Genomic DNA, 72,089 nt, shown 5'->3' on the forward strand with positions numbered 1-72,089 from the left:
CCCCTCCAGCAGGATTTAGAGCAGGAGGATGGAGGAGCCAGCCCTCCTGAGAGAGCGGCAAACGGAGAGGAGGAGGATGACAATTACATGCCCCCCTCCGAAGACGAGGCAAGCCTCGGCAATGATGAATTCGCCGTACCAGAGGATCTCGTCGAACAAGAGCGCTTCAAGCGCCCGCTTATGGCCACGGCAAATAGCCTGAAGAAAAAGCAGCAGCAGCTTCAAGCTGATCAAGATCTGCTAGCTGACAGATGGACTGAAGTCCTCGCGGCCGAGGAATATAAACTCGAGCGCCCCTCCAAGAATTACCCAAAGTGCAGGTTACTACCCCGACTGGAGGAAGAAGCGTATGATACGGCTGATCGGCCACCTCATGGCCGCGATAGAGAGGCATTCTAGCCAAAAACTCAGCCTCTACCCCGACGCCATTCAAATAAAAAGGCATGGGGAGATACGCTAGACCTGCGAGACATATTGGAGGACAAAGCAAAGCATGCAAGATCGATCTACGGATCACGAGGGTCCACAACTCTGCGAGACGATAAACGTCACGCCGGATACAGTAAAAGCAAATCCGGCCGGGCCGAAAATAGCGGGCAAGACTCATTCGAGCTGCGTCGCGATATAGCCCAATACAGAGGCGCCGGACACCCATTATGCTTCACAGACAAAGTAATGGAACATCAATTCCCAGAAGGTTTCAAACCTATAAATATTGAATCATACGACGGCACAACAGATCCCGCAGTATGGATCGAGGATTTCCTCCTCCACATCCACATGGCCCGCGGTGATGACTTACACGCCATCAAATACCTCCCACTAAAGCTCAAAGGACCAGCGCAACATTGGATTAACAGCTTGCCAGCGGACTCCATTAGCTGTTGGGAAGATCTGGAAGCCGCATTCCTTGACAACTTTCAGGGCACTTATGTGCGACCACCAGACGCCGATGACTTGAGCCACATAATTCAGCAACCAGAAGAGTCGGCCAGGCAATTCTGGACTCGGTTCCTTACAAAGAAAAATCAGATCGTCGATTGTCCGGATGCAGAGGCCTTAGTGGCTTTCAAACACAACGTACGAGACGAGTGGCTAGCCCGGCACCTTGGTCAGGAAAAGCTGAAATCTATGGCAGCTCTCACGACGCTCATGACCCGCTTTTGTGCGGGAGAAGATAGCTGGCTGGCTCACAGTAATAACATATAAAAGAACCATGGTACCCCAGATACCAAGGACGACAATAGCAGGTCACGTCACAACAAACATAAGCGCCGCATTAACAATGAAAATACCGAGGATACGACAGTCAATGCTGGATTCAAAGGCTCTAAACCCGGTCAGCGGAAAAAGCCATTCAAACAAAGTACGCCGGGTACGTCTAGCTTGGACCGTATACTCGATCGCTCGTGTAAAATACACGGAACCCCAGACAAACCAGGCAATCACACCAACAGGGATTGTTGGGTGTTCAAGCAGCCCGGCAAGTTAATTGCCGAAAACAAGGACAAGGGGCCGCATAGCGATGACGAGGAGGAGCCCCGACAGCCGCACACCGAAGGACAGAAGAGGTTCCCCCCACAAGTGCGGACGGTGAACATGATATACGCAACCCACATCCCCAAGAGGGAGCGGAAGCGTGCGCTCAGGGACGTATATGCGTTGGAGCCAGTCGCCCCAAAGTTCAACCCTTGGTCCTCCTGTCCGATCACCTTCGATCGCAGGGACCATCACACTAGTATCCGTCATGGCGGATTCGCCGCACTGGTCTAGACCCAATCATTGATGGATTCCACCTCACTCGAGTCCTTATGGATGGCGACAGCAGCCTGAACCTGCTTTATCAGGACAAAGTGCGCAAAATGGGTATAGACCCCTCAAGGATCAAACCCACAAAAACGACCTTTAAAGGCATCATTCGAGGTGTGGAGGCCCATTGCACAGGCTCAATTACACTGGAAGTGGTCTTCGGATCCCCGGATAATTTCCGAAGCGAAGAATTAATCTTTGATATAGTCCCGTTCCGCAGTGGTTATCACGCGCTGCTCGGGCGAACCGCATTTTCTAGATTCAATGCGGTACCGCATTATGCATACCTCAAGCTCAAAATGCCAGGACCTCACGGAGTTATTACAGTCAATGGAAACACAGAGCGCTCTCTCCGAACAGAGGAGCACACCGCGGCCCTCGCAGCAGAAGCGTAAAGCAGCCTCTCAAGGCAATCAATCAGTCCGGCGCTTCAAAGCCTGGACACCTTCAAGCGCGCTCGAAGCAATCGGCAAATAGACCACCTGGCGCGATCTGAGCTCGCGTAGCAATACGGCGGCCACCCCAATCCCAGCCCAACGGCGAAACTCGTGCCATGCGTACATAATTACGCATTAAAAATACCATGGGCACAGGTGGGGAGGGGGGCACAACTGCGGCACGCCCCAAGACATGGCTTAAACCGCACTAGGGGCTTCCCGTTTGGTTATTTTTCTCTTTTTTCAGGACCTTAATTTCTGGAAACACTGTCCGACAGCACTATTGCCGAACACATGATGCAACAACCAAGGAGACAGACAGCTACGTCATACCACGGAATTCCTAGGTAGATTATAGTAACGAGCGAAATATTCGATTTAATATCATTCCTCAGCTTGCCCTTGGAAGGGACATAGTCCTACTCTTTACTTATCGCACTATCTGTATCACTCTGCTTTAAATGCAACTTTTAATAAACAATGCATGACATTACGACTATTATTGCATTCTTGTTATATATATATGTGTGTTCATTAGTGACGCCTTGCAATTGTACACCTTGGTACGGCTAATACACCAGGGGCTTACGTACCTCACAATACGATGTGAAAAGTCCGAACACTTTCACAAGTGCGGCACCCCGAACTTATAGCATTATATGCATCAGCTCCGAATCATGTCTTTGGTAAAATGTTGGGTTTGCCAGGCTCCTATGTTTTGGTACCTTACGTTCCGCTCTATCAGCTAAGGTAGCGCTAGGAGAACTACTACGATTGTGCCCCGGTTCTGCTGGGTTCAACACCTCAGTAGAGAAAGATAAAACCGACTGTCATGATAAGGCGAGAGACTGGTCGCTGTTCGGCGAGGTTTTCGAGTCCCTAAAGACTTATGCTGCTTAGAGCGAGGGGCCGGCCCTGTCCGGCTTAAAGGCGTGTATCGCTCCCCAAATTCGGCCTTCCGAATACCACGGGCTTCACCGAAATTTAAAATTATAGAATTCTATGGCTAAGTGAGAGTGATAAAGCATTATTAGTCCGGTTGCCTTGTTCGCTGTGTTGAGCACCTCCCTCGAATGACCCAAACATGGGAACAAGAGTGCTCAGGTTTATCCCGAACACCCCAGCACTCGTGGCATGGGGGCAGAAGCCGAGGACTAGCCATCTCTCAGATTGGATAAACAGACAAACATAAGGTAATATTTTAAATTCAAACAAGCGTTGCATAGCGCATATGAAACAAGTTTTCATAAATACAGGATAAAACGAGCAAGTCTCATTCAAATATTACATCTTTTGAACACTCGTCCGCTATGAGACGGGCACCCTGCAGAACACCTTCGTAGTACATCTCGGGGTGGCGGTGCTCCTTGCCCTCCAGAGGCCCCTCCTTGATCAGCTTCACGGCATCTAGCTTGACCCACTACAATTTCACACGGGCGAAAGCCCGGCGTGCACCTTCAATGCAGACAGATCGCTTAACGACCTCCAGCCGCGGGCATGCATCCACAAGCCGCCTCACCAGGCCGAAGAAGCTATTCGGAAGGGCGTTGCCAGGCCACAGCCGGACTATAAAGCTCTTCATGGCCCGATCGGCTGCCTTATGTAGCTCGACCATCTGCTTCAGCTGGTCGCTCATTGGCACCGGGTGTTCGGCCTCAGCATACTGAGACCAGAACAGCTTCTTCGTTGATCTTCCATCCTCGGTCTGGTAAAATTGTGCGGCATCGGACACGCTGCGGGGCAAATCTGCGAATGCTCCTGGAGAGCTCCGGATTCGGGTAAGTAATCGGTAATTTACTTTTACATGCTTGCTTTGCATATAGAAAGCCTTACCCGCCGCTATGTTCTTCATTGCGTCGATCTCCTGGAGGGCCTTTTGGGCTTCAGCCTTGGCACTTCTTGCGCTCTCAAGGGCCGTGGCAAGCTCAGACTCCCGCGTCTTTGAGTCAAGCTCCAACGCCTCGTGCTTCGCCATGAGAGCCTGGAGCTCTTCCTGCACCACGGCCACCCGAGCCTCGTGCTTCTCTCGCTCAGTGCGCTCCTTGGCCGCGTTATCTTCGGCCTTGGTTAGCGCTTGCTTCAGGGTCGCCACCTCGCTCGTGGCCCCTGGCAAATATACGTTGATCCTATCATTTTGAAATCGCGTCTTCTTTTATATATACATATCTATAGACAGGGTATTACTTACCCTTGTTCTCCTCAAGCTGCCTCTTGGCAAGGTCGAGCTCTTTCCTGGACCCCTCGAGGTCCTGCTTCAGTACGGCGAACGCCAGCAGCGAAGCCTGCATATGCATATCGACATACTTATATTAGACTCCTGCGATATTATTTGATCCTCTGTTCGGCTTTTCTTTGTGAACACCGAACAAAGCATCAGGGGCTACTTTCTATGCGGTAATATTTCTACTACATTTTAAAACACTTACCTTGAAGCCTGTTAGAAGGCTGGCACATGCTTTACTCAACCCGCTCTTGGCGGACTGAACCTTCTGGACCACCGCACTCATAACAGTACGGTGCTCCTCGTCGATGGAAGCGCTGCGAAGCGCTTCTAGCAGATTGTCCGGCGCCTCTGGATGGACAGAGGTCACCGGCACAGGCGTCTTGACCCTCTTAGAAGGAGGCCGCCTGCCCGAGCCTGGAACCGCTGGAGGTTCCGGCGCGGTGTTCGGCTGAGGGCCGAACTCGGAGCTCTCAGGGGCCCCGTCCCCTTGGCTCCTGGAGTCCGGAAGGTCGCCTTGAGGCACCTCCGGGACTGTCTCCCCTCGATCCGGTGCCTCTTGAGACAACACCTCGGCATTGTCCGCAGGAGGAGGGGAGGTGGCGGTTGGGACTGGATCGCTATCCATGTCTGACGAGCCCAGGGAGCCGTCCGATGATACATCGATGCTGGTTCGCGGCGGCCTGCATAATCATTTTCGGCGTTAGGGAAAGCGGTGTGACAAAGGAATGCTATGAGTTACTCTGGTATCTAAATACTTACGATCTCCCCAGGGGCTTGGCCCTGGGCAACCACTCGTCTTCGTCTTCGTCGGCGGCGGTGGAGCTGTCCGGAAGGAGAGTCCTTCCCTTCTTGGACCCTTCGCCCCCCCCCCCAGTTAGGGCGGCCTTCCTTTTCTTATCTCCCCCTGTAGGAGGGGGAGCATCTTCTTCTTCTTCCTCATCTTCGGGGGAGGAGTGTGCCGCAGAGTCATCGTACGGTGAGTCTGACGACGCCTGGCGTCGGGAACTCTTTCGGGTTCCCTTGGCCTTCTTGGTCTTCTCCGGCACCGTATAAGGAGCCGAAGTCAGCATCTTCGCTAGAAGAGCGTCTGCTGGGCCTTCGGGCAAAGGAGCCGGACAGTCGATCTGTCCGGCCGTCTCCTGCCAGTCCTGTCAAAGGTACGGGAGTTTAGATCCCACATGGAGTCAACCTATAAAAAATAAGTATCCTGCGAGAGGTAAAGCAGCTTACCGCTTTGGCTTGGCGCTTCGCGCTGAATCCATGATCCTCAGTAATGGGAGGGGGGACCTCGATGCTTTTGAACAGCACCCTCCAGGCATCTTCGTGAGTTGTGTCGAAGAGCCTGTTCAGAGTTCAGTGCCGCGCTGGGTCGAACTCCCACAAGTTGAACTCCCGTTGTTGGCATGGGAGAATCCGGCGGAGGAGCATGACCTGGACCACATTGACAAGTTTGAGCTTCTTGTTCACCATGTTTTGAATACATGTTTGGAGTCCGGTCAGCTCTTCCGAACTACCCCAGGACAGGCCCTTCTCTTTCCAGGAGGTGAGCCACGTGGGGATGCCAGATCGGAACTCGGGGGCCGCTGCCCATATAGGTTCGCGCGGCTCGGTGATGTAGAACCACCCCGATTGCCACCCCTTTATGGTTTCCACAAAGGAGCCCTCGAGCCAAGTTACGTTGGGCATCTTGCCCACCATGGCGCCTCCGCACTCCGCCTAGCAGCCGCCCACCACCTTCGGCTTGACATTGAAGGTCTTCAACCATAAGCCGAAGTGGGGCTTGATGCGGAGGAAGGCCTCGCACATGACGATAAACGCCGAGATGTTGAGGATGAAGTTCGGGGCCAGATCATGGAAATCCAGGCCGTAATAGAACATGAGCCCCCGGACGAATGGATGGAGAGGGAATTCCAGTCTGCGGAGGAAATGGGTGAGGAATACTACCCTCTCATGGGGCCTGGGGGTGGGGATGAGCTGCCCCTCATCTGGGAGCCGGTGCGCGATGTCGTCGGGCCGGTATCCAGCTCTCCTCAGTTTCTTGATGTCTCCATCCGTGACGGAGGAGACCATCCACCTGCCTCCCGCTCCAGACATGGTTGGAGAAGGTTGAGGTGGGAAGTGCGGACTTGGGCACTAGATCTCGAGTGTGCGAAAATGGATGAGCAAAGGAGGAAGAAGGCGTGGATAGGAAGGTGAGTCCTTATCCCTTTATATGGGCGGACGAAACTAGGCGTCCCCACTTTCCTGGTAAAACTCGCTCATCCCCAAGCGCCACAATCGATGGCGCGGTTGGGTTACCCACTCCCGTATTGATGAGAATCCCGTAATAAGGGGACACGATCTCTGCTTTGACAAGACATGTCGAAAAACTGCCTCGCGTTATGTGCGTGGCTGGTTAAAGGAAACGGTTCCAATAATCACCGGGCCATGACATAACGTCATACAGTCAAGATAAGTCAGCAAATTAGAATTGCAAAAATATTATTCTCTCTACGGTGGTATGTGGAACTTATTTTGCAGGGTCGGACACTATCCTCGTTTTCAAGTTCTTTTGTGATGTATACGAAGAAGGAACCCGCCTTGCAATGCCGAAGACAATACTGCGCGCCGGACTCATCGTCATTGAAGCCTGATTCAGGGGCTACTGAGGGAGTCCTGGATTATGGGGTCTCCGGACAGCCGGACTATCTCCATTGGCCGGACTGTTAGACTATGAAGGTACAAGATTGAAGACTTCGTCTCGTGTCCGGATGGGACTCTACTTGGCATGGAAGGCAAGCTAGGCGATACGGATATGGATAACTCCTCCTTTGTAACCGACCTTGTGTAACCCTAACCCTCTCCGGTGTCTATATAAACCGAAGGGTTTTAGTCCGTAGGATAACAACCATAACATACAATCATACCATAGGCTAGCTTCTAGGGTTTAGCCTCTCTGATCTCGTGGTAGATCTACTCTTGTACTACCCATATCATCAATATTAATCAAGCAGGACGTAGGGTTTTACCTCCATCAAGAGGGCCCGAACCTAGGTAAAACATTGTGTCCCCTGCCTCCTATTACCATCCGGCCTAGACGCACATTTCGGGACCCCCTACCTGAGATCCGCCGGTTTTGACACCGACAGCCGTGAAGGTAGAAATCAAGGAGGAGCATCAAGTGTTGATGGTTAACAAGACCACTAGTTTCAAGAAGGGCGAGGGCAAGAAGGGAAATTTCAAGAATGGCAAGCCAGTTGCCGCTCTAGTGAAGAAACCCAAGAACCCAAACCCAAGACGAACTGCTTCTATTAGGGGAACGGTCACTGGTAGCGGAACTGCCTCAAATACTTGGTAGATAAGAAGGCTGGCAACTTCAACAAAAGTATATATGTTATTGATGTGTACCTTATTAGTATTCCTAGTAGCACATGGGTATTAGATACCGGTTCAGTTGCTAATATTGGTAACTCGAAACAAAAGCTACGGAATAAACGGAGACTAGCTAAGGGCGAGGTGACGATGTGTGTTGGAAGTGTTTCCAAGGATGATATGATCACCATCACATGATCCGTCTACCTTCAGGATTAGTGTTGAACCCAGATAAATGTTGTTTGCATTGGTGTCTGCATTGAGCATGAACATGATTATATCATGTTTATTGCAATACGGTTATTCATTTAAAGAAAAGAATAATGGTAGTTCTGTTTACATGAATAATACCTTCTATAGTCATGCACCCAATGTGAATGGTTTATTGAATCTCGATTGTAGTGATACACAAGTTCATAACATTGATGCCAAAAGATGTAGAGTTGATAATGATAGTACCACTTTCTTGTGGCACTGCCGCTTAGGTCATATTGGTGTAAAGCGCATGAAGAACCTCCATGCTAATGGACTTTTGGAGTCACTTGATTTTGAATCACCTGACACATGCGAACCATGCCTCATAGGTAATATGACTAAAACCCCGTTTTCCAGAACAATGGAACGGGCAAGTGACTTGTTGGAAATCACACATGCGGTGGAAATCACACACTTGTTGGAAATCACACAATGTGTGCGGTCCGATGAGTGTTGACGCACGCGGTGGATATCATTATTTTTTTCACCTTCACCGATGAATTGAGTAGATATGCGTATATTTACTTAATAAATCATAAGTCTGAAAAGTTTGAAAAGTTCAAAGCAATTTCCGAGTGAAGTTGAGAATCATCCTAACAAGAAGATCAACTTCCTGCGATCTGATCAAGGGAGAGTATCTGAGTTATGAGTTTGGCAATCACTAAAGACAAAGTGGAATCGTTTCACAGTTGATGCCACTTGGAACACCATAGCGTAATGGTGTGTCCAAACATTGTAATCGCACCCTATTCGATATGGTGTGATCTATGATGTCTCTTACCGATCTACCGCTATCATTTTGGGGTTATGCATTAGAGACAATTACATTCACTTTAAATAGGGCACCATCTAAGTACGACACCGTATGAAATATGGTTTGGCAAGAAACCTAAGTTGTTGTTTCTTAAGGTTTGGGGCTACGATGCTTATGTCGATAGGCTTCGGCCAGAAAAGCTCAAACCCAAAGCGGAAAATTGTGTCTTCATAGAATACCCAAATAAGACGATTGGGTATACCTTCTATCTCAGATCTGTAGGTAAAGTGTTTGTCTCTAGGAATAGGTCCTTTCTCGAGAAAGAGTTTCTCTCGAAAGAATTGAGTGGGAGGTGTACCCAAATAAGACGATTGGGTATACCTTCATGAGGTTGTTGAACCTTTACTTAAACCAGAGAGTAGCGCGGCACAGAAAGATGTTTCTGTGGCACCAACCTCAATTTAAGAGAAAGCTAATGATGATGATCATGGAGCTTCAGATCAAGTTACTATCAAACCTCATAGGTCGATAAGGGTGTGTACAACTTTTGAGTTGTAACCCTGTCTTAAAGGTCATGTTGTTGGACAATGATGAACCTATGAGCTATGAAGAAGCGATGGTGGGCCCGGATTACAAAAAATGGCTGGAAGCCATGAAATCCGAGATAGGATCCATGTATGAGAACAAAGTATGGAATTTGGTGGACTTGCCCGATGATCGGCAAGCCATTGAGAATAAATGGATCCCATTTGGAGGCCTTTTTCGGTACTTTGTCGGAGGGGGAACCGATCACGGAGGGCTTCTACATCATCCTTGTTGCCTTCCAATGATGTGTGAGTAGTTCACCATAGACCTATGGGCCCATAGGTAGTATCTAGATGGCTTGTTCTCTCTTTGATCTTCAATACAATATTCTCCTCAATGTTCTTGGAGTTCTATCCGATGTAATCTTCTTTTGCATGTGTTTATTGGGATCCGACGAATTATGGGTTTATGATCAGAATATTTATGAATATTAATGGAGTCTTTTCTGAACTTTATTATGTATGATTGTTATAGCTTTGTATTTCTCTTTGATTTAACCGTTTGGTTTGGCCAACTAGATTGATTTATTTTTAGTGGGAGAGGTGCTTGGTGATGGGTTAAATCTTGCGGTGCTCTATATCCCAGTGACAGAAAGGGATAAAACATGTATTTGTCTTATTTCCACTAAGGGTAAAATGATGAGGTTTATTCATATTGATTGGTTTTACTTTGTCTACATCATGTCATCTTGCTTAAGGCGTTACTCTGTTTTATACTTAATACCCTAGATGCATGCAGGAAAGCGGTCGATGAGTGGAGTAATAGTAGTAGATGCAGGCAGGAGTCGGTCTACTTGTCTTGGATGTGATGCTTATCTACATGATCATTGCCTTGAATATCATCATAACTATGCACTTTTCTATCAATTTCCCAACAGTAATTTGTTCACTCTCCGTGTGTTATGTGTTCGAGAGAGAAGCCTCTAGTGAAAACTATGGCCCCCGGGTCTACTTTTATCATATATAAAAACAAAAAAATACCTTGCTACAATTTTCTATTTTATTTTATTTTATGTTTATAATTTATCTATCTACCACTACGAGATTTAATCCTTACAAGTAACCGCCACGGGGAATGACAACCCTCTTGTTTGCATTTCATGCAAGTATTTGCTCATGTGCTCGAGAGAGAAGCCTTTAGTGAAAACTATGGCCGCTAGGTATAATTTTATCATATATAAAAACACAAAAAATACCTTGCTACAATTTTCTATTTTACTTTATTTTATCTTTACAATTTATCTATCTACTACTACGAGATTTAATCCTTGCAAGTAACTGCCAAGGGGACTGAAAACCCTCTTGTTTGCATTTCGTGCAAGTATTTGCTTTTGTGTGTGCAGGTCCTATTCACGAGGCTTTGTGTGATTCTCCTACTAGATAGATAACCTTGATTCTTAAATAAGGAAAATACTTATATCTACTTTACTGCATCTCCTCTCCTCTTCGAGGAAATCCCAACGCAACACACAAGTAGCACGCCGCCACAAGCTTCTGTTCTTCCGTGATCCCATCTGGAGGCCTTTTTTGGTACTCTGCCAGAAGGGGTATCAATCACGGAGGGATTCTACATCATCCTTGATGTCTTCCAATGATGCGTTAGTAGTTCACCATAGACCTATAGGTCCATAGCTAGTAGCTAGATGGTTTCTTCTCTCTCTTTGATCTTCAATACCATGTTCTCTTGGGTGTTCTTGGAGTTTTACCCAATGTAATCTTCTTTTGCGGTGTGTTTGTTGGGATCCGATGAATTGTGGGTTTATGATCTGAATATTCATGAGAAGTAATTGAGTCTTTTTTTGAACTTTTATTATGCATGATTGTTATAGCTTTGTATTTCTCTCCAATCTATCCATTTGATTTGGCCAACTAGATTGGTTTATCTTCAGTGGGAGAGGTGCTTTGTGATGGGTTCAATCTTGCGTGCTCTATATCCCAGTGATAGAAGGGGACAATACACGGATTTTTATTATTGCCATTAAGGGTAAAACGACGGGGTTTATTCATATTGATTGGGTTTATTTTGTCTACACCATGTCATCTTGCTTAAGGCGTTACTCCATTTTTCATGAACTTAATACCATAGATGCATCCTGGATAGCGGTCGATTGGTGGAGTAATTCTTGGGGAATGTAGTAATTCAAAAAAAATTCCTACGATCATGCAAGATCTATCTAGGAGATGCATAGCAACGAGACAAGAGAGTGTACCCACGTACCCTTGTAGACCAAAAGGGGAAGCGTTTATTAACGCGGTTGATGTAGTCGAACGTCTTCATGATCCAACTGATCCAAGTACCGAACGTACAACACCTCCGTGTTTAGCACACGTTCAGCACGATGACGTCCCTTGAGCTCTTGATCTAGTAGAGAATCGAGGGAGAGTTTTGTTAGCATGACGGTGTGGTGACAGTGTTGATGATGTGATCCACACAGGGCTTCGCCTAAGCACTACGACAATATGACCGAGGTGGTAAACTGTGGAGGGGGGCACCGCACACAGCTAAGACAATTGATGTTCTGCCTTTGGGGTGCCCTCTGCCCATGTACATAAAGGAGGGGGAGGAGGAGGCCGGCCAAGGGGGAGGCGCGCCAAAGGGGGGAGTCCTACTAGGACTCCAAACCTAGTAGGATTCCCCCCTTCCTTCCAACGGAGAGGGGGAAATGGGAAAGGAGGGAGAAGGAGAAGGAAAGAGGGGGGCCACGCCCCTCCCCTTGTCCAATTTGGATTGGGGCAAGGGGGGCACGCCCCACCTCCTATGGCCTACCTCCTCTCTTCCACTATGGCCCATTAGGCCCGATAACTTTCTCGGGGAGTTCCTGTAACCTCCCGGTACTCCGAAAAATCCCCGATCTTCTTCGGAACCATTCCGATGTCTGTATATAACCTTCCAATATATCAATCTTTACCTCTTGACCATTTCTAGACTCCCTGTCATGTCTGTGATCTCATCCGGAAATCCGAACAAAATTCGGTCATCAAAAACACATAACTCATAATACAAATCGTCATCGAATGTTAAGCATGCGGACCCTACGGGTTCGAGAACTATGTAGACATGACCGAGACACATCTCTGGTCAATAACCAATAGCGGAACCTGGATGCTCATATTGGCTCCTACATATTCTACAAAGATCTTTATCGGTCAAACCGCATAACAACATACGTTATTCCCTTTGTCATCGGTATGTTACTTGCCCGAGATTCGATCGTCGGTATCATCATACCTAGTTCAATCTCATTACCGGTGTCGGATGTGGGGTTCTGGCAAACCCTTAAGGTTCGAACACTGGGGTGCGCGTGAAGTCTTTTCCTCCCACTATTCTACGCCCTAACTCGCTAAGATCTCACAGACGAACTCGACGAACTCGCAAGACAGAAAGACACAAGATTTATACTGGTTCGGGCCACCGTTGGGGTGTAATACCCTACTCCAGTGTGGTGGTGGTAGATTGCCTCTTGGGCTGATGATGAATAATACAATGGGAAGAACAGGCTCCTGAGGTTGAGGTGTTCTTGTGCTTGGCTAACTGGTGTGGGTGAGAGTGATCTCAGATCTCCCTCCCTCTGCCTATGGTGGTGGCTAGTCCTACTTATAGAGGCCCTGGTCCTCTTCCCAAATCTTGAGCGGGAAGGGAGCCAACAATCGTGGGCAAATTTGAAGGAGGAAAGCTAGTACAAGCTATCCCGACAAAAGTGGTCTTCGCCTGCCAAAGGCTCTGGTGGTAACGCCGTCTTGGGCTCCACGATGACCTCCGTCTTGCCGTCCTTTTGGTCTTGGTCTCATTGCACCAAAATGGCAACCTTTGCCTGATGCCTCGGTACTCCTCGCCTGCGCTGGTTTCCTTAGCACCAAAGAGGAATTAAGGACGTTGTGCGCGTTGGCGCCCGCCTAGTGTCGATCGTCATGGCTCACGTCACGAGAGCCTCGTGAGGTTCACCTCGCCTTGATATCTCCGCTCCTCGTGAGCCTGCCTGACTGGGCCACTCGAGAGGAGGCTTTGTGTCGTCTGCCTCGCGAGGCTTGGCCCCTCGCGAGGGTCTTGGATGCCTTGTTGATGAAGGTGGGCCGTACGGCCTGCTAGCTTAGCCACGCCGCGAGCCGCAGGCAGGCAAGCCTGGGGACCCCCGTTCCCAAGACGCCGACAGTAGCCCCCGGGCCCAAGGTGCGCTCGGGCTTGGCTTCACGGTGAAGCCAAGGGTCAAGTACGGAGCACCACGGGCCCCAAAAGCCTGCGGCCTCGGTTGACGTGTGGCGGCTGATTGGACGTGGGCGTCTCCACTTCCCCATGCTGCCTTGGCAACTGCACGACTTGACGAGTCCCTGCGACATGCAAGGAAAACCATCATTACCTGCGATCGTGGGAGGTGCCGGTTGGCCTTCTCTTGCTATAAATGGGGAGGGGGCGGAGCCCCTATTGCCCATCTCTTCCTTGCTCGCTTGCTTCTTCCTCCTCGCTCCACTGCTAGCTTCTTTTCCCTCACTTCGTTGCTAGCACCAATGGCGCCCATCAGAAGGTTCTCCGCTGAAGAAAAGGGGGAGGCCCCCGAGATGTCCCGGAGTAACTTCCACCGAAGAAGAGGTCGATCCATCACCGTGAAGAAGCGGTGATGCAGGTGGTGACGAGGCCTTGGTGCGAGGGCCTCCCCCGGGGTATCCGCTACCCATGTATGCCCAAGACGAGGACTCGGGAAGGCGGAGCGACGAGCAGCGCCGCCAGCACCGTGCCACGGCGATGCGCGTCATCGCCCTAGGGATCCACGCTGCGGACTCCTCGCGCGAGCTGGTGCTGTGGGCGCTGATGCCCCCAAGCTCTTGGATTCGCTTCCCGCGGTTCTTCTCCGACATGATGCCATCGAGGGGGACTCTCGAGCTCTGGTTGCAGCACGCCGACTGCAGCGCTCCGGCGACGGGAGCGGAGATCGAAGCGGTCCCCACCGGCAAGATCTTCATGACTCGCGGCAGGGGCGAGATCGCGCGGGTCTGCCGCGCGAGGGGCGCCCTCGCGATCCATCTTGAATACGATGGTGTCTCCATGATCTTCTTCAAGGTCTTCGATGCTGAGGGCCGCCGCCTGGAGTGCTACTCCGGAGAGGAGCGCGAGGCTGATGCGCGCTCCGCTCGCGACCACTCCAGCAACAGCAGCCCTTTGGAGTCCAGCAGCTCTCCTGAGCTCTACGAGACTCCGAAGACGAGCGATGACAGCTACGTGCCCCCGAGCTCTCGCCGCGCTCGGAGCAGTGCTGCCACGTCCCGCCATCGCCGCCGCTGATCTGGATGGGGTCGGCGCCGGCCTCCCATGGCCCACTGTTGATGATGGCGTCTGCCACGGGAGGGGTGTAGGTAGGGTCCTCCTTAGCTTTAGCTTTTGTTTCTTGCGAAGAATCATGAAGCGCCCCGTGGGGGCATGTAAGGGTCTGTAATGTCTTTTGTGCTTATCTTCCCTGTTATGGAGATTTGATGAACGCGTGTCCCATTAAGGCTCTGTCCCCCCTTTCTTTCCTTGTGATAGCCTGTTGCTCTATGCCGACAGGTCCCGGTCCCCAAGCAGGCTACAGCCGTCGCTGGTATGCCAGATCGCGTGCCGTGGTCAAGGCCAGGAGGTGTGCGGCCCGAGGTCCAGTAAGAGCCCCTGAGGCACGATGCTCAAGAGGCCCCCCTTAGCGCTCAAGCGGCAATAGTAAGGGAAGAAAGGGAGTTGACATGGCCGCAACGGGATTGCAGCAAGGCGTGAGTATCCCTAAGGCCCAGACATTTAGCCAATCCAAGGGCGAGACTTATCTTGTGAACTTCGTGGCGATTCCTGACGTCGCACTGGGGCTGCGCGCCAACTTGTGCGCCATAGCCAGGTCGACCCATACAAGTTTCCCTCCTTCCATGCTTTCCTTAGTGCTCTGCGTCCTCAGGTCCCGGCCCTCGAGTGAGCTCAGCCGCCACTGGTATGCCAGGTCGTGATGTCGTGGTCAAGGCCAGGGGTGAGGGCTGGAGAGCCAGTAAGAGCTCCTGGGTCGCGATGCTCAGGAGCCCCCCTTTTATCATGCAAGGGAATTGCACGAGAGAAAAAGAGACTCGCGGTGCCGCCTGCTATCCTCCCCGTGGGGTCCCTGTGAACAGGCACAAGAAGACCATGGTTTGCCGTTACAGCCGTCAGCCTACCGCTGGTTGGTCCAGATGAAGTGAAGGCACTGAGGGCCTGGTGAGGTGACGTGCGCGGGGCGTTCCGTGAGCCAGAGCTCGACCGCTCAGATTTGTCGACGTGGCAGGGACGGACCCATGCACCAGCGCCGTGCCTGTGAGGAGGCCCCGTGGGAGGCGATGATCGTGCATGTGATAACCGCGGGGCAGGTTAAGCAGGGAAGGCAAATCAGCTTGGGTAAATGCAGGAAGATAGATGCCACTGGGTCCGGCCCGAGCGTCTTGGGGATGATGCAGCCTGAGGGGCGCCCCAGCAAGGTAAGCTAAAGACATAAGCAAATGGGATACATGCCGTAGGGACGGACCCACATGGCCTGGGAATAATGCAGCCCAAGGGGCGCTCCTAGCTTAACAAGCTTGGAAGATGTCACCTGGTTCTGTAGATGAAGCAGAGTTGGTGCAGCTGAAGGCGTGTGTCGGAGAAAGGAGTCCTCATGAGCCACCGGAGTCCTGAGCCTCAGGAGGCTCTGGGGGCTCAGGAGGCTTCCCCAAGACCGTCTCCATTCCCTCCAGGACGACGCGGTGCCTGGCCTCTTGAGCCGCCAGGTCACGCCGCGCGGCGCGCTGATAGGCCGACGCCACGCTCGGCAAGCCGAGGGGCATGCGAACGTAGCTGTGTGACGGGCCCTCGCAACAGCCCACACGTGAAGGCCAGAAGCACTCCGGAGCTGCGCCCTGTGAGCGGCTGTCGCTGCGCATGGCTCTTGCGTCTTGCAGTTCCCGTGTGGTCTTGGCGATGAACTCCTGAGCGGTGGGCACCCCTTGCCCTGCGTCTTCCTGAGGAAAACGTGTCGCGTGGCACGCCTCCAAGTGGCCCCCAAGCACCTCCCTCGTGGCGATGGAGGGAGGCGCCCCTGGGACGGACGCTGACCCTAACGAGGCTCCTGCCGCGACGCCATCCTCCTGAGGTCCTGCACGGCGCAGTTGCTTCTTCTTGGGGATGGCCTCTGGAGGGCCCTCACTTCTGCTGTTGGGGTCGTCGATTGCTGCAGCTTGGAAGGCGCGCTTGAGGGAGCACACCGCATCCCTTTCTTCACATGGGACCGTGATGACCCCGCCACTTCCAGGCATCTTGAGGACGTTGTAGCCGTGGTGGGTGACCGCCATGAACTTTGCCAGGGCCAGATACCCGAGGATGGCATTGTACGGCAGGCGGATGTGCGTGACATCGAAGTCGATGAGCTCGGTGCAATAGTTGTCACGTGTGCCGATGGTGACAGGCAGGCAGACCTGCCCTATCGGTGTGGTGGAGTCGTCAGTCCCTCTTGAGAAAGGTTTGGTAGGCTGGAGCTGCTCATATGACACTTGGAGGTTGTCGAAGGTGTCGACGGACAGGACGTTGAGCCCTGCACCACCGTCGATGAGAGTCTTGGTAACCTGCACATTGCTGATGACTGGGGAACACAACGTCGGGAGGACGCCGGTGGTGGCCGCACACTTGAGCTGATCCGCCGAGTCGAAAATGATGGCACACTGGGACCACTTGAGCGGGCGCGCGGCCTCAAGCTTGGGGAGCGCCGCATTCACCTCGCGAGCGAACCGTTTGAAGATGCGCTGAGAGGCTGGGGCCTGGGTGCCGCCCAAGATGCAGGCGATTGCATGCGGCTCCTGGAAGCCCCCAGCCCCCTCGTCCTGATGATGGTTGTTGTTCCTTCTTAGTGTCAGTGGAGGAAGACCGGCGTTGCCTTGGGGGCGATCCTCACGAGGCTGGTCCCTCCAGGGCCCCTCGCGAGGATGGTCCTACCAGCGGTCCTCATGAGGCCCGTCGCGCCATTCCTGGCGCGGGCCACGGTCGTCCCAGCGTCCGCATCCTCGTCCTCCTCCACGGCCGTAACCCCGGTCGCTGTGCTCGGGGCGTCGACCGTAGCATCCCTCGCATAGGGCTCGGAGCTCTTGGCAGTCACTGATGTTGTGGGTGTTCAGGTTGTGGAACGCGCAGAACGGTCAGATGTTCTTGGATGACTCGGGCTGATCTCTGCCCCATTTGGTGTCGGGCTCCGGAGCTAGCACTACCGCTTCCTTACGCTTCACGTCCTTGGCCTTGGCTTTCTTCTCCTCTGTGCCTGCGGCTGGCAGCTCAAGGAGGGAAAGGCGCCCCTCCTCAGCTCTCGCGCACTTGGTCGCCAGGTTGAACAGCTCCTGAGACGTGCAGAGCTCCTCATGGATAGCGAGCTCTTCCTTCATCTTGACGTCACGGATGCCATCAGAGAATGCGGAGATGATGGCCTCATCCGTGACCTTGGGGATCTTGAGGCGGGTGCTGTTGAAGCGCTGGATGTACTTCTGGAGGGTCTCCCCTGGTTGTTTCTTGATGCGGCGCAGGTCGTTCGCGGCCAGCGGGCGGTCGTGAGTGCCCTGGAAGTTGGCGATGAAGCGGTCGCGCATCTCGTCCCAGGAGGAGATCGAGTCGTGCTGCAGGTTCAGGAGCCAGTGCGGGCCCCATCCTTGAGAGCCATGGAGAACCAGTTCGCCATGACTTTCTCTTCGCCGTTGGCTGCTTCGATGCTCAGCTCATAGAGCTGCAGGAACTCTGCGGGGTCGGCGGTGCTGTCGTAGCGAGGAGGCAGATCCGGCTTGAACTTGCCTAGCCAGGCGACGCTGCGCAGCTCGGGGCTGACGGCGCGGCAGCCGGCCGTGGTTACTGTGGCCCGCTTTGGAGGTGGAGCTTGGTCTTGTCGATGTCTGCATGGCGCCACCACAAGCGGCGCATGGTCTTGACGAGGCGACGTGGGAAGTGCGGGTGCAGCTTCACGCGGCCTTGGGATTTCTTGGCAAGTTCTCTCTTCGCATGCAGGCACCGGTCGTGGCGCGTCGCACCGCGGGGCCGCACGCCTTTGTGCCAAGGCGCCGTCTTTGGGCTAGGGTGGTGGAGGCGCGCCTTGGGCCTCATCATCTGTGGCTGGCTGAGGGTGAGGCCGAGAGAGGGACGGCGCCAGGGAGCCCCCTGCGGCACGGACGAGCTCGGCGACGTGGTCAAGCCACTCCTCGTAGAGGTCATCGACTGGGCGGTAGTGCAGGAGCTCATTTGCGGCGATGAGTGCGGCCCGCGCCTCCATGGGAGCGCGGTGTGCATGAGACGAAGAGCCGGCTGGGGCCAGCGATGGAGTGGCGGTGCGGCCGTCCAGCCGCACCGAGGGATGCAGCAAAGACGCTTGCTGCTAGTTCCCCACCGGGGCGGTGGTAGCGTTGGCGGCGGGAGACAGAGAACGACGTGGTGGCCCGCCATGGGAGCCGTGGTGGCCCGCCGACGTAGTGACAAATCCTAATCTCGATCTATGCCAACTCAACAAACACCTTCGGAGACACCTGTAGAGCATCTTTATAATCACCCAGTTACGTTGTGATGTTTGATAGCACACAAGGTGTTCCTCCAGTATTCGGGAGTTGCATAATCTCATAGTCAGAGGAATATATATAAGTCATGAAGAAAGCAATAGCAATAAAACTAGACGATCATAATGCTAAGCTAACGGATGGGTCTTGTCCATCACATCATTCTCTAATGATGTGATCCCGTTCATCAAATGACAACACATGTCTATGGTCAGGAAACTTAACCATCTTTGATTAACGAGCTAGTCAAGTAGAGGCATACTAGGGACACTCTGGTTGTCTATGTATTCACACATGTACTAAGTTTCCGGTTAATACAATTCTAGCATGAATAATAAACATTTGTCATGATATAAGGAAATATAAATAACAACTTTGTTATTGCCTCTAGGGCATCTTTACTTTAGTCTCCCACTTCCACTAGAGTCAATAATCTATATTACATAGTAATGATTCTAACACCCATGGAGTCTTGGTGTTGATCATGTTTTGCTCGTGAGAGATGCTTAGTCAATGGGTCTGCAACATTCAGAACCGTATGTATCTTGCAAATATCTATGTCTCCCTCCTTGACTTGATCACGGATGGAATTGAAGCGTCACTTGATGTGTTTGGTTCTCTTGTGAAATCTAGATTCCTTCGCCAAGGCAATTGATCTAGTATTGTCGCAAAAGATTTTCATCGAACCCGATGCACTAGGTATTACACCTAGATCGGATATGAACTCCTTCATCCAGACTCCTTCATTTGTTGTTTCCGAAGCACCTATGTACTCCGCTTCACATGTAGATCCCGCCATGATGCTCTGCTTGGAACTGCACCAACTTACAGCTCCACCATTCAATATAAATACGTATCCGGTTTGTGACTTAGAGTCATCCGGATCAATGTCAAAGCTTGCATCGATGTAACCATTTACGACAAGCTCTCTGTCACCTCCGTAAATGAGAAACATATCCTTAATCCTTTTCAGGTATTTCAGGATGTTCTTGACCGCTGTCCAGTGATCCACTCATGGATTACTTTGGTACCTCCCCGCTAAACTTATAGCAAGGCACACATCAGGTCTAGTACACAGAATTGCATACATGATAGAACCTATGGCTGAGGCATAGGGAATGACTTTCATTTTCCCTCTATCTTTTGCAGTGGTCGTGCATTGAGTCTGACTCAACTTCACACCTTGTAACACAGGCAAGAACCCTTTCTTTGACAGATCCATTTTGAACTTCTTCAAAACTTTATCAAGGTATGTGCTTTGTGAAAGTCCAATTAAGCGTCTTGATCTATCTCTATAGATCTTGATGCCCAATATATAAGCAGCTTCACCGAGGTCTTTCATTGAAAAATTCTTATTCAAGTATCCTGTTATGCTATCCAGAAATTCTGTATTATTTCCAATCAACAATATGTCATCCACATATAATATTAGAAATGAAACAGAGCTCCCACTCACTTTCTTGTAAATACAGGCTTCTCCAAAAGTCTGTATAAAACCATATGCTTTGATCACACTATCAAAGCATATATTCCAACTCCGAGAGGCTTGCACTAGTCCATAAATGGATCGCTGGAGCTTGCACACTTTGTTAGCACCTTTAGGATCGACAAAACCTTCTGGTTGCATCATATACAACTCTTCTTTAAGATATCCATTAAGGAATGCAGTTTTGACATCCATTTCCGAAATTTCATAATCAGAAAATACGGCAATTGCTAACATGATTCGGAGAGACTTAAGCATCGCTACAGGTGAGAAGGTCTCATCATAGTCAACTCCTTGAACTTGTCGAAAGCCTTTTGCAACAAGTCGAGCTTTGTAGACAGTAACAATACCGTCAGCGTCAGTCTTCTTCTTGAAGATCCATTTATTCTCAATTGCTTGCCGATCATCGGGCAAGTCAACCAAAGTCCACACTATGTTCTCATACATAGATTCCATCTCAGATTTCATGGCCTCAAGTCATTTCGCGGAATCTGGGCTCATCATCGCTTCCTCATAGTTCATAGGTTCGTCATGGTCAAGTAACACGACCTCCAGAACAGGATTACCGTACCACTCTAGTGCGGATCATACTCTGGTTGACCTACAAGGTTCTGTAGTAACTTGATCTGAAGTTTCATGATTATCATCATTAGCTTCCTCACTTATTGGTGTAGAGATGATGGCAGCTAGAACTACATCGGTATTTCCCCGGAGAGGGAGGGATGATGTAGCAAAGCGAAGGTAGAGTATTTCCCTCAGTTATGAAACCAAGGTATCGAATCAGTAGGAGAACCAAGCAATACAACGTAACCAACACCTGCACACAAATAACAACACCTCGCAACCCGGCGTGTTAAAGGGGTTGTCAATCCCTTTCGGGCAACGACGCCAGAAATTGGTGTGTGACGGTAAAAAGGTTGTAATAGATTGGATAAATAGATCGCAAATAAAATAAAGTGCAGCAAAGTATTTTTGTATTTTTTCTTTAATAGATCTCAAAATAAAAGCAAGGAAAAAGTAGATCACAAAGGCAAATATATGAGAAATAAGACACGGGGGGCGTAGGTTTCACTAGTGGCTTCTCTCAAGAAAAATAGCAAACGGTGGGTGAACAAATTACTGTTGGGTAATTGATAGAACTTCAAATAATTATGATGATATCCACGCAATGATCATTACATATGCATCATGTCCAAGATTAGTAGACCGACTCCTGCCTGCATCTACTACTATTACTCCACACATCGACCTCTATCCAGCATGCATCTAGTGTATTAAGTTCATGGAAAACGGAGTAATGCAATAAGAACGATGACATGATGTAGACAAGATCTGTTTATCTATATGGTGGTAGATATAGATCTCGTCTTTTTATCCTTAGTAGCAACAATACATACGTGTCTGTTCCCTTTCTGTAACTGGGATCAAGCACCGTAAGATCGAACCCACTACCGGTCAAATCTTCCCATTGCAAGATAAATAGATCGAGTTGGCCATACAAAACCCAAATATCGGAGAAGACATATGAGGCTATAAGAGATCACGCATAAAAGAGATCAAAGAAACTCAAATACTTTCATGGATATAAAAACATAGATCTGATCATAAACTCGAAGTTCATCAATCCCAACAAACACACCACAAAAGAGTTACATCATATGGATCTCCAAGACACCATTGTATTGAGGATCAAGAGAGAGAGATGAAGCCATCTAGCTACTAACGACGGACCTGAAGGTCTACAAAGAACTACTCACGCATCATTGGAGAGGCACCAATGGAAGTGGTGAACCCCTCCGTGATGGTGTCTAGATTGGATCTGGTGTTTCTGGACTCTGCGGCAGCTGCATGAATATTTCGTCGACTCCCCTAGGGTTTTGGGAATATTTGGGTATTTATATAGCAAAGAGGCGGTCTAAGGGGCACCCGAGGTGGCCACAACCCACCAGGGCGCGCCAGGGTAGCCACAACCCACCAGGGCGCGCCAGGGCCTCCTGGCGCACCCTGGTGGGTTGTGCCCCCCTCAGGGCACCCCCCAGGTGCAACAAAGGCCCATTGCCTTCCTTCTAGCCCATAAAAAATCTCCATAAATTTTCGTGGCATTTGGACCCCGTTTGATATTGATTTTCTGCGATGTAAAAAACATGGAAAAAACAGCAACTGGCAGTTGGCACTATGTGAATAGGTTAGTACCAAAAAATGATATAAAATGACTATTACTAAGAATCAAGTTTATTTTGTCCAATGATCTTCATGAATTTTTTTATTATATCCTTCTTGGATATCTATCACTTTGGGACTAATTTTCATGTGTTGCTTTTCATAAGCTCAAACAAATATAAGTGAAGATCATGAGGATAATATTTCTTTCTCTCAAATTTGTTTAAGTGAAGCAAGAGAGAATTTCTTGAAAATTTTACTAACTCTAAAGTAAATCTAAGTGAAGCAAGACATCATTTCTTCAAAAAATACTAAAGCACACCATGCTCAAAAAAGATATAAGTGAAGCACTAGAGCAAGTCCATTGCTCATGAAAAATTTAAGTGAAGCATAGAGAGCAATTCTAACAAGTCATGACATAATTTTGGCTCTCTCAAGTAGGTGTGTCCAGCAAGGATTAATGACTTAAGACACAAAATAACACAAGCAAAGACTCATATCGTACAAGACGCTCCAAGCAAAACACATATCATGTGACGAATAAAAATATAGTTTCGAGTAAAATACCGATGGTCGTTAGAAGAAAGAGGGGATGTGATAAGTCTCCATCGTATCTACTTTTCCAAACACTTTTGCCCTTGTTTTGGACTCTAACTTGCTTGATTTGAATGGAACTAACCCGGACTGACGCTGTTTTCAGCAGAATTGCCATGGTGTTATTTATGTGCAGAAACAAAAGTTCTCAGAATGACCTGAAACTTCACGGAACGCCTATTTGGAAATAATAAAAAATCCTCGCAAAAGATGAAGACCAGGGGTCCCACACCCTAGCCACGAGGGTGGGGCGCGCCTGCACCCCCCCTCCCCCAGGGCGCGCCCCCTACCTCGTGGGCCCCCTGGAGCTCCTCCGACCTCAACTCCAACTCTATATATTTGCTTTCGGGGAGAAAAAATCAAAGAGAAGGATTCATCGCGTTTTACGATACGGAGCCGCCGCCAAGCCCTAAAACCTCCCGGGAGGGCTGATCTAGAGTCCGTTCGAGGCTCCGGAGAGGGGAATCCGTCGCCATCATCATCATCAACCTTCCTCCATCACCAATTTCATGATGCTCACCGCCGTGCATGAGTAATTCCATCGTAGGCTTGCTGGACGGTGATGGGTTGGATAAGATTTATCATGTAATCGAGTTAGTTTTGTTAGGGTTTGATCCCTAGTATCCACTATGTTCTGAGATTGATGTTGCTATGACTTTGCTATGCTTAATGCTTGTCACTAGGGCCCGAGTGCCATGATTTCAGATCTGAACCTATTATGTTTTCATCAATATATGAGAGTTCTTGATCCTATCTTGCAAGTCTATAGTCACCTATTATGTGTTATGATCCGTTAACCCCGAAGTGACAATAATCGGGATACTTACCGGTGATGACCATAGTTTGAGGAGTTCATGTATTCACTATGTGTTAATGCTTTGGTTCGATACTCTATTAAAAGGAGGCCTTAATATCCCTTAGTTTCCACTAGGACCCCGCTGCCACGGGAAGGTAGGACAAAAGATGTCATGCAAGTTCTTTTCCATAAGAACGTATGACTATATTCGGAATACATGCCTACATTACATTGATGAATTGGAGCTAGTTCTGTGTCACCCTAGGTTATGACTGTTACATGATGAACCACATCCGGCATAATTCTCTATCACCGATCCATTGCCTACGAGCTTTCCATATATTGTTCTTCGCTTACTTACTTTTCCGTTGCTATTGCTATCATCACTACAAAATACCAAAAACATTACTTTTGCTACCGTTACCCTTTGCTATCGTTACCACTACTATCATATTACTTTGCTACTAAACACTTTGATGCAGATATTAAGTTTCCAGGTGTGGTTGAATTAACAACTCAGCTGCTAATACTTGAGAATATTCTTTGGCTCCCCTTGTGTCGAATCAATAAATTTGGGTTGAATACTCTACCCTCGAAAATTGTTTCGATCCCCTATACTTGTGGGTTATCAAGACTATTTTGTTGCGCCATTGTCAGGGAGCATAGCTCTATTCTTTGAGTCACTTGGGATTTATATCTGCTTATCATTATGAAGAACTTGAGAGATCCAAAAACCAAGATTTATCCCTCAACTACGAGGGGAGGTAAGGAACTGCCATCTAGCTCTGCACTTGATTCACCTTCTGTTTTGGGTAAGCTTGCGACACCTAAACCTGCTTCTGCCATTCGTTCTGATATGTCGCATGTTATTGATGATGCCACTTCTGCTATGCATGATACTTGTGATGAAACTACTTCTATGCTTGATACTACTGTGCCACTTGGTGAATTTCTTGATGAACAACTTGCTAGGGTTAGAGAGAATGAAAATATTGAATCTGATAATATTGATGAAAGTGACGATGAAGACTCTCCCTCTAATGAATATGAATCACCTGTTATTCCTGAGGGTTATGTTTTTGAAAAGGAAGCTGCTTTAGCTATTTTAGCTTGCAAAGATAGATACGAACTCAAGAGGTTATTAGCTAAATGGAAGAAGCAATCTCTTAATGATAGAATGAAACCTGACCCTGCTTTTGCTACTTCACCTATCTATGTTACTGATAAGGATTATGAATTCTCTGTTGATCCTGATATAATTACTTTGGTTGAATCTGATCCTTTTCATGGCTATGAATCTGAAACTGTTGTGGCACATCTTACTAAATTAAATGATATAGCCACCCTGTTCACTAATGATGAGAGAACTCATTACTTTTATATCCTTAAAATATTTCCGTTCTCATTAAAGGGTGATGCTAAGATATTGTTTAATTCTCTTGATCCTGGTTGTGTGCATAGTCCCCAGGATATGATTTATTACTTCTCTGCTAAATATTTCCCTGCTCATAAGAAACAAGCTGCCTTAAGGGATATATATAATTTTGTGCAAATTGAAGAAGAGAGTCCCCCACAAGCTTGGGGGAGGCTTCTCAAGTTACTTAATGCTTTGCCTGATCATCCTCTTAAGAAAAAATGAAATACTTTATATCTTTTATAATGGACTAACCGATGCTTCCAGAGATTACCTGGATAGTTGTGCTGGTTCTGTTTTCAGGTAAAGAACACCAGATGAAGCTGAAATTCTATTGAATAATATGTTGACAAATGAAAAAAATAGACACTTCCTGAGCCTATTCCTAAACCAACTCCGAAGAAGAGAGGTGTTCTATTTCTCAGTCCTGAAGATATGCAAGAGGCAAAGAAATCTATGAAAGAAAAAGGTATTAAAGCTGGAGATGTTAAGAATTTTCCTCCTATTGAAGAAATACACGGTCTTAATTTACCGCCTGTTGAAGAAACATATGATCTTAATCCATTACCTATTGAAGAAGTACATGGTCTTGATAACCCGACACATGTAGTAAAGGTAAATTCTCTCTATAGATATGATAAAGCTGAAATCCCTCTTACTAAGTTTGCTAGCCCATGCTTAGATGAGTTTGATAAATTTATGGTTAAGCAAGAAGACTTCAATGCTTATTTTGGTAGACAATTGAAATACAATTCAAATATGCTTGAACACTTGGGTGATTATATGGCTAATGTCAAAGGTGAACTCAAACTTATTAGTAAACATGCTTCTATGGTTACCACTCAAGTAGAACAAGTACTTAAAGCTCAAAATGACTTGCTCAATGAATTGAATAGTAATAATAATGATTATGTTGTTAGAGTGGCTACTAGAACTGGTAGAATGACTCAGGAACCTTTGTATCCTGAAGGCCACCATTAGAGAATTGAGCAAGATTCTCAGAGAAATAATATAGATGCACCTAGTCCTTCTAAAAGGAAGAAAAAGAAAAATGATAGGACTTTGCATGCTTCTAGTGAACCTGTTATTGATACACCTAAGAATCCAAATGATATTTCTATTTCTGATGCTGAAACACAATCTGGTACTAAACCTAAAACTAGTGATAATGATAATGATAATGTTCATGATGATGCTCAACCTAGTAATGATAATGATATAGAAATTGAACCTGTTGTTGATCTTGATAACCCACAATCAAAGAATCAACGTTATGATAAGAAAGACTTTGTTGCTAGGAAACATGGTAAAGAAAGAGAACCATGGGTTCAGAAACCCATGCCTTTTCCTCCCAAACCATCCAAGAAAAAGGATGATGAGGATTTTGAGCGCTTTGCTGAAATGACTAGACCTATCTTTTTGCGTATGCGATTAACTAATATGCTTAGAATGAATCCTTATGCTAAGTATATGAAAGATATTGATACTAACAAAAGAAAGACACCAGAAGCTAAAATTTCCACCATGCTTGCTAATTATACTTTAAAGGTGGAATACCTAAGAAATTAGGAGATCCTAGAGTACCCACTATACCATGCTCCATTAAAAGAAACTATGTTAAAACTGCTTTATGTGATCTTGGAGCCGGTGTTAGTGTTATGCCTCTCTCTTTATATCGTAGACTTGATTTGAATAAGTTGACACCTACCGAAATATCTTTGCAAATGGCTGATAAATCAACTGCTATACCTGTCGGTATTTGTGAGGATGTGTCTGTTGTAGTTGCAAACATTACTATTTTAACGGACTTTGTTATTCTTGATATTCCCGAGGATGATAGTATGTCTATTATTCTTGGAAGACCCTTTTTGAATACTGTAGGGGCTGTTATTGATTGCACTAAAGGCAATATCACTTTTCATGTTAATGGTAATGAGCATACGGTACACTTTCCGAGGAAACAACCTCAAGTTCATAGTATCAACTCTATTGGAAAACTTCCATCGATTATATTTGGAGGTTTTGAATTTCCTCTTCCTACTGTCAAGAAGAAATATGATATTCTTATTATTGGGGATGTGCATATCCCCGTTGAGGTAACATAGTGTTATTCGAAATTTCTCCGGTTCCATGTTATTCGGAATGAGTTCATTAACAAGACTTGATCAACCTTGTTAGTGGATTCCTTTTGATGAGCATGAGATGGATGAAACTAGAAGGCACAACCTTCTGTACCCTCCTCTTACTTTCTGTTATTCATATTAAATAAACTAAAAATTAGTATTTTCCGTCTGTTATCTGATTTATCCGTGCAATATAAAATACCCTGAAAATAAAAGTTCTCCAAATGCCCTGAAATTTAAATATGATTTTTTCTGAAATATTGGAAATATTTGGCACTGAGAACACAACACGGGGGGCATCCACCTGGCCACGAGGGTGGACGGCGCGCCCTAGCCCCCTGGGCGCCCCCTGCCTCGTGGGCCCACGGTGGCCCTACTCCACTTATTCCTGCACCCACACACTTCTTCTTCCTCCCACAAACACGAATATCCAGCTCAAGCACGAGTTCTAGCTCATTTTGCTGTGATTTTTGATCTCCTTGCTCAAAGCACCTCTCGCAAAACTGCTTGGGGGAGATTGTTCCTTGCTATGTGACTCCTCCATTGGTCCAATTAGTTTTTGTTCTAGTGCTTTATTCATTGCAAATTTTTGCTGCTTAGGTGACCCTGTTCTTGAGCTTGCATGTCAAATTTATATGGTCCCAAGTAGTTCTAATGCATGATATAGGCTCTAGGCACTTGTAGGAGTTGTTGCTATCAGTTTTGTTGAGCTTGGCTCACTTTTGTTTGAAGTTACTAAAAATTTCAGAATTTTTCAGAAAATAATGAAGAGATTTTTGAGGGGCTCATCAAGCCGAAGCTCGAAGGAAAAACAAAATGGAAAAGCAGAGAGGCCCAAATATAATCTTCCTCGCACCGCGGAGGTTCGGCCGTGTGAATGGCCTTCCGATGATTTCTTGAGAGCAGCCGGGATTTATGATGATTATTATGAATTGGCTGAGAATGCGGGCCTTACCGCCTTCCTCCACGACCAACGTGCACAGTATCTCTTACTCACCAATATCTTTATGTAGCACTTTCATTTCCATGCTAGGATCTCACCACCTACGGTGGAATTTTATTTATATGATGAGCATAAGGAGATGTCACTTTATGATTTCTGCCGGATTTGTTTGATCCCTTTCTATGGCACGATAGAGGAACCACACCGCGGTGATGTGGATGGGTTTATTGATACCATCACTGTAGGGGAAACGAGGAAGGTTTCCGATGCACGAATCACTAGCATACATTTTCCTGTTTTACGCTACTTTGCAATATTTGCTAGTCGTTGCTTAATTGGTCATGGAAACTGTGGAAACCTTAGTGTTCCTGATATTGTTATTTTGTTCCATAGTTTATTCTGTGATAACTCTGTTAGTATGGGCGGTATTATTGCTAAACGGTTAAGTCCGGACTATACAAAGGGCCCCAGCTTTGGAGGCATCTATGCTTCATGCCTAGCTGCACATTTTAACATACCTATTAGGCATTATGAGAAGAAAGAAAATTTGCTGCCCACTGTTTATCTAGATTATAAGAGTATGGTGGCACACGATTTTATTGTTAAGAATAGGGAACGGGAGCTTAAATACAAATTGTTCTTTCATAAACATCATCCTAAGACTATTACCCTGCCTGCTCCTTCCTTGTTTGATTTATCTACAGGCCAGTACCTTGTTCCGTTAGAGGCTATTCACGCCTACCGGAACCCTACATCAGCCACAGATCCAGAGTCGGAACCACAAGTTGATCCTCCACGACAATCTAATTACCATTGTGATCCAAAAATGATTGCCAACCAGTGGCAGTCAGAGTCTTCTTCTTCGCAGTACGACCCCAACTATTACTATGGATATCCGCCAGGACAACCGTGGCCATAGACCAACTTAGGCCAAAAGCCTAAGCTTGGGGGAGTACGTATTTCCCACCGACATTACATTCATGTTCACACACTCATTGCTAGATGTCGGTGCTCATAGTTTTTCATTGTATCATCCATGCTAGTTTATTTTCCTTTTTATGCTTTCTTCTTGTGTGTTTAATAAACCTTAAGAAAAACCAAAAAAAATTAGTTGTAGTTTTTAATTAGTTTACTTTCCATGCTTGTAGTAGTAATTAAAAAGAAAACCCAAAAAGATTCATGTTCTTCTTTTGCTTGTTGGGAGTTTTCCCGTGTAAATAGTTTTATTTCTTTTCTTTTCTTTGGGGGTCGATAGGAGAAGACCATAACTAAACTGTTGAAGTGGCTCTTATATGCATTATTGTTGATCTGACAAAAGAGCCCATACTGCCTTGTCTTCTCCTGTTTATTGAATGCTTGCAGATTCCAGCTTAGTCCAATGCACGTGCACTGTTATTATTACTCACATCGTTCGGTCGTGCAAGTGAAAGGCAATTATGACGATATATGATGGACTGACTGAGATGAGAAAAGCTGGTATGAACTCGACCTCTCTTGTTTTTGTAAATATGATTAGTTCATCGTTCCTGATTCAGCCTATTATGAATAAACATGTTTGCAATGACAACTAGAGATCATAGTTTCTTGTGCCATGCTTGATTAGCTAGGAGCTTATAATGGTTTACCTTGCGTGCCAACATGCTATTAAAATGGTTGTGATGTGGTATGATAGGGTGGTATCCTCCTCTGAATGATTTAAGTGACTTGACTTGGCACATGTTCACGCATGTAGTTGAAACAAAATCAACATAGCCTTCATGATATTTATGTTCATGGTGGATTATATCCTACTCATGCTTGCATTCGGTGTTGATTAACTTTAATGCATGTTCATGACTGTTGTCGCTCTCTAGCTGGTCTCTTCCCAGTCTTTTGCTAGCCTCCACCTGTACTAAGCGTGAATACTGCTTGTGCATCCAACTCCATAAACCCCAAAGTTGTTCCATATGAGTCCACCATACCTACCTATATATGGTATCTACCTGCCATTCCAAGTAAATTTGTATGTGCCAAACTCTAAAACCTTCAAATAAACATTCTGTTTTGTATGCTTGAATAGCTCATGTATCAACTAGGTTGTCCGTATCTTCCATGTTAGGCGGGTTATTCTCAAGAGGAGTGGACTCCGCTCCTCACTCACGAGAAAATGGTTGGTCACCGGGATGCTCAGTCCCATGCTTTAAGCAAACTAAATCAAAATAATTGCAAACAAAACTCCCCCTGGGACTCTTGTTAGTTGGAGGCACTCGTTGTTTCGACCAAGCCATGGATTGATGCTTGTTGGTGGAGGGGGAGTATAAACTTTACCATTCTGTTTGGGAACCGCCTATAATGTGTGTAGCATGGAAGATATCGCCATCTCTTGGTTGTTATGTTGACAATGAAAGTATACTGCTCAAAATATTATTCACCTCTATTTCAAAACCGAGCTCTGGCACCTCTACAAATCCCTGCTTCCCTCTGCGAAGGGCCTATCTATTTACTTTTATGTTGAGTCATCATCCTCTTATTAAAAAGCACCAGTTGGAGAGCACCGCTGTCATTTGCATTCATTACTGTTAGTTTACATTGAGTATGACTTGACTGGATCTATTTTACCATGAATTACAATGTCTAGTCAGTCCTTGATCTTTAAAGGTGCTCTGCATTTATGTTTTGCGGTCTCAGAAAGGGCTAGCGAGATACCATCTTGTTATATCATATTATGATTGTTTTGAGAAAGTGTTGTCATCCGAGATTTATTATTATTGCTTTCTAGTTGATTATGCCATTGATATGAGTAAACATGAGACCTATGCGTTATTGTGAATATGGTTAGTTCATAATCTGTGCTAAAAACTTGAATGCTGGCTTTACATATTTACAAACAACAAGAGGAAATAGAGTTTGTAAAAGTTTTTCTTTATCACTTTCAGTTTGTCAACTGAATTGCTTGAGGACAAGCAAAGGTTTAAGCTTGGGGGAGTTGATATGTCTCCGTCGTATCTAATTTTCCAAACACTTTTGCCCTTGTTTTGGAGTCTAACTTGCATGATTTGAATGGAACTAACCCGGACTGACGTTAGTTTCAGCAGAATTGCCATGGTGTTATTTATGTGCAGAAACAAAAGTTCTCGGAATGACCTGAAACTTCACGGAACGTCTATTTGGAAATAATAAAAAATCCTTGCAAAAGATGAAGACTAGGGGCCCACACCCTAGCCACGAGGGTTGGGGCGCGCCTGCCCCCCCTCCCTAGGGCATGCCCCCTACCTCGTGGGCCCCGTGGAGCTCCTCCGACCTCAACTCCAACTCTATATATTTGCTTTTGGGGAGAAAAAATCAAAGAGAAGGATTCATCGCGTTTTACGATACAGAGCCGCCGCCAAGCCCTAAAACCTCCCTGGAGGGCTGATCTAGAGTCCGTTTGAGGCTTCGGAGAGGGGAATCCGTCGCCATCATCATCATCAACCTTCCTCCATCACCAATTTCATGATGCTCACCGCCGTGCATGAGTAATTCCATCGTAGGCTTGCTGGACGGTGATGGGTTGGATGAGATTTATCATGTAATCGAGTTAGTTTTGTTAGGGTTTGATCCCTAGTATCCACTATGTTCTGAGAATGATGTTGCTATGACTTTGCTATGCTTAATGCTTGTCACTAGGGCCCGAGTGCCATGATTTCAGATCTGAACCTATTATGTTTTCATCAATATATGAGATTTCTTGCTCCTATCTTGCAAGTCTATAGTCACCTATTATGTGTTATGATCCGTTAACCCCGAAGTGACAATAATCGGGATACTTACCAGTGATGACCGTAGTTTGAGGAGTTCATTAAAAGGAGGCCTTAATATCCCTTAGTTTCCGCTAGGACCCTGCTGCCACGGGAGGGTAGGACAAAAGATGTCATGCAAGTTCTTTTCCATAAGCACGTATGACTATATTCGGAATACATGCCTACATTACAATGATGAATTGGAGCTAGTTCTGTGTCACCCTAGGTTATGACTGTTACATGATGAACCGCATCCGGCATAATTCTCTATCACTGATCCATTGCCTACGAGCTTTCCATATATTGTTCTTCGCTTATTTACTTTTCCGTTGCTATTGCTATCATCACTACAAAATACCAAAAAACATTACTTTTGCTGCCGTTACCCTTTGCTATCATTACCACTACTATCATATTACTTTGCTACTAAACACTTTGCTGCAGATATTAAGTTATGAGGTGTGGTTGAATTGACAACTCAGCTGCTAATACTTGAGAATATTTTTTGGCTCCCCTTGTGTCGAATCAATAAATTTGGGTTGAATACTCTACCCTCGAAAACTGTTGCGATCCCCTATACTTGTGGGTTATCAGGATGCCACTCGGGAGCATCCCCAAGCTTAGTTGGTTTCTAATTTTTGGATAATAGCTTGGGATGCCGGGGCATCCCCAAGCTTAGGCTCTTCTATCCTTTATTCCTTCATCCATCGTAAGATAACCCAAAACTTGAAAACTTCAATCACACAAAACTCAACAAAACCTTCGTGAGATCCGTTATTATAAGAATAATAAATCACTACTATAAGTACTGTATCAAACCAATTCATATTTTGTTTTTGTATTATATCTACTATATTCCAACTTTTCTATGGAAAAAACTCATCAAACAAAACCATAGAGCCATCAAAATAAGCACACAACACAAAGAAAACAGAACCTGTCAAAACAGAATAGTCTGTAGCAATCTGACTATTTTGAATACTTCTGTAACTCCAAAAATTCTGAAAAGTTAGGACGACCTGAGAAATTTGTATATTAATCTACTGCAAGTGGAATGGTATTTTATCGCTCTCTGGTAAAAAATTAAAATTATTTTCTTGAGCGTAAATGTTTCTGTTTTTTCAGCAAGATCAAACAACTATTGCCCAAGAAGAGCCTAAAGGCTTTACTTGGCACAAACACTAATTAAAACATAAAAACACAATTATAAGAGTAGCATAATTATGCTAACACTCAAGAAAAGAAAGCAAAAAGCAAAAATAAATTTTATTCATTGGGTTGCCTCCCAACAAGCGCTATAGTTTTACGCCCTTAGTTAGGCATAAGATTTCAAAGATGCTCACATGAAAGATAATAATTGAAACACAAAAGAGAGCATCATGAAACATGTGAAAAACACATTTAAGTCTAACATACTTCCTATGCATAGGGATTTTGTAGGAAAACAAATTGTCAAGATAAGAAATATCTACCATATGCAAAGGAGAGGAATCAAACATTCACAATCTCAATACAACGAGAGGAAATTTAATAAAATGAAAATTTATACAACCATATTTCCCTCTCTCAAAATAATTATATGTAGGATCATTATCAAATTCAATAATATAACTATCACATAAAATTTTCTCTTTATGATCCATATGCATGCAAAGTTGACACTCTTCCAAAATAGTGGGATTATTTTTAGCTAAAGTTAACACTCTTCAAAAGCCACTTTCAATATTATTGCAAACATATTCATCATGAGGCTTAAATAAATTTTCAAGATCATAAGAAACATTATCACCCCAATCAAGATCATTGCAATAAGTAGCGGTTGTAACATCCCAAATTTCAATTTGGAATGTTATACACTAGATCATCATGCATATCATATTTTCTTGCATTTTGGTTGATCCTAGAAATTTCCCGCAACTCAAGGACCTTCGGAGAGAGTTGGAGATTTCGTTATTTTCATATTTGAGTTTTGTCAAATTTTGAAAAGAGGATCATTTGATTTATTTATTTAATCTTCAATTATTTTCCTATATCAAAAATATAAGAGAGGGAATAATATGACTTTCCCAAAATTGAGGAAAAATGAAGATTTAATAAATAGATCAAGTTTTGGTTTTGCCGGAGTTTTATTTTGCATTTTATTTGGATAGGGAAAAATGCGCGTTTTCAAAAATTGCATTTTAGGCCCGGAGAAAAGTTCATTTTGTTCGGCTCATTTTTAGGAGTCGGGGAAATTTTACTTTAGATTTTTCGGAGTTCGTTTAGTTTCTTTTTCCTTTTGTTTTCTGCGCGCGTAACCATTTAAAAAAAAGGAGCAGCGCCTGGGCCAAGGCCCAGCCGGCCGGCCAGGCCAGCCGCCAGCCCCAACCGCGCGCGCCAGGCGCCAGGCAGGCGAGGCTGCCGCCGCCTCTTCGCTCGTAGCCAAGTCCCAGCGGGACTTAGGTCGGTAGCCCCCTCCCCTTTCCTTTGTTTCGTTTTCCTTTTTCCTCTCTATTTCTTGTCCCCTACCCCAAGTCTCCTCACCCCTCACCTATATAAATACCCCAACACCCCCCCTCTAAACCCATCAAATCAAACCCCAAGCCCTCCACCGCACCCCACCCCGCGCCCTACACCCGCGCCGCGCCACCCCACACCCCCGCCGCCGCCACCCTTTAGCCGCGCCGCCGCCGCCTTAGCCCGCCGCCGCCCGGAGCCTCTTCGAGGTAGCCGCGCCTCTCTTTTTCCTCCCCGGTCCGGTTTTTCCTAAAAGAACCGTTCCATTTTCTCTCCGATTTCTTTTCTTTTTCTTCCGGTTTTTGTTTCGGTTTTCTCCCGAAACCCTAGATCGGTTTTCCGTTTCTTTTTCGGTTTCTTTTCCGAAAACCCTAGATCGGTTTTCGTTCTTCCTTTGGACCGTTCGCCGGACCGTTCGTCCTAACGAACGTGATCACCGGATTCTTCTAGGTTAACGAACGTCCGTTCGTTCAACCATTCTTCTTTTCTTTCTGTCGGATTTATTCCGCGATCGTGATCTCAGATCTGATCTTCTTTCTAGTCTTTCTTCTCGCTCGTTTATCGGAATCAGGTGATTCAAGCGCCTGGAGTTTCGTCTCGAAACCGCCGTTCCGTCTAATCAACTTAAACAAGTTTTTGCCCCGGTAAAATTTGACCTAGTTTCAACTTGCTAGAACCGAGTTGTTTTCTTCTGCCGTTTGTTTTCCGTTTCTTTGTTCGGTTCGTTCTTTCTTTGCAACCGGAGTTCTTAAGTTGAACTTTCTGGTTCGTTCTCTTGTTCGAGTTTTACCTGTGCATTAGATGAGTACTTATTGTGTGCTTGTTGTTTGTCTGTGATAGATCACCCGGATTGCGCCGCCTGTTACTTCGAAACCCTAGGACTCGCGGATCATCAGCAAGGCAAGTAACACTTTGATCATACCTTTTCTACAACCCATGTTTTATTGCATTAGATCAATCCTCTCACATTGCATGATTAGGATCTAATTAAATTGTGGGATGGGAAGTAGATGAGGTAGTACCTATCACCTATATTATTATGAAACCTTTGGGAGTTACTTCTACGTTTGCTTATTATGCCATGCTATGCTAGTAGATGTGGATTGGGTGAGTGATATCCATGACAGATGTGAGTTGATAATTTTAATGGTTTATCTAAGGTGGCAACTTAAACACACATTCATCTGGGTGGATTGAGGCACCTGATGTCTATCAGGACTTGCCTGTTTTTTTTGGACCGCCACCCAGGCTCAAAGGGATCATAAGATCTTTCATGCTAGAAACTTCCGTGTGCAGCCACAAGCCATTATGGGCTCTGGCATAGTTGATTAAGTCGTGCGAACTTTTACGGGTAGACTAGCAGATGTAGGGGAAAGTAGGTGTACCGGTCTACCCACATGTAAGGTGCTAGCGCTTCTGAAAGACTGTGTCTCGGTCATCCGTCTTCTCAAACACCATGTAGTGCGAGAAACCAAACGGAGGCGATCGAGTCTTGTGGGGAAAAGTGCGCAAACCTCTGCAGAGTGTACAAACTAATCATGATTAGCCGTGTCCCCGGTTATGGACAACTTGAGTATCTAGTACTTGAATATCATGTGAATCTCAACATGTTACTTCTAATTAATGTTGTTGGGTTTTAATTGTACTTTTAATTGGGATTGAGAATGCTGTCAACCATTCTCAATGTTTCACAACCACCTTGATAGTTAAACAAATTTATTCCTTTGCAGTAGGGAAAAACTGGCTTTACGCAAAACTGTAACCATAGAGCTTTCCACCAGCCATATATGCATATAGTATAGCTGTTTCATTCCATTACTCTCTATGTGTTACATTGCCAGCATATTCCATGTGCTGACCCGTTTTCGGGCTGCAACTTCTCATGTTGCAGACTTTTCAGACGACGAGTAAGGTGTTTTTAGGTCGTGGTTCTATACTCAGTGATGCCGCTGGAGTTGATGGACCCATTTATCTTCCAAGTCTACCGCTGTTTTCGACACTAGATGGCCTTAAGTCATACTTACTGTAATAAGTTCTCTTTTGAGACAACGATGTAATAAGTGTGTGATTGCCACTCTGCTATAAATCCTTCGATGTACTGTGTGGTGTCAGCATTACTGATCCAGGGATGACACCTGAGCACAGAGCGCTTGATCCATTCGGGTCGGGTCGCGACAAGCGGACATGACAAAACAAGCATCCCCAAGCTTGGGGTTTTGCATATTATTAGCACAATTGATATTAATAGAATTTATAGTAAAATTATTGCAATCATGCTTTTCATTCAAGGAGCTATCATGAATCACTTCATAAATTTTTTCATCACAATTTTCAGATTCACGATTCTCAAGCAAAGCTTCATAAAGATAATTTAGTGCACTCAACTCACAAGCAATTGGTTCGTCAAGATTGGATCTTTTAAAAAGATTAGCAAGTGGATGGGGATCCATATCAATAGATTTTTAGCAAGCGAAGATGCAAGCATATAGAAGGCACATGGCAACACAAGCAAACATGAGGTTTGACGAAAAGAAAGGCGAACGAAAAAGAGGGTGAATAAAACGGCAAATTTTTGTGAAGTGGGGGAGAGGAAAATGAGATGCAAATGACAAATAATGTAAATTGCGAGGAGATGAGATTTGTGATTAGGAACCTGGTTATGATGAAGATCCTCCCCGGCAACGGTGCCAGAAATTCTCCTTGATGGCAGCTCGAACTACGTCGGTATTTCCCCGGAGAGGGAGGGATGATGTAGCACAGCGACGGTAGAGTATTTCCCTCGGTTATGAAACCAAGGTATCGAACCAGTAGGAGAACCAAGCAACACAACATAAACAGCACCTGCACACAAATAACAACACCTCGCAACCCGACATGTTAAAGGGGTTGTCAATCCCTTTCCGGTAACGGCGCAAGAAATTGGTGCGTGACGATAAAAAGGTTGTAATAGATTGGATAAATAGATCACAAATAAAATAAAGTGCAGCAAAGTATTTTTGTATTTTTGGTTTAATAGATCTGAAAATAAAAGTAAGGAAAAAGAAGATCGCAAAGGCAAATATATGAGAAATAAGACCCGGGGGCCGTAGATTTCACTAGTGGCTTCTCTCGAGAAAAATAGCAAACGCTGGGTGAACAAATTACTGTTGGGCAATTGATAGAACTTCAAATAATTATGAAGATATCCAGGCAATGAACATTACATAGGCATCGCATCCAAGATTAGTAGACCGACTCCTGCCTGCATCTACTACTATTACTCCACACATCGACCGCTATCCAACATGCATCTAGTGTATTAAGTTCATGGAAAAACGGAGTGATGCAATAAGAATGATGACATGATGTAGACAAGATCCGTTTATCTGTATGGCGGTAGATATAGATCTCGTCTTTTTATCCTTAGTAGCAACGATACATACGTGTCGGTTCCATTTCTGTCACTGGGATCAAGCATCGTAAGATCGAACCCACTACCGGGCACCTCTTCCCATTGGAAGATAAATAGATCGAGTTGGCCAGACAAAGCCCAAATATCGGAGAATAAATACGAGGCTATAAGAGATCACGCATAAAAGAGATCAAAGAAACTCAAATACTTTCATGGATATAAAAACATAGATCTGATCATAAACTTGAAGTTCATCGATCCCAACAAACACACCGCAAAAGAGTTACATCATATGGATCTCCAAGAGACCATTGTATTGAGGATCAAGAGAGAGAGATGAAGCCATCTAGCTAATAACTACGGACCCGAAGGTCTACAAAGAACTACTCACGCATCATCGAAGAGGCAGCAATGGAAGTGGTGAACTCCTCCATGATGGTGTCTAGATTGGATCTGGTGTTTCTGGCTCAACGGCGGCTGGATGAATATTTCGTCGACTCCCCTAGGGTTTTGGGAATATTTGGGTATTTATAGAGCAAAGAGGCGGTCTGGGGGCACCCGAGGTGGCCACAACCCACCAGGGCATGCCAGGGCCTCTTGGCACGCCCTAGTAGGTTGTGCCCCCCTTGGGGCACCCCCCAGGTGCAACCAGTGCCCATTGCCTTCCTTCTGGCCCATAAAAAATCTCCATAAAGTTTCATGGCATTTGGACTCCGTTTGATATTGATTTTCTGTGATGTAAAAAACATGGAAAAAATAGCAAGTGGCGCTTGGCACTATGTCAATAGGTTAGTACCAAAAATAATATAAAATGGTTATAAAACATCCAAGATTGATAATAAAACAACATGGATGAGGGAGTCCTGGATTAGGGGGTCTCCGGACAGCCGGACTATCTCCCTTGGCCGGACTATTAGACTATGAAGATACAAGAGTGAAGACTTCGTCTCGTGTACGGATGGGACTCTACTTGGCGTGGAAGGCAAGCTAGGCAATACGGATATGGATATCTCCTCCTTTGTAACCGACCTTGTGTAACCCTAACCCTCTCCGGTGTCTATATAAACCGAAGGGTTTTAGTCCGTAGGACAACAATCACAACATACAATCATACCATAGGCTAGCTTCTAGGGTTTAGTCTCTCTGATCTCGAGGTAGATCTACTCTTGTACTACCCATATCATCAATATTAATCAAGCAGGACGTAGGGTTTTACCTCCATCAAGAGGGCCCGAACCTGGGTAAAACATCGTGTTCCCTGCCTCCTGTTACCATCCTGCCTAGACGCACAGTTCGGGACCCCCTACCCGAGATCCGCCGGTTTTGACACCGACATTGGTGCTTTCCTTGAGAGTTCCTCTGTGTCGTCGTCGTTAGGCTTGATGGCTCCTACTATCACCGATAGTGATGCGGTCCAGGGTGAGACTTTTCTCCCCAGACAGATCTTCGTATTCGGCGGCTTTGCACTGCGGGCTAATTCGCTTGGCCTTCTGGAGCAGATTAAAATCTACGCCCCTGGCCGTCAGGTAAGATTTGGAAGTTTGAACTACACGGCCGACATCCGCGGAGACTTGATCTTCGACGGATTCGAGCCACAGTCGGGCGCGCCGCACTGTCACGATGGGTATGACCAAGCTCTGCCGCTGAAAAGTACCCCAGAGGCCGCACCCGCATCAGCTCCGACCCTTAGCTCGGAGCCAACTGCGCCAATCGAGGACGGGTGGTTAGACACCGCATCAGGGGCTGAAGTCTCAACGGCGATCGAGCCAAACACCTGCCTAACCCTTTGCGCAGCCCATGACTCCAAAGTGCCGGACTCTTTTCCGGACTCCGAACCATCCGCGCCCCTGCCAATCGAATCCGATTGGGCGCCGATCATGGAATTCACCGCAGCGGATATCTTTCAGCACTCACCCTTCGGCGACATTCTGAATTCACTAAGGTCTCTCTCTTTGTCGGGAGAGCCCTGGCCGGACTATGGCCAACAGGATTGGGATGCGGACGACGAAGAAATTCGATGCCCACCCACCACCCACTTTGTAGCCACTGTCGATGATTTAACCGACATGCTCGACTTCGACTCCAAAGACATCGATGGTATGGACAACGATGTAGGAGACGAACATGAACCAGCGCCTATAGGGCACTGGAAAGCCACCTCGTTGTATGACATATACATGGTGGATACACCCAACGAAGGCAATGGCGATGAGATAGCGGAGGATGACCCCTCCAAGAAACAATCCAAGCGCCGACGTCAGCGGCGCCGCTCTAAGTCCCGCCAAAGCAAAAGTGGTGATACCGGCACAGGAGATAATAACACTCCGGATAGTGCCGAAGACAACAATAATCCCCTCCAGCAAGATTTAGAGCAGGAGGATGAAGGAGCCAGCTCTCCTGAGAGAGCGGCAGACGGAGAGGAGGAGGATGACAATTACATCCCCCCCTCCGAAGACGAGGCAAGCCTCGGCGACAATGAATTCGCCGTCCCAGAGGATCCCATCGAACAAGAGCGCTTCAAGCGCTGGCTTATGGCCACGACAAATAGCCTGAAGAAAAAGCAGCAACAGCTTCAAACTGATCAAGATCTGCTAGCTGACAGATGGACTAAAGTCCTCGCAGCCGAGGAATATAAACTCGAGCACCCCTCCAAGAATTACCCAAAGTGCAGGTTACTACCCCGACTGGAGGAAGAAGCGTATGATACGGCTGATCGGCCACCTCGTGGCCACGATAGAGAGGCATTCCAGCCAAAAGCTCAGCCTCCACCCAGACGCCATTCAAATAAAAAGGCATGGGGAGATATGCCAGACCTGCAAGACATATTGGAGGACAAAGCAAAGCATGCAAGATCGATCTACAGATCACGACGGCGCACCACTCTGCGAGACGATAAACGTCATGCCGGATACAGTAAAAGTAAATCCAGCCGGCCCGAACACAGCGGGCAAGACCCATTCGAGCTGCGTCGCGATATTGCCCAATACAGAGGCGTCGCACAACCCTTATGCTTCACAGACGAAGTAATGGAACATCAATTCCCAGAAGGTTTCAAACCTGTAAATATTGAATCATACGACGGCACAACAGATCCCACAATATGGACCCTGGTCCTAGACCCAATCATTGACGGATTTCACCTCACTCGAGTCCTTATGGATGGCGGCAGCAGCCTGAACCTGCTATATTAGGACACAGTGCGCAAAATGGGTATAGACCCCTCAAGGATCAAACCCACAAAAACGACCTTTAAGGGCGTTATTCCAGGTGTAGAGGCCCATTGCACAGGCTCAATCACACTGGAAGTGGTCTTTGGATACCCGGATAACTTCTGAAGCGAAGAGTTAATCTTTGATATAGTCCCGTTCCGTAGTGGTTATCACCTGTTGCTCGGGCGAACCACATTTGCTAGATTCAATGTGGTACCGCATTATGCATACCTCAAGCTCAAGATGCCAGGACCTCGCAGAGTTATTACAGTCAATGGAAACACAGAACGCTCTCTCCGAACAGAGGAGCACACCGCGGCCCTTGCAGCAGAAGCGCAAAACAGCCTTTCAAGGCAATCCACCAGTTCGGCGTTTCAAAACCCGGGCACCTTCAAGCGCGCTCAGAGCAACCGGCAAATAGATCGCCTAGCACAATCTGAGCTCACATAGCAATGCGGCCCCCACCCCAGTCCCAGCCAAATGGTGAAACTCGTCCCGCGCGTACATAATTACGCATTAAAAATACCATGGGCACAGGTGGGGAGGGGGGCACAACTGCGGCACGCCCCAAGACGCAGCTTAAACCGCACTAGGGGCTTCCCGTTTAGTTATTTTTCTTTTTTTTCAGGACCTTAATCTCTAGAAACACTGTCCGGCAGCACTATCGCTGAACACATGATGCAGCAACCAAGGAGGCAGATAGCTACGTCATACCACGGAACTCCCAGGTTGATTATAGTAACGAGCAAAATATTCCATTTAATATCATTCCTCAGCTCACCCTTGGAAGGGACATAGTCCTACTCTTTGCTTATCGCACTATCTGTATCACTCTGCTTTAACGCAATTTTTTTAATAATAAACAATGCATGACATTACGAATATTATTGCATTCTTGTTATATATATATATGTGTGTGTGTGTTCATTAACGACGCCTTGCAACCGTACACTTTGGTACGGCCACTACACCAGGGGCTTACGTAGCCCACAATATGGTGTGAAAAGTCCGAACACTTTCACAAGTGCGGCACCCCGAACTAATAGCATTATATGCATCAGCTCCGAATCATGTATTTGGTCAAATGTTGGGTTTGCCCAGCTCCTATGTTTTGGTACCTTACGTTCCGCTCTATCGGCTAAGGTAGCACTAGGAGAACTACTGCGATTGTGCCCTAGTTCTGCCGGGCTTAGCACCTCAGTAGAGAAAGCTAAAATTGACTGTCATGATAAGGCGAGAGACTGGTCGCTGTTCGGCGAGGTTTTTCGAGTCCCTAAAGACTTATGCCGCTTAGGGCGAGGGGCTGGCACAGTCCGGCTTACAGGCGTGTATCGCGCCCCGAATTCGGCCTTCTGAATTCCAGGGGCTTCGCCGAAATTTAAAATTATAGAATTCTATGGCTAAGTGAGAGTGATAAAGCATTATTAGTCTGGTTGCCTTGTTCGTTGTGCTGAGCACCTCCCTCGAAGGACCAAATATGGGAACAAGAGTGCTCAGGTTTATCTCGAACACCCCAGCACTCGTGGCATGGGGGCAGAAGCCGAGGACTATCCATCTCTCGGATTAGATAAACGGCCAAACAGAAGGTAATATTTTAAATTCACACAAGCGTTGCATAGCGCATATGAAACAAGCTTTCATCATACAGGATCACACGAGAAAGTTTACTCAAATATTACATCCTTCGAACATTCGTCCGCTACAAGACGGGCACCCTTCAGGACACCCTCATAATAAATTTTGGGGGTGTGATGCTCCTTGCGCTACGGCGGCCCTTCCTTGATCAGCTTCACAACGTCTAGCTTGGCCCACTGCACCTTCACATGGGCGAAAGCACGGTGTGCACCTTCGATGCAGATGGACCGCTTGATGACCTCCAGCCGTGGGCAGGCATCCACAAGCCGCCTCACCAGGCCGAAGTAGCTGTTCGGAAGGACGTCGCCAGGCCACAGCCGGACTATAAGGCCCTTCATGGCCTGTTCGGCCGCCTTGTGCAGCTCGACCAGCTGCTTTAGCTGGTCGCTCAGAGGCATTGGGTGTTTGGTCCCAGTATACTGAGACCAGAACAGCTTCTCCGTTGAGCTCCCCTCCTCGGCCTGGTAAAACTGCGCGGCATCGGACACACTGTGGGGCAAATCTACGAATGCTCCTGGAGAGCTCCGAATTCGGGTAAGTAATCGTTAAGTTACTTTTACATGCTTGCTCTGCATATAGAATGCCTTACCCGCCGCTATCTTCTTCATTGCATCGACCTCCTGGAGGGCCTTTTGGGCCTTGGCCTTGGCACTCTTTGCGCTCTTGAGGGCCGCGGCAAGCTCAGACTCCCGTGTCTTTGAGTCAAGCTACAACCCTCATGCTTCGCCACGAGAGCCTGGAGCTCTTGCTGCAACTCGCCCACCCGAGCCTCGTGCTTCTCTTGCTCGGTGCGCTCCTTGGCCGCTTTATCTTTGGCCTTGGTTAGCGCTTGCTTCAGGGTCGCCACCTCGGCCGTGGCCCCTGGCAAACACACGATGATCCTGTCATTTTGCAATCGCGTCCTATTTTATATATACATATCTATAGACAGGGTATTACTTACCCTTGTTCTCCTCGGGCTGCCTCTTGGCAAGGCCGAGCTCTTTCCTGGACCCCTCGAGGTCCTGCTTCAGTACGGCGACCTCCGCAGTCAGTGCGGCGGACGCCAGCAACGAAGCCTGCATATGCATATTGACACAATTATTTTAGACTCCTGCGATATTTTTTGATCCTCTGTTCGGCTTTTCTTTGTGAACACCGAACAAAGCATCAGGGGCTACTGTCTATGCGGTAATATTTCTACTACATTTTAAAACACTTACCTCGAAGCCTGTTAGAAGGCTAGCACAAGCTTCACTCAATCCGCTCTTGGCGGACTGAACCTTCTGGATCACCACACTCATGATAGTGTGGTGCTCCTCGCCGATGGAAGTGCTGCGAAGCGCTTCCAACAGACTGTCCGGCGCCTCTAGATGGACAGAGGTCACTGGCATAGGCGTCTTGCCCCTCTTAGAAGGAGGCCACCTGCCCGAGCCCGGAACCGCTGGAGGGTCCGGCGCGGTGTTCGGCTGAGGGCCGAACTCGGAGCTCTTAGGGGCCCCGTCCCCTCGGCTCCCGGAGTCCAGAAGGTCTCCTTGAGGCATCTCCGGGACTGTCTCCCCTCGATCCGGTGCCTCTTGAGACAGCACCTCGGCATCGTCAGCAGGATGAGGGGAGGTGGCGGTCGGGACGGGATCGCTATCCATGTCCGACGAGCCCAGGGAGCCGTCTGATGATACATCGATGCTGGTTCGCGGCGGCCTGCATAATCATGTTCGGCGTTAAGGAAAGCAGTGCGACAAAGGAATTCTATGAGTTACTCTAGTATCTGAATACTTACGATCTCCCCGGGGGCTTGGCCCGGGGAAACCACTCGTCTTCGCCCTCGTCGGCGGCGGTGGAACTGTCCGGAAGGTGAGTCCTCCCCTTCTTGGACCCTTCGGCCTCCCCAGTTGGGGCGGCCTTCCTTTTCTTGTCTCCCCCGCCTGGAGGGGGAGCATCTTCTTCTTCATCCTCGTCTTCGGGGGAGGAGTGTGCCGCAGAGTTATCAGACGATGAGTCCGATAACACCTGGCACCGGGAACTCTTTTGGGTTCCCTTGGCCTTCTTGGTCTTCTCCGGCACCTTGTAAGGAGCCGGAGTCAGCATCTCCGTCAGGAGAGCGCTCGGAGTGTCTTCGGGTAAAGGGGCCGGACAGTTAATCTGCCCCGACATCTCCACCCAGTCCTATCAAAGGCAGGGAGATTAGACCCCGCGCATAATTAAGCTAGGGAAAATAAATGACCTACGGAACGTATTGAACTCACAGGACGCGCTAGGCGCTTTGCGCTTAGTCTGCGGTCCTCGGCGAGAGAAGGGGGGACCTCGGCGCCCTTGAATAGCGCCTTCCAGACGTCCTTGTGCGTCGTATTGAAAAGCTCGCTCAGAGTCTGGTGCTGGGCCGGGTCGAACTCCCACAAGGTAAAATCCTGTTGTTGACACGGGAGGGTCCGGCGGATGAGCATAACTTGGACTATGTTGACAAGCTTGAGCTTCTTGCTCTCCATGCTCCGGATACATTTCTGGAGTCCATCCAGCTCCACCGATGAACCCCACAACAAGCCCTTCTCTTTCCAGGAAGTGAGCCGTGTTGGGAATCCGGATCGAAACTCAGGGGCTGCCGCCCATTTGGCGTCGCGCGGCTCAGTGATGTAGAACCACGCCGATTGCCATCCCTTTATTGTCTCCACGAAGGAGCCTTCGAGCCATATGACATTGGGCATTTTGCCCACCATGGCTCCGCCGCATTCTGCTTGTTGGCCTCGCACTACCTTCGGCTTGATATTGAAGGTCTTTAACCACAGGCCGAAGTGGGGCCGGATGCGGAGGAAAGCCTCACACACGACGATGCACGCCAAAATTTTGAGGATGAAGTTCGGGGCCAGATCATGAAAGTCCAGCCCGTAGTAGAACATGAGACCACGGACAAATGGATGGAGGGGAAACCCTAGTCCGCGGAGGAAGTGGTGAAGGAAAACTACCCTCTTGTGAGGTTCTGGGGTAGGGACGATCTGCCCCACAGCAGGCAGCCGATGCGCAATGTTCGCGGCTAAGTATCCGGCTCCACGCAGCTTTTTGATGTCTCCCTCCATGACGGAGGAGACCATCCACCTGCCTCCTGCTCCGGACATGGTTGGAGAGGGTTGAGGTGGGAAGTGTGGACTTGGGCGCTAGAGCTCGAGTGTGGGAAAACGGATGAGAAAAGGAGGAAGAAGGCGTGGATAGAAAGGTTAATCCTTATCCCTTTATATGGGCGGACGAAGCTAAGCGTCCCCACTTGCCTGGTAAAACTCGCTTATCCCCCAAGCGTCGCAATTGATGGCGCGGTTGGGTTACCCATGCCCGTATTGATGAGAATCCCGTAATAAGGGGACACGATCTCTACTTTGACAAGACGTGTCGAAAAACTGCCTCGCGTTATGTGTGGGGCTGGTTAAAGGAAATGGTTCGAATAATCACCGGGCAATGACATAACGTCATGCTGCCAAAACAAGCTAGCAAATTAGATCTGCGAAAATATTATTCTCTCTACGGTGGAATGTGGAACTTATTTTGCAGGGTCGGACACTATCCTCGTATTCAAATTCTTCTGTGATGTATTCGGAGAAGGAACCCACCTTGCAATGCCGAAGACAATACTGCGCGCCGGACTCATCGTCATTGAAGCCTGGTTCAGGGGCTACTGAGGGAGTCCTGGATTAGGGGGTCTCCGGACAGCCGGACTATCTCCCTTGGCCGGATTGTTAGACTATGAAGATACAAGATTGAAGACTTCGTCTCGTGTCTAGATGGGACTCTACTTGGCGTGGAAGGCAAGCTAGGCAATACGGATATGGATATCTCCTCCTTTGTAACCGACCTTGTGTAACCCTAACCCTCTCCGGTGTCTATATAAACCGAAGGGTTTTAGTCCGTAGGACAACAATCACAACATACAATCATACCATAGGCTAGCTTCTAGGGTTTAGCCTCTCTGATCTCGTGGTAGATCTACTCTTGTACTACCCATATCATCAATATTAATCAAGCAGGACGTAGGGTTTTACCTCCATCAAGAGGGCTCGAACCTGGGTAAAACATCGTGTCCCCTGCCTCCTGTTACCACACGGCCTAGACGCACAGTTCGGGACCCCCTACCCGAGATCCGCCGGTTTTGACACCGAAAATGGAACAATCAAAAATTATAGATACGTTGGAGACGTATTAAGGGATCACTGGAACTAATTTCTGTGATGAACTACTTTCCAATTCGGGAGAAGGTACAATTACCTAATCATGTTCTACTTTCCTCCCACTCACTTCTTTTGAGAGAAACTCCTTCTCTAGAAAGGATCCATTCTTAGCAATGAATATCTTGCCTTCGGATCTGTGATAGAAGGTGTACCCAACAGTCTCTTTTGGGTATCCTATGAAGACACATTTCTCCGATATGGGTTTGAGCTTATCAGGTTGAAGCTTTTTCACATAAGCATCGCAGCCAAAAACTTTAAGAAACGACAACTTAGGTTTCTTGCCAAACCACAATTCATATGGTGTCGTCTCAAAGGATTTAGATGGTGCCCTATTTAACATGAATACAGCTGTCTCTAAAGCATAACCCCAAAATGATAGCGGTAAATCAGTAAGAGACATCATAGAGAGCACCATACCTAATAAAGTATGGTTACGACGTTGGGACACACCATTATGCTGTGGTGTTCCAGGTGGCATGAGTTGTGAAACTATTCCACAATGTTTCAAATGAAGACCAAACTCGTAACTCAAATATTCACCTCCACGATAAGATCGTAGAAAATTTATTTTCTTGTTACGATGATTTTCCACTTCGCTCTTAAATTCTTTGAGCTTTTCAAATGTCTCAGACTTATGTTTCATTAAGTAGATATACCCATATCTGCTCAAATCATCTATGAAGGTTATAAAATAACGATACCTGCCGCGACCTTCAACACTCATCGGACCACATACATCAGTATGTATTATTTCCAATAAGTCAGTTGCTCACTCCATTGTTCCGGAGAATGGAGTCTTAGTCATCTTGCCCATGAGGCATGGTTTGCAAGCATCAAGTGATTCCAAATGCACATCAGCATGTAGTTTCTTCATGCGCTTTACACCAATATGACCTAAACGATAGTGCCAAAAGTAAGTTGCACTATCATTATTAACTTTGGATCTTTTGGCTTCAATATTATGAATATGTGTATCACTACAATCGAGATTCAACAAAAATATACCACTCATCAATGGTGCATGACCATAAAAGATATTACTCATATAAATAGAAGAACCATTATTCTATGATTTAAATGAATAACCGTCTCGCATCAAACAAGATCCAGATATAATGTTCATGCTCAATGCTGGCACCAAATAACAATTATTTAGGTCAAAAACTAATCCCAACAGTGGATGTAGAGCTAGCGTGCCGACGCCGATCACATCGACTATGGAACCATTTCCCACGCGCATCGTCACCTCGTCCTTAGCCAATCTTCGTTTAATCTGTAGCCCCTGTTTCGAGTTGCAAATATGAGGAACATAACCAGTATCAAATACCCAGGCGCTACAACGAGCATTAGTAAGGTACACATCAATAACATGTATATCAAATATACCTTTCACTTTGCCATCCTTCTTATCCGCCAAATACTTGGGGCAGTTCCGCTTCGAGTGACCAGTCCCTTTGAAGTAGAAGCACTCAGTTTCAGGCTTAGGTCCAGACTTGGGCTTCTTCCCTTGAGCAGCAACTTGCTTGCTGTTCTTCTTGAAGTTCCCCTTCTTCCCTTTGCCCTTTTTCTTGAAACTAGTGGTCTTGTTCAACATCAACACTTGATACTCCTTCTTGATTTCTACCTCTGCAGCCTTTAGCATCGCGAAGAGCTCGAGAATTGTCTTTTCCATCCCTTGCATACTATAGTTCATCACGAAGCCTTTATAGCTTGGTGGCAGTGATTGAAGAACTCTGTCAATGACACTATCATCAGAAAGATTAACTCCCAGCTGAGTCAAGTGGTTGTGGTACCCAGACATTCTGAGTATGTGTTCACTAACTGTTGGGGATATTACTACTGGAGGTAAACCGGACTTATATAGCCGGGTTGACTCCTTGAAGACTAGAAGCCCATAAAGATGCAAGGATGATGGCGCTTCATGGAGGCCCAAGGCCCAAAGGCGGGTTAAAGCCTGTAAATGTAAACCGGCTTAGTCATGTAACTTGTATTGTAAGATAGGAAGGATAGAGACCGGACTGGATACGTTTATGATCCGGCTTCGGGACTCTGTAAACCGGCGGGCGTCAACCTATGTATATAAAGGGACAACCCGGCAGCGGTTTAGGGACAGACAACAACTCGAGAAGCCAGACAAAGCGGATTCGCTCCCTCGCCTTCGGAACCCTATCAATACCAATCACAACTAGACATAGGCTTTTACCTTCCTCGAAGGGGCCGAACTAGTATAAAATTCCCCGTGTCCACTTGCCTGGTTTAACACCTTTAAGCTAACCCGTAGTGATGGCTCCACAACCAAGTCCTTTCACAAGGACATCTGTCGTGACAAACCCACGACAGTTGGCGCCCACCGTGGGGCCTGCGCATGGTGGTATTGAGTTTTTGAGGGGACCTCTCTCAGGGGTCGTAAAGCTCGTATATGTCAGATAAAAAAGCGCCGGCACGGAAAGTGCGCAAGATAACCCGGCGTGAGACAGCCTTGGATAGAGCCTCTAAATTCATCGTTCGTGAACAACGTTTTGGTTAACTTCGAAGCTGGTAGTGCGAGATTAGACATGGGAGATTTAGGGTTGCGCGTGTGGCCACACGTGACCAGGCGATCCATCTGGATCGGGTTCCGCTGCCTTTGAAAGTCACCGAAACCAACAGGGAGATTCCTTTCGCACCGCTGCCGAAATCCACCAAAGGCGTCTCGCTTTCCGGACGAAAGGCGAAACTCACTACAGCCGCGCATGACTCCAAGTCTCGAGGGAATCAGCCACACCTTTTTTCCTAAAGTGAAGGCCGAGTCAAATCCAAGGAGTAGTATTTTGACCCGGAAACAGAGCAATGCGATGCGACCTAGACTCCGAGTTTGCCTCAAGGCACCCGCCTCAGCCGCCGCTCAAGGCCACAAATGTTAAGGATTCGCTGGCCACCACTACAAGTTGAAAGAGGTATCTGTGATCAGTTCAATCGAAGATTCTGCTAAACAATTGTTGTACGCTGCTGCTGCAGTTGCACATCATATGGCAAGAATGGCAAAGATTACAACACCGGGTCGGACTGACGGATCAACAGGCCCAATCTCCAAACGCCTGGGTCTCTTCTGGCTGGTTTTCGCTTCCGCTCGGCAAGCTTCTGTTGTGTGTTGCCGCGATCCTAGGTCGCAGGCGCTGGGTCGTCTGTCTCCGTTGTTGCGGTTTCATCAAATCGCCGCCGAACTGTTGAGCCGCCGGTCTCTGCCGAGCCGCCCGCGCTCGAGTCCGAGCCGCCGGCGCCCCTCAGCCGTTGTGTCGAGTCGCCACGCTGATCCGCCCCTGCACCAACCAGCAGCGTTGAACCGGCCGCCCGCCCCTCACTCCCTCTTAGTCTGGCCTCAGAGCCGCCATGCCTCGACAGCCTCGTCTCACCTCTACTGCAAGTCGCCGATGAAGGCTGGCATCCAAACACCTGTGGATTGTGATAGTTTTTTCAGTTACCGCAACATCGATGGTTTCAAGGTGTACAAGGCCTGGAGGTTAGTATGCCGATGAAGGGTACGGCAAAGGAGATACCCAGGACAGTGCATGCATATATGATGGATCAAAGGCCAATCTTCCTACAATAATGGAATAGGAGTCCAGCGGGCAAGTACCAAACTAGTAAAAATTGCAACAGGATTCAGTGTTCAATAATGGCCAAATTGCCGCTCCCACCGCGCCCTGACAGGAGAGCTTAATCAACATCAACCAAGCTTGCTTGCATTGCACCGTCTATTCTTATGTTTAGTGGTTTTTTCGGCTATACGTCTTCAAAAATTCCAGCTTGCGCCGCCGGCTAGAACCGTCAGCTGGGTTACTGATTTGGGACTCCTACCCGGGATCGTCTATTGCCTCGCTGCGGTCGACCCCAACGGTCCGCTGGCTTATGCCACATCATAAAAATAAGCTAAGTCACTTTTATATTTAAATTTCATTTTTTCCAGTCAATTAAATATATTCGGCACCTTTGAGTTAATCTCGGGGGCTATCGTTTCTTCTCATAAAGTTGAATCGTAAGGTTACCAAAGAGGACTATTTGCCACGATGCACAGTTCAAACATGGGTGCCCTACATATCAACGAAATAAATTTACGTTCGTTCTTTACTAAGTCAGATGCAACTTGTAACTGACCAAGTAGTGGGTATGGTATTGTCAATCGACTCTGATGCCTATCATGGACTTTGTCAACCCTGAACATATCATATTCCATGAAAAAAGTCCATGCGAAAGCCTACTTAGTTGAGTCGAACGATTAACAACTTGAACACAAGTTGACCAAGTCATCGAATTTATTGTTTAATTTTGTTTTATACATCACGAATGGTGTAATGCATTCATGTGTTTTATTTCAGGAACAAAGAGCTTGAAGACGACTCCTCGAGTCGCCTCGAGCCTCGGGAGCTATCAAGCCAGAATTTGTAAAAAATGGACTTTGTTCGTTACCAAAACACAAGTTCAGAGACCCCCCGGGTTGTTAAAGGCCTAAACAAACCCGGCGCTCGGGGGCTACAAATGATATACCTGCTATTGGGGTTGGAAAAAATTCAGAAATACCCGGCTTGGAGACATAATCCAGCCTGGGAGGACAACTCGGCAACATCAACGTCGAAGCTTCATGACCCGGCAATCTCTTCATCCACATTTCGGCATCCATTACGTCAATGACCCGAAAAAAAAGCTCCGCGTTCAAGGAAGACAAAAGCATCAAAAAAAATCAAGATCTTCCGCCCGACTCTTCGAGTCACCCGAAAGCTTGGGGGCTACTGTTGTGGATATGGGACACGGGTATCCTCATGGAGGTAGGCCGTGGCCCATTATGGGAGGTGGCCCAGCAGGCCGACTTAAATAGTTTGAATAAGACCTGGATTGCTATCCATCTTGTAATAAAAAAGAGACTAGTCCTAATCCTACTAGGACTCTACATGTAAGCGAGCCCCTTCAACTTATATAAGGAGGGGCAAGGCTCCCAAGGGGGACAAGTTTAGACAGACAAATCAATAGCTTTCGAGATAGAGGTAGCGAAACCTCGCCCTTGTAACCGTGAGCTTTATCATCATCATATCAATGAAGCAGGATGTAGGCTTTTACCTCCACCGTGAGGGGCCGAACCTGGGTAAAACCTCGCGTCTCGTGTCCCGCTCAACCCCTCTCAAGCTACCACATAGATGCGTTGGCCTCACGACTAAGTCCTCACACTAAGACATCTGCCGTGACAATTCCACGACACTAACATAACTATTCTCCTCCATCTTGCAGCTATAGAACTTGTTGGTGACTTCATACCTCTCAACTCGGGCATTTGCTTGAAATATTAACTTCAACTCCTGGAACATCTCATATGCTCCATGACGTTCAAAACGTCTTTGAAGTCCCGATTCTAAGCCGTAAAGCATGGCGCACTGAACTATCGAGTAGTCATCAGCTTTGCTCTACCAGACGTTCATAACATCCGGAGTTGCTCCTGCAGCGGGTCTTGCACCTAGCGGTGCTTCCAGGACGTAATTCTTCTATGCAGCAATGAAGATAATCCTCATGTTACGGACCCAGTCCATGTAGTTGCTACCATCATCTTTCAACCTAGCTTTCTCTAGGAACACATTAAAATTCAAGGGAACGGTAGCACGGGCCATTGATCTACAACAACAAAGATATGCAAAAACTATCAGGTACTAAGTTCATGATAAATTAAAGTTCAATTAATCATATTACTAAAGAACTCCCACTTAGATAGACATCCCTCTAGTCATATAAATGATCACATGATCCATATCAACTAAACCATGTCCGACCATCACATGATATGGAGTAGTTTTCAATGGTGAACATCACTATATTGATTATATCTACTATATTGTTCACATTCGACCTTTCGGTCTCAGTGTTCCGAGGCCATATCTTCATATGCTATGCTCGTCAAGTTTAACCCGAGTATTCTGCACGTGCAAAACTGGCTTGCACCCGTTGTATGTGAACGTAGAGCTTATCACACCCGATCATCACATGGTGTCTCGGCACGACGAACTGCAGCAACGGTGCATACTCAGGGAGAGCACTTATACCTTGAAATTTAGTGAGGGGTCATCTTATAATGCTACCGCCGTACTAAGAAAAATAAGATGCATAAAGGATAAACATCACATGCAATCAAAATATGTGACATGACATGGCCATCATCATCTTGTGCCTTTGATCTCCATCTCCAAAGCACCGTCATGATCTCCATTGTCACCGGCTTGACACCTTGATCTCCATCGTAGCATTGTTGTCGTCTGCCAACTATTGCTTCTATGACTATTGCTACCGCTTAGTGATAAAGTAAAGCAATTACATGGCGATTGCATTTCATACAATAAAGCGACAACCATAAGGTTCCTGCCAGTTGCCGATAACTTTTTACAAAACATGATCATCTCATACAACAATTTATATCTCATCATGTCTTAACCATATCACATCACAACATGCCCTGCAAAACAAGTTAGACGTCCTCTACTTTGTTGTTGCAAGTTTTACGTGGCTGCTACGGGCTTCTAGCAAGAACCGTTCTTAACTATGCATCAAAACCACAACGATTTTTTGTCAAGTGTGTTGTTTAAACCTTCAACAAGGACCGGTCGTAGTCAAACTCGATTAAACTGAAGTTGGAGAAACAGACACCCGCCAGCCACCTTTCTACGAAGCACGTCGGTAGAACCAGTGTCATGAACGTGGTCATGTAATGTCGGTCTGTGCCGCTTCATCAACAATACTGTCGAATCAAAGTAAGACGTTGGTAGTAAGCAGTTTGACTATTATCGCCCACAACTCTTTGTGTTCTACTCATGCATATATCATCTAAGCATAGACCTGGCTTGGATGCCACTATTGGGGAATTTAGTAATTCAAAAAAAAATTCCTACGATCACGCAAGATCTATCTAGGAGATGCATAGCAACGAGACGAGAGAGTTTGTCCATGTACCCCCGTAGACCGAAAGCGGAAGCGTTTAGTAACGCGGTTGATGTAGTCGAATGTCTTCACAATCCAACCGATCCAAGTACCGAATGTACGGCACACGTTCAGCACGATGACGTCCCTCGAGCTCTTGATCCAGTAGAGGGTCGAGGGAGAGTTTCGTCCGCACGACGGTGTGGTGACGGTGTTGATGATGTGATCCGCGCAGGGCTTCGCCTAAGCACTACGACAATATGACCGAGGTGGTAAACTTTGGAGGGGGGCACCGCACACGGCTAAGACAATTGATGTTCTGCCTTTGGGGTGCCCTCTGCCCACGTATATAAAGGAGGGGGAAGAGGAGGCCGGCCAAGGGGAGGCGCGCCAGGGGGGAGTCCTACTAGGACTCCAAACCTAGTAGGATTCCCCCCCCCCCCCCGTTCTTTCCAATGGAGAGGGGGAAATGGGAAAGGAGGGACAGGGAGAAGGAAAGAGGGGGTCGCGCCCCCTCCCCTTGTCCAATTCGGATTAGGGCAAGGGGGGCGCGCCCCACCTCCTGTGGCCTACCTCCTCTCCTCCACTATGGCCCATTTGTTGGGGAACGCAGTATTTCAAAAAAATTCCTACAATCATGCAATATATATCTAGGAGATGCATAGCAACGAGAGGGGAGAGTGTGTCTACGTACCTTTGTAGACCAAAAGCGGAACCGTTGAGTAACGCAGTTGATGTAGTCGAACGTCTTCGCGGTCCAACCAATCAAGTACCGAACGCATGGCACCACCGCGATCTGCACACATTCATCTTGGTGACGTCCCTCGAACTCTAGATCCAGCTGAGCCCGAGGGAGAGTTTCGTCAGCATGACGGCGTGGTGACAGTGATGATGAAGTTACTAACGCAGGGCTTCGCCTAAGCACTACGACAATATGACCGAGGTGAAAAACTATGGAGGGGGCACCGCACACTGCAAAGACATCAACTTGTGTGTCTATGGGGTGCCCCCTCCCCCGTATATAAAGGAGTGGAGGAGGGGGCCGGCCGGCCTAATGGGGTGCGCCCTAAGGGGGGAATCCTACTCCTACTAGGAGTAGGTTCCCCCCTTTCCTAGTCCAACTAGGAGGGGAAGGAAAGGGAAGAGGGAGAGAAGGAAAGGGGGGCCGGCCCCCCTCCCAATTCGGATTGGGCTTGGGGGGCGCGCCCCTCCACTTGGCCGACTCCTCCACTCTTCCACTAAAGCCCATGAAGGCCCATTAACCCCCCGGGTTCCGGTAACCCCACGGTACTCCGGAAAATGCCCGAACCTATCCAAAACCTTTCCGGTGTCCAAACATAACCTTCCAATATATCAATCTTCATGTCTCGACCATTTCAAGACTCCTCGTCATATCCGTGATCACATCTGGGACTCCGAACAACCTTCGGTACATCAAATCACATAACTCACAATACATATCGTCATCAAACGTTAAGCGTGTGGACCCTACGGGTTTGAGAACTATGTAGACATGACCGAGACACATCTCCAGTCAATAACCAATAGCAGAACCTGGATGCTCATATTGTCTCCTACATATTCTACGAAGATCTTTATCGGTCAAACCACATAACAACATTAGTTGTTCCCTTTGTCATCGGTATGTTACTTGCCTGAGATTCGATCGTCGGTATCATCATACCTAGTTCAATCTCGTTACTAGCAAGTCTCTTTACTCGTTACTGGCAAGTCTCTTTACTCATTCTGTAATGCAACATCCCGCAACTAACTCATTAGTCACATTGCTTGCAAGGCTTATAGTGATGTGCATTACCGAGAGGGCCCAAAGATACCTCTCCGACAATCGGAGTGACAAATCCTAATCTCGATATATGCGAACTCAACAAACACCATCAGAGACACCTGTAGAGCTTACTTATAATCACCCAGTTACGTGTGACGTTTGATAGCACACTAAGTGTTCCTACGGTATTCGGGAGTTGCATAATCTCATAGTCATAGGAACATGTATAAGTTATGGAGAAAGCAATATCAATAAAACTAAACGATCATTTATGCTAAGCTAACGGATGGGTCTTGTCAATCACATCATTCTCTAATGATGTGATCCCATTCATCAAATGAAAACATATGTCTATGGCTAGGAAACTTAACCATCTTTGGTTAACGAGCTAGTCAAGTAGAGGCATACTAGGGACACTCTGTTTGTCTATGTATTCACACATGTACTAAGTTTCCGGTTAATAGAATTCTAGCATGAATAATAAACATTTACCATGATATAAGCAAATATAAATAACAACTTTATTATTGACTCTTGGGCATATTTCCTTCAGTCTCCCACTTGCACTAGAGTCAATAATCTAGTTCACATCATCATGTGAATTCACACCAATAGTTGACATCTTTATGTGATTAGTTCACAGATCCATGTGACTAATACCCAAATGGTTTACTAGTGTCAATAATCTAGTTCACATCGCTATGTGATTAACACCCAAAGAGTGATCATGTTTTGCTTGTGAGAGAAGTTTAGTCAACGGGTCTGCCACATTCAGAGTCGTATGTATTTTGCAAATTTTCTATGTCTACAAATGCTCTGCACGGAGCTACTCTAGCTAATCGCTCCCACTTTCAATATGTATCTAGATCGAGACTTAGAGTCATCCAGGTCAGTGTAAAAGCTTGCATCGGCGTAACTCTTTACGATGAACTCTTTATCACCTCCATAACCGAGAAATATCTCCTTAGTGTTCTAAGGATAATTTTGACCGCTATCAAGTGATCTACTCCTGGATCAATATCGTACCCCCTTGCCAAACTCATGGCAAGTTACACAATAGGTTTGGTACACAACATAGCATACCTTATAGAACCTATGGCTAAGGCATAGGGAATGCGGTTGATGTAGATCGTAAGCGGAAGCGTTATGAGAACGTGGTTGATGTAGTCGCACGTCTTCACAATCCGACCGATCCAAGTACTGAACGTACGGCACCTCCGAGTTCAGCACACATTCAGCTCGGTGACGTCCCACGAACTCCGATCCAGCAGAGCTTTGAGGGAGAGTTCCGTCAGCACGACGGCGTGATGACGATGATGATGATGCTACCAACGCAGGGCTTCGCCTAAGCACCGCTACGATATGACCGAGGTGGATTATGGTGGAGGGGGCACCGCACACGGCTAAAAGATCAACTGATCAACTTGTGTGTCCATGGGGTGCCCCCTCCCTGTATATAAAGGAGTGGAGGAGGGGGAGGGCCGGCCCTCTCTATGGCACGCCCTAGGGGAGTCCTACTCCCTCCAGGAGTAGGATTCTCCTCTTTCCAAGTAGGAGTAGGATAGGAAGGAAGGAGGAGAGAGGTAGGAAGGAAAGGGGGGACGGCCCCCCTCCCAATTCGGATTGGGCTTGGGGGGCACGCCTCCCACTTTTTCCTTCCCTCTCCTCCATTCCACTAAGGCCCAATAAGGCCCATATACTCCCCGGCGAATTTCCGTAACTCTCCGGTACTCCGATAAATACCCGAACCACTTAGAACCTTTCCGATGTCCGAATATAGCTTTCCAATATATCGATCTTTACGTCTCGAACATTTAGAGACTCCTCGTCATGTCCCGGATCTCATCCGGGACTCAAAACAACCTTCTGTACATCAAAACACATAAACTAACAATACCGATCATCACCGAACGTTAAGCGTGCGGACCCTACGGGTTCGAGAACTATATAGACATGACCGAGACACATCTCCGGTCAATAACCAATAGCGGAACCTGGATGCTCATATTGGCTCCTACATATTCTACGAAGATCTTTATCGATCAAACCGCATAACAACATACGTTGTTCCCTTTGTCATCGGTATGTTACTTGCCCGAGATTCGATCGTCGGTATCTCAATACCTAGTTCAATCTCGTTATCGGCAAGTCTCTTTCCTTTTTCCGTAATGCATCATCCCGCAACTAACTCATTAGTCACATTGCTTGCAAGGCGTATAGTGATGTGCATTACCGAGAGGGCCCAGAGATACCTCTCCGATACTCGGAGTGACAAATCCTAATCTTGATCTATGCCAACTCAACAAGTACTATCGGAGACACCTGTAGAGCACCTTTATAATCACCCAGTTACGTTGTGACGTTTGGTAGCACAAAGTGTTCCTCCGATATTCGGGTGTTTCATAATCTCATAGTCAGAGGAACATGTATAAGTCATGAAGAAAGCAGAAGCAACAAACTAAATGATCATCGTGCTAAGCTAACGGAATGGGTCAAGTCAATCACATCATTAATACAATTCTAGCATGACTAATAAACATTTATCATGATATAAGGAAATAAACAATAACTTTATTATTGCCTCTAGGGCATATTTCCTTCAGTCTCCCACTTGCACTAGAGTCAATAATCTAGCTCACATGTTTATGTGATTAGTTCACATCTCCATGTGACTAATACCCAAAGGGTTTATTAGAGTCAATAATCTAGTTCACATCGCTATGTGATTAACACCCAAAGAGTGATCATGTTTTGCTTGTGAGAGAAGTTTAGTCTACGGGTCTGCAACATTCAGATCCGTATGTATTTCACAAATTTCTATGTCTACAATGCTCTGCATGAAGATACTCTAGCTAATTGCTCCCACTTTCAATATGTATCCAGATCGAGACTTAGAGTCATCTAGATCGATGTAAAAGCTTGCATCGACGTAACTCTTTACGGCGAACTCTTTTATCACCTCCATAACCGAGAAATATTTCCTTAGTCCTCTAAGGATACTTTTGAACGTTGTCCAGTGATCTAATCCTAGATCACTATTCTACTCCCTTGCCAGAATCATGCTAAGGTATACAATAGGACTGGTCAACAGCATAGCATACTTTATAGAACCTATGACTGAGGCATAGGGAATGACTTTTCATTCTCTTTCTATTTTCTGCTGTGGTCGGGTTTTGAGTCTTTACTCAACTTCACACCTTGCAACACAGGCAAGAACTCCTTCTTTGACTGTTCCATTTTGAACTATTTCAAAATCTTGTCAAGGTATGTACTCATTGAAAAAACTTATCAAGCGTCCTGATCTATCTCTATAGATCTTGATGCTCAATGTGTAAGCACCTTCATCGAGGTATTTATTTGAAAAACTCTTTTCAAACACTCCTTTATGCTTTCCAGAAAATTCTACATTATTTCCGATCAACAATATGTCATTCACATATACTTATCAGAAATGTTGTAGTGCTCCTACTCACTTTCTTGTAAATACAGGCTTCACTGCAAGTCTGTATAAAACCATATGCTTTGATCACTTTATCAAAGCATATATTCCAACTCCGAGATGCTTGCACTAGTCCATAGATGGATCGCTGGAGCTTGCTCACTTTGTTAGCACCTTTAGGATCGACAACAACTTTCTAGTTGCATCATATACAACTCTTCTTTAAGAAATCCATGAAGGAATACAATTTTGACATCCATTTGCCAGATTTCATAAAATGCGGCAACTGCTAACATGATTCGGACAGACTTTTAAGCATCAATACGAGTGAGAAAATCTCATCGTAGTCAACACCTTGAACTTGTCAAAAATATTTTTGCGACAATTCGAGCTTTGTAGATAGTAACACTACTATCAGCGTCCGTCTTCCTCTTGAAGATCCATTTATTCTTAATGACTCACCGATCATCGGGCAAGTCAATCAAAGTCCATACTTTGTTCTTTATACATGGATCCCATCTCAGATTTCATGGCCTCAAGCCATTTCGCGGAATCTGGGGTCATCATCGCTTCCACATAGTTCATAGGTTCGTCATGGTCTAGTAACATGACTTCCAGAAAGGATTACCGTACCACTCTAGTGCGGACCATACTCTGGTTGTCCTACAAGGTTTGGTAGTAATTTGATCTGAAGTTTCATGATCAGCATCATTAGCGTCCTCACTAATTGCTGTAGAGATCACTAGAACTGATTTCTGTGATGAACTACTTTCCAATTCGGGAGAAGGTACAATTACCTTATCAAGTTCTACACTCCTCTCACTCACTTCTTTCGAGAGAAACTTGTTCTCTAGAAAGGATCCACTCTTAGCAACAAAGATACTGCCTTTCGGATCTGTGATAGAAGGTGTACCCAACAGTTTCTTTTGGACATCCTATGAAGACGCACTTTTTCGATTTAGGTTTGTGCTTAACTGGCTGAAAAATTTTCACATAAGCATCACAACCCCAAACTTTAAGAAACGACAGCTTAGGTTTCTAGCCAAACCATAGTTAATACGGTGTCGTCTCAACGGATTAGACGGTGCCCTATTTAATGTGAATGTAGCTGTCTCTAATGCATAACCCCAAAACGATAGTGGCAACTCGGTAAGAGACATCATAGATTGCACTATATCCAATAAAGTACGATTACGATGTTTGGACACGCCATTACGCTGTGGTGTTCCAGGTGGCGTGAGTTGCGAAACTATTCCGCATTGTTTCAAATGAAGACCAAACTCGTAACTCAAAATATTCTCTTCCACAATTAGATCGTAGAAACTTTATTTTCTTGTTACAATGATTTTCCACTTCACTCTGAAATCATTTGAACTTTTCAAATGTTTTAGATTTATGTTTCATCAAGTAGATATACCCATATCTGCTCAAATCATCTGTGAAGGTCAGAAAATAACGATACCCGCCGCGAGCCTCAACACTCATCGGACTGCATACATCAGTATGTATTATTTCCAACATGTCTGTTGCTCGCTCCATTGTTCCGGAGAACGGAGTCATAGTCATCTTTCCCATGAGCCATGGTTCGCAAGCATCAACTAATTCATAATCAAGTGATTCTAAAATCCCATCAGCATGGATTTTCTTCATGCGCTTTACACCAACATGACCTAAACGGCAGTGCCACAAATAAGTTGCACTATCATTATTAACTTTGCATCTTTTGGCTTCATATTATGAATATGTGTATCACTATGATTGAGATTCAATAAACCATTCTCCTTGGGTGTATGACCATTAAAGGTTTTATTCATGTAAGAACAACAATTATTCTCTGACTTTAAATGAATAACCGTATTGCAATAAACATGATCAAATCATATTCATGCTTAACGCAAACACCAAATAATATTTATTTAGGTTCTACACTAATCTCAAAAGTATAGGGAGTGTGCGATGATGATCATATCAATCTTGGAACCACTTCCAACACACATCGTCACTTCACCCTTAACTAGTCTCTGTTCATTCTGCAACTCCCGTTTCGAGTTACTAATCTTAGCAACTGAACTAGTATCAAATACTGAGGGGTCGCTATAAACACTAGTAAAGTACACACAAATAACATGTATATCAAATATACCTTTGTTCACTTTGCCATCCTTCTTATCCGCCAAATACTTGGGGCAGTTCTGCTTCCAGTGACCAGTCCCTTTGCAGTAGAAGCACTTAGTCTCAGGCTTAGGTCTAGACTTGGGCTTCTTCACTTGAGCAGCAACTTGCTTGCTGTTCTTCTTGAAGTTCCCCTTCTTCCCTTTGCCCTTTTTCTTGAAACTAGTGGCCTTGTCAACCATCAACACTTGATGCTTTTCTTGATTTCTACCTTCATCAATTTCAGCATCACGAAGAGCTTGGGAATCGTTTCCATTATCCCTTGCATATTATAGTTCATCACAAAGTTCTAGTAACCTGGTGATAGTGACTAGAGAACTCTGTCAATCACTATCTTATCTGGAAGATTAACTCCCACTTGATTCAAGCAATTGTAGTACTCAGACAATATGAGCATATGCTCACTGGTTGAGCTATTCTCCTCCATCTTGTAAGCAAAGTACTTGTCAGAGGTCTCATACCTCTCGACTCGGGCATGAGTCTGAAATACCAATTTCAGCTCCTGGAACATCTTATATGCTCCATGGCGTTCAAAACATTTTTGACGTCCCGATTCTAAGCCGTAAAGCATGGTGCACTAAACTATCAAGTAGTCATCATACCAAGCTTTGTCAAACGTTCATAACGTCTGTATCTGCTCCTGCAATAGGTCTGTCACCTAGCGGTGCATCAAGGACATAATTCTTCTGTGCAGCAATGAGGATAATCCTCAGATCACGGACCCAGTCCGCATCATTGCTACTATCATCTTTCAACTTATTTTTCTCTAGGAACATATCAAAAAATAAACGGGGAGCTACATCGCAAGCTATTGATCTACAACATAGATATGGAAATACTATCAGGAGTAAGTTCATGATAAATTTAAGTTCAATTAATTATATTACTTAAGAACTCCCACTTAGATAGACATCCCTCTAATCATCTAAGTGATCATGTGATCCATATCAACTAAACCATGTCCGATCATCACGTGAGATGGAGTACTTTTCAATGGTGAACATCACTATGTTGATCATATCTACTATATGATTCACGCTTGACCTTTCGGTCTCCAGTGTTCTGAGCCCATATCTGCATACGCTAGGCTCGTCAAGTTTAACCTGAGTATTCCGCATGTGCGGAACTGGCTTGCACCCGTTGTATGTGAACGTAGAGCTTATCACACCCGATCATCACGTGGTTTCTCGGCACGACGAATTGTCGCAACGGTGCGTACTTAGGGAGAACACTTATACCTTGAAATTTAGTGAGAGATCATCTTATAATGCTACCGCTGAACTAAGCAAAATAAGATGCATAAAAGATAAACATCACATGCAATCAAAAATATGTGACATGATATGGCCATGGTCATCTTGCGCCTTTGATATCCATCTCCAAAGTACAAACATGATCTCCATCGTCACTGGCATGACACCATGATCTCCATCATCTTGATCTCTATCAATGTGTAGTCACATGGTCGTCTCGCCAATTATTGCTTTTGCAACTATTGCTATCGCATAGCGATAAAGTAAAGCATTTATATGGCGCTTGCATCTTATGCAATAAAGAGACAACCATAAGGCTTCTGCCAGTTGCCAATAACTTTAACAAAACATTATCATCTCATACAACAATTTATATCTCATCACGTCTTGACCATATCACATCACAACATGCCTTGCAAAAACAAGTTAGATGTCCTCTACTTTGTTGTTGCAAGTTTTTACGTGGCTGCTACGGGCTTAGCAAGAACCATTCTTACCTACGCATCAAAAACCACAACGCCGTGTAGTGATTGCTTTTTGATCTTCGGAAAGAACCCTGTTCATTGAATCCGATTCAACTAAAGTTGGAGAAACAAACACCCACTGGCCACCTGTGTACGAAGCATGTCGATAGAACCAGTCTTGCGTAAGCATACGCGTAATGTCGGTCTGGGCCGCTTCATCCAACAATGCCATTGAATCAAGAATCAACTAGTGACGACAATTAATATGTATATACCTACACCCACAACTCCTTTGTGTTCTACTCGTGCATATAACATCTACGCATAAACCTGGCTCGGATGCCACTGTTGGGGAACGTAGTAATTCCAAAAAAAATTCCTACACACACGCAAGATCATGGTGATGCATAGCAACGAGAGGGGAGAGTATCGTCCATGTACCCTCGTAGACCGTAAGCGGAAGCGTTATGAGAATGCGGTTGATGTAGTCGTACGTCTTCACGATCCGACCGATCCAAGTACCGAACATACGGCACATCCTAGTTCAGCACACGTTTAGCTCGGTGACGTCCCACGAACTCCGATCTAGCAGAGCTTCGAGGGAGAGTTCCGTCAGCACAACGGCATGATGACGGTGATGATGATGCTACCGACGCAGGGCTTCGCCTAAGCACCACTATGATATGACCGAGGTGGATTACGGTGGAGGGGGCACTGCACACGGCTAAACGATCAACTAACAAACTTGTGTGTCCATGGGGTGCCCCCCTCCCCGTATATAAAGGAGTGGAGGAGGGGGAGAACCGGCCCTCTCTATGGCGCGCCCTAGGGGAGTCCTACTCCCTCCGGGAGTAGGATTCTCCCCTTTCCAAGTAGGAGTAGGAGAGGAAGGAAGGAGGAGAGAGGGAGGAAGGAAAGGGGGGCCGCCCCCCTCCCAATTCGGATTGGGCTTGGGGGGCGCGCCTCCCTCTTTTTCCTTCCGTCTCCTTTATTCCACAAAGGCCCAATAAGGCCCATATACTCCCCGGTGAATTCCCATAACTCTCCGTTATTCCGATAAATACCCGAACCACCCAGAACTTTTCCGATGTCCGAATATAGCCTTCCAATATATCGATCTTTACGTCTCAAACATTTCGAGACTCCTCGTCATGTCGCTGATCTCATCCGGGGCTCAGAACAACCTTCGGTACATCAAAACACATAAAGTCATAATACCGAACGTTAAGTGTGCGGACCCTACGGGTTCGAGAACTATGTAGACATGACCGAGACACATCTCCGGTCAATAACCAATAGCGGAACCTGGATGCTCATATTGGCTCCTACATATTCTACGAAGATCTTTATCGGTCAAACCGCATAACAACATACGTTGTTCCCTTTGTCATCGGTATCTTACTTTCCCGAGATTCGATCGCCGGTATCTCAATACCTAGTTCAATCTCGTTACCGGCAAGTCTCTTTACTCGTTCCGTAATGCATCATCCCGCAACTAACTCATTAGTCACATTGCTTGCAAGGCTTATAGTGATGTGCATTACCGAGAGGGCCCAGAGATACCTCTCCGATACTCGAAGTGACAAATCCTAATCTTGATCTATGCCAACTCAACAAGTACCATGGGAGACACCCGTGGACCACCTTTATAACCACCCAGTTACGTTGTGACGTTTGGTGGCAGGCAAAGTGTTCCTCCGGTATTCGGGAGTTGCATAATCTCATAGTCAGAGGAACATGTATAAGTCATGAAGAAAGCGGTAGCAACAAACTAAACGATCATCATGCTAAGCTAACGGAATGGGTCAAGTCAATCACATCATTCTCTAATGATGTGACCCCGTTAATAAAATGACAACTCATGTCTATCGCTAGGAAACTTAACCATCTCTTATTCAACAAGCTAGTCAAGTTGAGGCATACTAGTGACACTCTGTTTGTCTATGTATTCACACATGTACTAAGTTACCAGTTAATACAATTCTAGCATGAATAATAAACATTTATCAAGATATAAGGAAATAAATAATAACTTTATTATTGCCTCTAGGGCATATTTTCTTGTGCCTTTGATCTCCATCTTCAAAGAAGCGTCATGATCACCATCGTCACCGGCTTGACACCTTGATCTCCATCGTAGCATCGTTGTTGTCTCGCCAACTATTGCTTCAACGACTATCGCTACCGCTTAGTGATAAAGTAAAACAATTACTTGGCGATTGCATTTCATACAATAAAGCGACAACCATATGGCTCCTGCCAGTTGCCGATAACTGTGTTACAAAACATGATCATCTCATACAATAATTTATATAATCATGTCTTGACCATATCACATCACAACATGCCCTGCAAAAACAAGTTAAACGTCCTCTACTTTGTTGTTGCAAGTTTTACGTGGCTGCTACGGGCTTAGCAAGAACCGTTCTTACCTACGCATCAAAAACCACAATGCGGTGTAGTGATTGCTTTTTGATCTTCAGAAAGAACCATGTTCATTGAATCAGATTCAACTAAAGTAGGATAAACTAACAACCGTCAGCCACCTGTGTGCAAAGCACGTCGGTGAACCAGTCTCATGAACGCGGTCATGTAATGTCGGTCCGGGCCGCTTCATCCAACAATACCGCCGAATCAAGAAACAACTAGTGAAGGCAAGAAAAATGTATATACCCATGCCCACAACTCCTTTGTGTTCTACTCGTGCATATAACATCTACGCATAGACCTGGCTCGAATGCCACTGTTGGGGAACACAGTATTTCAAAAAAATTCCTACGATCATGCAAGATCTATCTAGGAGATGCATAGCAACGAGAGGGGAGAGTGTGTCTACGTACCCTCGTAGACCAAAAGCGGAAGCGTTGAGTAACGCGATTGATGTAGTTGAACATTTTCATGATCCAACCGATCAAGTACCGAAAAGCACGATGCCTCTGTGATCTGCACATGTTCAGCTCGGTGACGTCCCTCGAACTCTAGATCCAGCTGAGGCCGAGGGAGAGTTTCGTCAGCATGATGGCGTGGTGACCGTGATGATGAAGTTATTGACGCAGGGCTTCGCCTAAGCACTACGACAATATGACCGAGGTGGAAAACTGTGGAGGGGCACCGCACACGGCTAAGACATCAACTTGTGTGTCTATGGGGTGCCTGTTGGGGAACGCAGTATTTCAAAAAAATTCCTACGATCACGTAAGATCTATCTAGGAGATGCATAGCAACGAGAGGGGAGAGTGTGTCCATGTACCCTCGTAGACCGAAAGCGGAACCGTTAAGTAACGCGGTTGATGTTGTCGAACGTCTTCACGATCCAACCGATCAAGTACCGAACGCACAACACCTCCGTGATCTGCACACGTTCAGCTCGGTGACGTCCCTCGTACTCTTGATCTAGCTGAGGCCGAGGGAGAGTTTCGTTAGCACGACGGCGTGATGGCGGGGATGATGAAGTTACCAACGCAGGGCTTCGCCTAAGCGCTACAACGATATGACCGAGGTGGAAATCTGTGGAGGGGGGCACCGCACACGGCTAAGACAACTCTCAACTTGTGTGTCTATGTGGTGCCCCCCTCCCCCGTATATAAAGGAGTGGAGGAGGGGAGGGCCGGCCCTCTCTATGGCGCACCCCGAGGGGGATTCCTACTCCTAGTAGGAGTAGGTTTCCCCCCCCCCTTCCCTAGTTGGAGTAGGAGAAGAAGGAAAAAGGAGAAGGAGAGAAGGAAAGGGAGGCCGGCCCCCTCCCCAATTCAGATTGGGCTTGGGAGGGGTGCGCCCCCCACTTGGCCGCCTCCTTCTCTCTCCCACCATGGCCCATTAAGGACCATTGACTCCCCGGGGGGTTCCGGTAACCTCCCGGTACTCCGGTAATTGCCTGAACTTACCTGAAACCATTCCGGTGTCGAAACATAGCCTTCCAATATATCAATCTTTATGTCTTGACCATTTCAAGACTCCTCGTCATGTCCGTGATCACATTTGGGACTCCGAACTACCTTTGGTACATCAAAACACATAAACCCATAATACCGATCGTCATCGAACATTAAGCGTGCGGACCCTATGGGTTCGAGAACTATGTAGACATGACCGAGACTCAATTCCGATCAATAACCAATAGCAGAACCTGGAAGCTCATATTGGTTCCTACATATTCTACGAAGATCTTTGTCAGTCAAACCGCATAACAACATACGTTGTTCCCTTTTTCATTGGTATGTTACTTGCCCGAGATTCGATTGTCACTATCTCAATACCTAGTTCAATCTCGTTACTGGCAAGTCTCTTTACTCGTTCCGTAATGCAACATCCCGCAACTAACTCATCAGTCACATTGCTTGCAAGGCTTATAGTGATGTGCATTACCGAGAGGGCCCAGAGATACCTCTGTAGGATCTAGAAGTAGATGTGTCTAGAGGGGGGGTGATTAGACACTTAGTGCTAAAGTTGCAATTTTTAATCTTTTTCGGTTTTAAGTGGAGTTTAGGCACAATTTTAACACACACAATACATATCAAGCAAGCATGCAAAGAGTATATGAGCAGCGGAATGTAAAGCATGCAACTTGCAAGAATGTAAAGGGAAGGGTTTAGAGAATTCAAACGCAATTGGAGACACGGATGTTTTTCCCGTGGTTCGGATATGTGGTGCTATCCTACATCCACGTTGATGGAGACTTCAACCCACGAAGGGTAACGGTTGCGCGAGTCCACACAGGGCTCCACCCAAGGGCAACGGTTGCGCGAGTCCACACAGGGCTCCACCCACGAAGGGTCCACGAAGAAGCAACCACCCACAAAGGGTCCACGAAGAAGCAACCTTGTCTATCCCACCATGGCCATCGCCCACGAAGGACTTGCCTCACTAGCGGTAGATCTTCCCGAAGTAGGCGATCTCCTTGCCCTTACAAACTCCTTGGTTCAACTCCACAATCTTGTCGGAGGCTCCCAAGTGACACCTAGCCAATCTAGGAGACACCACTCTCCAAGAAGTAACAAATGGTGTGTAGGTAATGAACTCCTTGCTCTTGTGCTTCAAATGATAGTCTCCCCAACACTCAACTCTCTCTCATAGGATTTGGATTTGGTGGAAATAAGATTTGAGTGGAAAGCAACTTGGGAAGGCTAGAGATCAAGATTCATATGGTAGGAATGGAATGTCTTGGTCTCAACACATGAGTAGGTGGTTCTCTCTCAGAACATATGAGTTGGAATGATGTGTGTGTTCTGATGGCTCTCTCACTGAATGAGACGAAGGTGGAGGGGTATATATAGCCCCCACACAAAATCCAACCGTTACACACAGTTTTCCAATCTCGGTGGGACCGAGTCAGAAAACTCGGTCTGACCGAAATAGTAAACCTAGTGACCGTTAGGAATTTCGGTGGGACTGACATGCAACTCGGTAGGACCGATTCGATTAGGGTTTGGGCATAACGTAATCTCGGTGAGACCGATTACACAAACTCGGTGAGACCGAATTTGGTAATTAGCTAACCAGAGAGTTGGTCAGGCAAACTCAGTGGGACCGATTTGCTCTTTCGGTGAGACCGAGTGGAACTCGGTGAGACCGAAAAGTTACAAAGGGGAAACACTGAGTTTACATTGCAATCCCGATGGGGCCAATTCGCTCTTTCGGTGGGACCGAAAGGTTATGAAAGGGAAACAGAGAGTTTGCAACCCCATCTCGGTGGGACCGAGATCCTTATCGGTAGAACCGAAATGCTAGGGTTTGGCAGTGGCTAATGACAAGTGAAACTCGGTGGCGCCGGATAGGAAGAATCGGTAGGACCGAGTTTGGCTTAGGGTTTAGGTCATATGTGGAAGTGGGAAAGTAGTTGAGGATTTTGGAGCATATCATTAAGCACATGAAGCAAGAGGCTCATTAAGCAACACCTCATCCCTTCTTGATAGTATTGGCTTTTCCTATGGACTCAATGTGATCTTGGATCACTAAAATATAAAATGAAGAGTCTTGAGCTTTTGAGCTTGAGCCAATCCCTTGTCCTTAGCATCTTGAAGGAGTTCCCACCACCTTTAGTCCATGCCACTCCATTGTTGAACTTATCTGAAACATGCTAGATAGAAGTATTAGTCCAACAGGAGATATGTTGTCATAAATTATCAAAACCACCTAGGGAGCACTTGTGCGTTCAACCTCTCCGATACACGGAGTGACAAATCCTAATCTCGATCTATGCCAACTTAACAAACACCATTGGAGACACCTGTAGAGCATCTTTATAGTCACCCTGTTACTTGTGACGTTTGATAGCACACTAAGTGTGCCTCCGGTATTCGGGAGTTGCATAATCTCATAGTCATAGGAACATGTATAAGTCATGAAGAAAGCAATAGCAATACACTAAACGATCATAGTGCTAAGCTAACGGATGGGTCAAGTCAATCACATCATTCTCTAATGATGTAATCCCATTCATCAAATGACAACTCATGTCTATGGTTAGGAAACTTAACCATCTTTTGATTTACGATCTAGTCAAGTAGAGGCATACCAGTGACACTCTGTTTGTCTATGTATTCACACATGTACTAAGTTTCCGGTTAATAGAATTCTAGCATGAATAATAAACATTTATCATGAGATAAGGAAATATAAATAAAAACTTTATTATTGCCTCTAGGGCATATTTCCTTCAGTCTCCCACTTGCACTAGAGTCAATAATCTAGTTCACATTGTCATGTGATTTCACACCAATAGTTCACATCTTTATGTGATTAGTTCACATCTTCATGTGACTAATACCCAAAGGGTTTACTAGAGTCAATAATTTAGTTCACATCGCTATGTGATTAACACCCAAAGAGTGATGATGTTTTTCTTATGAGAGAAGTTTAGTCTATGGGTCTGCAACATTCAGATCCGTATGTATTTTGCAAATTTCTGTGTCTACAATACTCTGCATGGAGCTACTCTAGCTAATCGTCCCCACTTTCAATATGTATCTAGATCAAGACTTAGAGTCATCTAGATCAGTGTCAAAAGCTTGCATGGATGTAACTCTTTACGATGAACTCTTTTATCACCTCCATAACCGAGAAATATTTCCTTAGTCCTCTAAGGATAATTTTGACAGCTGTCTAGTGATCTACTGCTAGATCACTATTGTACTCCCTTGCCAAAATCATTCTAAGGTATACAATAGGACTGGTACACAACATAGCATACTTTATAGAACCTATGACTGAGGCATAGGGAATGACTTTTCATTCTCTTTCTATTCTCTGTCGTTATCGGGTTTTGAGTCTTTTCTCAACTTCATACCTTGTAACATAGGCACGAACTCCTTCTTTGACTGTTCCATTTTGAACTACTTCAAAATCTTGTCAAGGTATGTACTCATTGAAAAAAAAATCTTATCAAGCGTCTTGATCTATCTCTAAGGATCTTGGTGCTCAATGTGTAAGCAGCTTCACCGAGGTCTTTCTTTGAAAAACTCCTTTCAAACACTCCTTTATGTTTTCTAAAAAATTCTACATCATTTCTGATCAACAATATGTCACTCACATATACTTATCAGAAAGGTTGTAGTGCTCCCACTCACTTTCTTGTAAATACGGGCTTCACCGCAAGTCTGTATAAAACTAAATGCTTTGATCACACTATCAAAGCGCATATTCCAACTCCGAGAGGCTTGCACTAGTCCATAAATGGATTGCTGGAGCTTGCACACTTTGTTAGTACCTTTAGGATCGACAAAACCTTCTGGTTGCATCATATACAACTCTTCTTTAATAAATCTATTAAGGAACACAATTTTTTGACATCCATTTGCCAGATTTCATAAAATGCGGCAACTTCTAACATGATTCAGACAGACTTTTAAGCATCGATGCGAGTGAGAAAATCTCATCATAGTCAACACTTTGAACTTGTCAAAAACCTTTTTGCGACAATTCGAGCTTTGTAGATAGTTACACTACTATCAGCGGTCGTCTTCCTCTTGAAGATCCATTTATTTTCAATGGCTCGCCGATCATCAGGCAAGTCAATCAAAGTCCATACTTTGTTCTTTATACATGGATCCCATCTCATATTTCATGGCCTCAAGCCATTTTGCGGAAACTGGGCCCATCATCACTTCCTCATAGTTCGTAGGTTCGTCATGGTCAAGTAACATGACCTCCAGAACAGGATTACTGTACCACTCTAGTGCGGAACGTACTCTGGTTGACCTACGAGGTTCAGTAGTAACTTGATCTAAAGTTTCATGATCATCATCATTAACTTCCTCACTAATTGGTGTAGGCATCACTGGAACTGATTTCTATGATGAACTACTTTCCAATTCGGGAGAAGGTACAATTACCTCATCAAGTTCTACTTTCCTCCCACTCACTTCTTTGGAGAGAAACTACTTCTCTAGAAAGGATCCATTTTTAGCAACAAAGATCTTGCCTTTGGATCTGTGATAGAAGGTGCACCCAACAGTCTCTTTTGGGTATCCTATGAGGACGCACTTCTCCGATTTGGGTTTGAGCTTATCAGGCTGAAACTTTTTCACATAAGCATCGCAACCCCAAACTTTCATAAATGACAACTTAGGTTTCTTGCTAAACCACAGTTCATACGGTGTCATCTAAACGTATTTTTAGATGGTGCCCTATTTAACGTGAATGCAGTTGTATCTAATGCATAACCCCAAACGATAGTGGTAAATCGGTAAGAGACATCATAGATCGCACCATATCTAATAAAGTACTGTCATGACGTTTGGACACACCATTACACTGTGGTGTTCTAGGTGGTGTGAGTTGCGAAACTATTCTACATTGTTTCAACTGAAGGCCAAACTCGTAATTCAAACCTTTCGTCTCCGCGATCAGATCGTAGAAACTTTATTTTCTTGTTACGGTGACTCTCCACTTCGCTCTGAAATTCTTT

This window comes from Triticum urartu, chromosome 4, assembly GCF_003073215.2.
Source record: "Triticum urartu cultivar G1812 chromosome 4, Tu2.1, whole genome shotgun sequence".
In the NCBI taxonomy this organism is placed as follows: domain Eukaryota; kingdom Viridiplantae; phylum Streptophyta; class Magnoliopsida; order Poales; family Poaceae; genus Triticum; species Triticum urartu.